This window comes from Triticum urartu, chromosome 3A (assembly GCF_056163025.1).
Source record: "Triticum urartu cultivar PI428250 chromosome 3A, HENAU_Tu73, whole genome shotgun sequence".
Classification (NCBI taxonomy): domain Eukaryota; kingdom Viridiplantae; phylum Streptophyta; class Magnoliopsida; order Poales; family Poaceae; genus Triticum; species Triticum urartu.
Window position 1 is genome coordinate 152,794,447 of NC_141875.1, and position 72,089 is coordinate 152,866,535.

A 72,089-nucleotide genomic window follows, 5' to 3' on the forward strand; every position below is an offset into this window, starting at 1 on the left:
TGTCCTCCGGTGTTAGGCTGTCGGGGCTCCTCCTCGTCATCGCTATGTGACCCTTTATCTTTGTTTTCGGCATTTAACTTGCCGGCCTGCTTGAACACCCAACAATCCTTGTTGGTGTGGTTGGCTAGCTTGTCGGGGGTGCCGTGTATTTGACACGAGCGATCGAGTATACGGTCCAAACTGGACGGTCCCGGAGTGTTTCTTTTGAATGGCTTTTTCTGCTGATCGGGTTTAGAGCCTTTGAATCCGGCATTGACTGTTGTATCCTCAGTATTGTCGCTGTTAATGCGGCGCTTATGTTTGTTGCGACGTGACCTGCCGTTGCCGTCCTTGGTATCCGAAGTACCATGGTTCTTTGATATGTTATTGTTGCGAGCCAACCAGCTGTCCTCTCCCACACAAAAGCGGGTCATGAGTGTTGTGAGGGCTGCCATATATTTTGGCTTTTCCTGGCCAAGGTGCCGGGCGAGCCATTCGTCACGGATGTTGTGATTAAAAGCTGCTAGGGCCTCTGCATCCGGACAGTCGACGATTTGATTTTTCTTTGTTAGGAACCATGTTCAGAATTGCCTGGCCGATTCCTATGGTTGCTAAATTATGTGGCTCAAGTCATCGGCATCTGGTGGTCGCACATAAGTGCCCTGAAAGTTGTCAAGGAATGTGGCTTCCAAATCTTCCCAACAGCCAATGGACTCTGCTGGCAAGTTGTTGAGGCAATGTCGAGCTGGTCCTTTGAGTTTGAGTGGGAGGTATTTGATGGCGTGTAGGTCATCACCGCGGGCCATGTGGATGTGTAGGAGGAAATCCTCGATCCATACCACAGGATCTGTTGTGTCGTCGTATGATTCTATATTTACGAGTTTGAAACCCTCTGGGATTTGATGATCCATTACTTCGTCTGTGAAGCATAAGGGGTGTGCGGCGCCTCTGTACTGGGCTATATCGCGACGCAGCTCAAATGAGTCTTGCCCGCTGTGTTCGGCCCGGCCGGACTTACTTTTACTGTATCCGGTGTGACGATTATCGTCTCGCATAGTGGCGCTCCCTCGTGATCCGTAGATCGATCTTGCATGTTTTGCTTTGCCTCCAATACATCTCGCAGGTCTGGCGTATTTCCCCATGCCTTTTTATTTGAATGGCGTCGGGGTGCGGGCTGAGCTTTTGGCTGGAATGCCTCTCTGTCGCGGCCACGAGGTGGCCGATCAGCCGCGTCATACGCCGGGGATGTAGGTTTCGGTGCTTCCTCCTCCAGTCGGGGTAGCAACCTGCACTTTGGGTAACTCTTGGAGGGGCGTTCGAGTTTATATTCCTCGGCCGCCAGGACTTCAGTCCATCTGTCAGCTAGCAAATCTTGATCAGCTTGAAGCTGCTGCTACTTTTTCTTAAGGCTATTTGCCATGGCTATAAGCTGGCGCTTGAAGCGCTCTTGTTTGACGGGATCCTCTGGCACAACGAATTCGTCATTATCGAGGCTTGCCTCGTCTTTGGAGGGAGGCATGTAATTATCATCCTCCGCCTCTCCATCTGCCGCTCTCTCAGGAGGGCTGGCTTCTCCATCCTCCTGCTCTAAATCTTGCTGGAGGGGATTGTTGTTGTCTCAGGCACTGTCCGGAGTGCTATTATCTCCGGTGCCGGTATCACCGCTTTTGCCTTGGTGGGACTTAGAGCGGCGCCGCTGACGCCGGCACTTGGGTTGCCTCTTGGAGGGGTCATCCTCCGTTGTCCCGTCGCCATTGCCTTCTTTGGGTGTGTCCACCATGTATATGTCATATGTTGAGGTGGCTGTCTAGTGCCCTGTGGGCAGTGGTTCCTCTTCACCTCCCGCATCGTCGCCCATACCATCGAAGTCGAGCATGTCGGTTAAGTCATCGACAGTGGCTACTAAGTGGGTGGTGGGTGGGCGGCGAATTTCTTCGTCATCTGCATCCCAATCCTGCCGGACGTAGTTCGGCCAGGACTCTCCTGACAAGGAGAGAGACCTTAATGAGTTCAGTATGTCGCCAAAGGGCGAGTGCTGAAAAATATCCGCGGAGGTGAACTCCATGATCGGCGCCCGGCCGGATTCGGTAGGCACGGGCACAGGCGGTTCGGAGTCTGTGGTCGGAGAAGGATCTGGCAGTTTGGCAACACGGCTCTCATGAAAGGTAAGGTCGATATTCGGCTCGATCGCCGCTGAGGGTACGGCTTCCGTGGCGGGGTCTATCAACCCGTCCATGGATGGCGCGACTGGTTCCGAATTGAGGGTCGGAGTGGTTGCTGGTGCGATCTTCTGAACACTGTCCGATGGTAGAGCTAAATCGTACTCATCGTGGTCATGTGGCGCACAAGGCAGGGGCTCGGATCCGTCGAAGATCAAGTCTCCGCGGATATCGGCCGTGTAGTTTAAGCTTCCAAACCTGACCTGGTGGCCAAGGGCGTAACTTTCAATCTGCTCCAGATGGCCAAGCGAGTTGGCCCGCAATGCGAAGCTGCCGAATATGAAGATCTGTCCAGGCAGAAAAGTCTCACCCTGGATTGCATCGCTATCGATGATTGAAGGAGCCATCAAGCCTAATGGCAATGACATAGAGGAACTCTCAATGAAAGCACCAATGTCGGTGTCAAAACCGGCGGATCTCGGGTAGGGGGTCCCGAACTGTGCGTCTAAGGTGGATGGTAACAGGAGGCAGGGGACACGATGTTTTACCCAGGTTCGGGCCCTCTTGATGGAGGTAAAACCCTACGTCCTGCTTGATTTATTCTTGATGATATGAGTATTACAAGAGTTGATCTACCACGAGATCGGAGAGGCTAAACCCTAAAATCTAGCCTATGGTATGATTGTATGTTGTCCTATGGACTAAAACCCTCCGGTTTATATAGACACCGGAGGGGGTTAGGGTTACACAAGGTCGGTTACAAAGGAGGAGATATCCATATCCGTACTGCCTAGCTTGCCTTCCACGCCAAGTAGAGTCCCATCCGGACACGAGACGAAGTCTTCAATCTTGTATCTTCATAGTCCAACAGTCCAGCCACAGGATATAGCCGGCTGTCCGGAGACCCCCTAATCCAGGACTCCCTCACCAGGCCTGGAGACGCGGGCAATCCTAAACGGGCCCTCCCGCATGGGTGAGAGCTTATGCAACCCTTCCCTGGAGAGCACTCGCCTCAGCGCGAGATCACCCACCTCGAGCATCCTGGAGCAGATGTTGCGGCAGTGGTACCGCCGCAGTGCCTGCTGGTACCTTGCCACACGGAACGAGGCTTGGCAGCGGCGTTCCTCCCCCGGCACGAGGTCCACCCCCCGCATGGCGTCCTGACGCGCCTCGTCGAACGCCAGGACCCACGCGGAGCAATGCTTGACCTTGTGAGGGAGAACCGCTTCAGCTCCATAGACGAGGAAGAACGGAGTCTCGCCCATTGGCTTGGTGGCGATGGTGCGGATGGACCACAGCATAGATTGGAGCTTGTCGTGTCAGCCCCTGCCACAGGCCTCGAGCTTCCTCTTGAAGGTCCTTGTCTTGAGGCCTCTCAGGACCTCCGCATTGGCGCGCTCAGCTTGGCCATTGCTTCTGGGGTGCACCACCAAGGCGTAGCATATCTGCGTTCCAAGATATCTGAAGTGATTGCTAGTGAACTATGAGCCGTTGTTGGTGATGATGCGATTAGGGACTTCGAACCGGCTCACGAGGCCCTTGATGAACTTGACGGCGGAGCCGGCTGGGATGGTGCAGACGACTTCCACCTCCGCCCACTTGGTGAACTTGTCAATGGCAACGTAAAGGTAGCGGTAGCCCCCAGGTGCTCAAGGGAATGGACCCAGGATATCCAGCCCCCAGACCGCAAACGGCCACGAGACTGGGATGGTCTGGAGGCCCTGAGCAGGCTGGTGGATTTGCTTGGCATGGAACTGGCAGGCCTCGTAGGATTTCACCAGCTCGGTTGCGTCGCTGAGTGTCGTGGGCTAGTAGAATCCGCTGCGGAATGCCTTGCCCACCAAGGTGCGCGACGACAAATGATGCCTGCAGTTTCTGCCGTGTATGTCAGCTAATAGTTCATTCCCCTGCTCCCTGGAGATGCATTGCAAGAAAACATCATTCGGTTGCTTTCGGTATAGCTCACCATCCCGGATGTAGTAAGTTATAGCCTGCCGAGCTATGCGCTCCGTGTCCTCCTCCTCCGGCAGGGCCTCTTGCAGCAGGTACACCTCAAATTCTTCAGTCCAGCACCCCTCCTGGGGTTCAAGTGCGAGGAGCAGGCGCGCTCCTGAGGTCGGGCCGCAGGCGGGAGCTCCTGAGGTTGGTGGCGGGGGGAGCTCCTCCTGAGGTGGCATAGGCTCCATAGTCGGAGGGGGCGCTAAAGGCTTGAAGAGCCGCTCCTCGAAGACGAACTGCTAGTCCAGCTCCAGAATTGGTCGGTTCTGCTGAATGGAGACCGGCGGCTTAATGGCCGACAAGGTATGCGGTTTAATAAGACCACTTTGTACTCTGGCTGAAGGAAACATAGCATGATCCTCCGTCCGGAGGGAGTGCTTCTCACGCTCCCCTGTAGGGGTGTGTGTGTGTCACGTATACCATGTTCACTGTTTTTACCTCAAGGGGAAATTGCTTCTGACCCCCGGTATTAGGTTGGTGAGTTTCTTCGTCATCGCTATCACTAGGCGGCCTCTTCCCCTTGTGTTCGGCGTTGAGCTTGTCGGCCTGCTTGAAGACCCAACAGCTTCTGTTGGTGTGATTAGCTGGTTTATCGGGGTTGCCATGAATCTGGCTGGGCCGATCCAATATCTTGTCTAAATTGGATGATCCTTCTCTGTTTGCCTTGAATGGCTTTTTCCATTGACCGGGTTTGGAGCCACTGAATCCAGCGTGGACCGCTGTGTCGTGCATTCTTTCTTTATCATTACGACGTTTGTGTTTGCTCCGTCGTGGTTTTCCATTGCCATCTCGGACTTTGGAAGTTCCCGGATCACTGGCGCTGTTGCTTCTATGAGCGAGCCAGCTGTCTTCTCCCGCGCAAAAGCGGGTCATCAGAGCGGTAAGGGCTGACATGGATTTTGTTTTTTCTTGACCGATGTGGCGGGCGAGCCACTTGTCCCGGACGCTGTGTTTGAAGGCCACTAGGGCTTCCGCGTCCGGACAGTCGACGATTTGGTTCTTTTTAACTAAGAACCTAGTCCAGAGCTTCCTGGCTAACTCTCTGGGCTGTTGAACTATATGGCTTAAGTTATCGGCGTCTGGTGCCCGGACATATGTACCTTGGAAGTTGTCGAGGAAGGCGTCTTCCAAATCCTCCCAGCTGCCAATAGAGTTTTCGGGCTGACTGTTTAACCAGTGTCGAGCTGGACCTTTGAGTTTTAATGAGAGGTATTTGATGGCATGAAGGTCATCTCCGCGAGCCATGTGGATATGGAGAAGGAAATCCTCGATCCATACCACGGGATCAGTTGTTCCATCATATGATTCGATATTCACGAGTTTAAACTCTTCTGGGAATTCGTGCTCCGTTACTTCGTCTGTGAAGAAAAGAGGGTGTGCGGCGCCTCTATGTTGGGCCACATTGTGACGTAGCTCCGATGGAGTCCGTCTACGGTTTTCGGCTTGGGTGTGACTGGTTTGTCACGTCCGAATAGATAGCCTTCGTCACGTCCTTGCGATCCGTAGATCGATCTAGTATGTCCTGCTCTATTGTCCAGGTCCTGTCGAAGGTCATATGTGTGACCACGAGCTGTGTTGTCTCTGCCTTTACGGTGAGGTGGGGTGGGCTGGTGTTCGGCTTGAGTTGCCGCTTTGTCCCGACCGCATGGTGGTCGATTAGCCGCATTGTGCGGTGATGGTATGGGCTCCGGCGCCTCGTCATCGAACTGAGGTAGCAATTTGCGCTTTGGGTAAATTTTGGCTGGGCACTTGAGGCCGTATTGTTCGGCTGCTAGGACATCAGTCCATCTATCATTGAGCAGATCTTGGTCAGCTTGAATCTGTTGTTGTTTCTTTCTCAGGCTCCTTGCAGTGGCTATTAGCCGGCGCTTAAAGCGCTCCTGCTCCTAAGGTTCCTCAGGCACGGTAAAATCCTCGCTGCCGAGGCTCGCCTCATCCTCGGAGAGCGAAACATAATTACTGTCCTCTGAGTCTTCGTGTGTGGCCTGTTTACCAGGGCTAACTGGCCCATCTTCCCGTTCATCCTGTTCAGCAGTTGCATCAACGGGGTCTTCGTTGTCTTCGGCACCTTCTGGAGTGTTATCTTCTCCTGTGCCGGTGTTGTTGTTTTGCTGCGGTGTGACTTAGAGCGGCACCGCTGACGCTGGTGCTTTGATTGTATCTCGGGAGGTTTATCCTCAACTTGATCTTCCTTGTCATCGCCGCTATTCTCTTTTGGTGCATCCACCATGTATACATCATACGAGGAAGTGGCCGTCCAGCGTCTGGTAAACGGCGTATTTTGAGCCTCTTCTTCTCCGGCCTCCTCATCCATACAGTCAATGTCGTCGGAGACGTAATCAAGCATGTCAGTTAAGTCTTCGACAGTGGCTACGAAGTGGGTGGTGGGTGGGAAGCGAAATTCTCTGTCATCAGCCTCCGGTTCAAAGCGGATACAATTTGGTTGTGGGCCCCCCGCTAAGGATAGTGCTCTTAATGAGTTTAACACGTCGCCCAAGGGAGAGTGTCGGAAGATGTCCACGGAGCTGAATTCGACGATCGATGATCGATAAAGCTCGACGTGCACGGACGCACAAGATTCGGAACCTGTAGCCGGAGACGAGTCCATGGTTCCGGTGACATAGATGTCACTTGAAGTTAAGTCTGTGTGCAGCTCCAACGTCACTGAGTCTGCGGCTTCCGCGGCGGGGTTGAGCTTCCCGTCTTCGGATGGCGTCATCTGCTCCGGATCTAGGGCCAGAGCAGCTACAGGTACTATCTCCTGCGTATGGACCGATGACAGATTTACGTCATGTTCATCATGGTGGCAGGGAGCGGCTGCCGTGGTCTCGAATCCGTCGAAGATCAAGTCTCCACGGATATCCGTGACGTAGTTCAAGCTTCCAAATCTGACCTGGTGGCCAAGGGCGTAGCTTTTGACCTGCTCTAGTGGCCAAGCGAGTTGGCCCGCAGTGCAAAGCCGCCGAACACGAAGATCTGTCCGGGGAGGAAGACTTCCCCTTGGACAATGTCGTTGTAGATGATTGAAGGAGCCATCAAACCTTTTGACGACAGCACAGTGGAACTCTCAATGAAAGCACCAATGTCGGTGTCAAAACCGGCGGATCTCGGGTAGGGGGTCTCGAACTGTGCGTCTAAGGTCGATGGTAACAGGAGACGGGGGACACAATGTTTACCCAGGTTCGGGCCCTCTCTATGGAGGTAATACCCTACTTCCTGCTTGATTGATCTTGATGAATATGAGTGTTACAAGAGTTAATCTACCACAAAATCGTAATGGCTAAAGCCTAAAAGTCTAGCCTGTCTGACTATGATTATGAGGATATATCTACAGACCTAGCCCTCCGGTTTATATAGACACAGGAGGGATCTAGGGTTACATAAGGTCGGTTACAGAGAAAGGAATCTTCATATTTGGTCGCCAAGCTTGCCTTCCACACCAAGGAGAGTCCCATCCGGACACGGGTAGAGTCTTCGGCCTTTGTATCTTCACAGCCCATCAGTCCGACCCATGTCTAATAGGTCAGACGCCCGAGGACCCCTTAGTCCAGGACTCCCTGACTGGGCTCTTGGGGCTGACGCCTTGATGCCCTCTTGGTGATATCATCAGCTTCCTTGTTTGTGCCGTGGGGCACATGCTACCGTTCTAGGCCCAAGAGTTGCTTCTCCATTTTGCGTACCTCCGCGAGGTACGCCTCCATGTGCTCGTCCTTCGGCTCATACACCTTGTTGGAAAAGTTGACGAGGAGCTGGGAGTCGCCCTTGATGGTGAGGCACTTCACACCTAGGGCCGCCGCAGCCTTAAGGCCGGTGATCAACCCTTCGTTTTCCGTGATGTTGTTGGAGACCTTCTCCCCCCGCTGGAAGCAGATCTGCACCGTGTAGTAGAGCTTGTCCTGGGTGGGCGAAATGAGCACAGCTCCAGCCCCCGCGCCCTGGCACACGAAGGCGCCGTCGAAGTACATGACCCAACCGTCTGGTGCTTCGCTCCCCGGCGAGAGAGACTGATCCTCGCCTGCTTCGGGCCCTAGAGCATCAGTCCATTCCGCCACGAAGTCAGCGAGCGCGGCTCCCTTGATGACCCTGGTGGTGCTGAACTCTAGCTGGAAGGCCTGCGGCTCGATGTTCCACTCAGCGACCCTCCCCGCTGCGTTGGGGCTTCGAAGTACCCTCTCCAGCGTGTAAGCTGACACGACCTTGATGGGGTGGCCTTGAAAGTAGTAGCGTAACATGCGCGAGGCCACGAGGAGCACGAGCAGAAGCTTCTGCGGCATGGGGTAGCGTGCCCGCGCGTCTCACAACACCGTGTTGACGAAGTACACCAGGTGTTCGACGAGGGCAGAAGTGTTGGTGGAGTCCGAGATCTCCTGAGGCTGGGGCGCTCCCTAAGGCTGGGGGACCTCTGGAGTTCGGTCGCCTATCGGGGCTACCGCGGCCTCAGGAGCGCCGTCTTGTGGTGCCCGATCATCTGCTGGCTCTGATGTGGCTTCAGGGGCGCCGTCCTAGTGCTGCACCATCCTGACCGGATGCACGGCGTCGGGTGGCAGGCTCTTGGCCTGGCGCTCCTCCCGGACGACCACCAGCGCTGCGCTAGCGGAATGAGGTGTGGCGGTCAGGTAAAGCACCAGAGGCTCGAGAGAACGAGGCACCACCATCACCGGTGGGCTGGTTAGGTATCTCTTGAGGTCTTGAAATGCCACGTCGGCCTCCAGAGTCTACTCGAATGGGCCCTTCTTCTTCATCAGCTTGAAGAACGGGAGGGCGCGCTCCCCCACCTTGGAGACAAAGCGCCCAAGTGAGGTTACGCAGCCCGCGAGTTTTTGCATGTCCTTGAGAGTCTGCGGCGGGCTCATGTCTTCTATTGCTTTGACCTTCTCTGGGTTCGCCTCGATCCCCTGTGCGACACGAGGAAACCCAGCAGCTTGCCGGAGGGGACGCCGAACACGCATTTTCCAGGTTGAGCCGCAGATCTACCTTGCGCAGGCTGGCAAAAGTCTCCTCCAGATCCTGAATGAGGGTCCTAGCCTCCCGAGATTTTACCACAATGTCGTCGATGTAGGCTTCAGCATTCCTCCGGAGCTGTTGGCCTAGAGCGATGTGCATCAGCCACTGGAAGGTCGCCCCAGCGTTACGCTGCCCAAACGGCATGCAGGTGTAGCAGTACACCCCGCACGGGGTTAATAATGCCGTCTTCTCTACGTCCTCCACCGCCATCTTGATCTGGTGGTAACCTGAGAAGGCATCTAGGAAACACAACAGGTCGCACTCGGCGGTGGAGTCGATGATCTGATCGATGCGTGGAAGCGGGAACGGGTCCTAAGGGAAGGCCTTGTTGAGGTTGGTGAGGTCGACGCACATGCGTTCCTTCCCGCCGTTCTTGGGCACGATGATGGGGTTTGCCAGCCACTCCGGGTATCGGACTTCGCGGATGACACCCGCCGCCTGTAGCTTGCGGGTTTCCTGGACGATGAAGGACTACTTCTCTGTGGACTATTGTCGCGCCTTCTACTTCACTGGGCGCACATTGGGGCACACCCTCAAGTGGTGCTCGATTACTCCCATTGGGACCCCCACCAGCCGCTTGGGCTCCCAGGTGAATACCTCCTTGTTCGCGCGCAGGAATTTCACCAGTGCCTCTTCTTGGTCCGGGTTGAGGTTGGCGCCTATGGTGAAGGTGGCTCCCGAGGCCCCATCATCGTCGAGCAGTACTTGCTTCGTGTTGGCCCGATCTTGCGAGAATAACTGCTTCTTCTTCGCCGGCGCAGCCCCCTGGGCCCCAAGTGCTGCTTCACCTGCGGGGTGCGCCGCCACCGCGGCCCTGAAGGCGAGCTTGAGGGCCGTCAGGGCCTCCTTGGTGTCTCCAGTCACGGTGAGGACGCCGTTGCTCCCCGGCATCTTCATGAGGTTGTATGCAGGGTGAGTTGCTGCCATGAACTGAGCCAGGGCTGGGTACCCGAGGATGGCGTTGTACGGGAGGCTGATGCGAGCGATGTCGAAGTTGATAAGCTCAGTGCGGTAGTTATCACGGGTGCCGAAGGTGACGGGGAGGCGGATCTGCCCTAGGGGGCTGGTGGAACCACCGCCAACTCCAGAGAAGGGCTTGGTGTGACGGAGCCGGTCGTGCGGTATGTGGAGCAAGCTGAAAGCTTCCACAAAGAGCACGTTGAGGCTAGCCCCGCCGTCGATGAGGGTCTTGGTTACCGCCATGTTGCAGATGATGGGTGTGCAAAGCATCGGGAGCGCGCCCGAGCCGGTGGTGGTCGCCGGATGGTCCCCCGAGTTGAAGGTGAGGTCGGCCTTGGGCGCCGCCCATCTCGGGGAGGTCCCTGCTGTATAGAGGCGGGGCCCATTTGACGGAACAACTGCTTGACGTCGCGATCTGAGGGCAGTGCCTGCGAGTCGCCGAGGATGGCTGCAACGGCGAGGGGAACTGGTGCCGTGAAGCGCGCGACGAAGAGACCGCACAGCTCTTCCCAGGAGGCCATTGAGGATCCTAGCAGGATGAGCAGCCAGGTGCGCGGCACGCCGTCTAGGGCCATGGGAAACCAGTTGGCCATGACCTTGTCATCGCCTCCCGCTTCCCGAACGGCCTCCTCATACACCAGCAGGAAGGCTGCTGGATCCGCCGCGCCATCGTAGCGAGGCGGCATATCCGGCTTGAACTTGTGCGGCCACTGCACCTTTTGTAAGGTGGGGGTGAAGGCTCGGAGGCCCATGGTGCCTCTGCGCACGCCCGTCGATCCAGCTGGTGGGGCGGCGCCTGATACGTCTCCAACGTATCTATAATTTTTTATTGCTCCATGCTATATTATCTACTGTTTTGGACTATATTGGGCTTTATTTTCCACTTTTATATTATTTTTAGGACTAAACTATTAACCGGAGGCCCAGCCCAGAATTGTTGTTTTTTGCCTATTTCAGTGTTTCGAAGAAACGGAATATCAAACGGAGTCCAAACAGAATGAAACCTTCGGGAACGTGATTTTCTCACCGAACGTGATCCAGGAGACTTGGACCCTACGCCAAGGAACAAAAGAGGCGGTCACGAGGGTGGGGGCCCCCCCTAGGGCACGCCCCCTGCCTCGTGGGCCCCTCGATGCTCCACCGACGTACTTCTTCCTCCTATATATACCTACGTACCCCCAAACGAACAGATACGGAGCCAAAAACCTAATTCCACCGCCGCAACTTTCTGTATCCACGAGATCCCATCTTGGGGCCTGTTCCGGAGCTCCGCCGGAGGAGGGCCGTCATCACGGAGGGCTTCTACATCATCATAGCCTCTCCGATGAAGTGTGAGTAGTTTACCTCAGACCTTCAGGTCCATAGTTAGTAGCTAGATGGCTTCTTCTCTCTCTTTGAATCTCAATACAAAGTTCTCCCCCTCTCCTGTGGAGATCTATTCGATGTAATCTTCTTTTTGCGGTGTGTTTGTTGGGACCGATGAATTGTGGGTTTATGATCAAGTCTATCTATGAATAATATTTGAATCTTCTCTGAATTCTTTTATTATGATTGGTTATCTTTGCAAGTCTCTTCGAATTATCCATTTGGTTTGGCCAACTAGATTGGTAGTTCTTGCCATGGGAGAAGTGCTTAGCTTTGGGTTCGATCTTGCGGTGTCCTTTCCCAGTGACAGAAGGGGCAGCAAGGCACGTATTGCATCATTGTCATCGAGGATAACAAGATGGGGTTTATTTCATATTGCATGAATTTATCTCTCTGCATCATGTCATCTTGCTTAAGGCGTTACTCTGTTTTTAACTTAATACTCTAGATGCATGCTGGATAGCGGTCGATGAGTGGAGTAATAGTAGTAGATGCAGAATCATTTCAGTCTACTTGTCACGGACGTGATGCCTATATACATGACCATGCCTAGATATTCTCATAACTATGCTCAATTATGTCAATTGCTCAACAGTAATTTGTTCACCCACCGTAGAATACTTATGCTCTTGAGAGAAGCCACTAGTGAAACCTATGGCCCCCGGGTCTATTCTCATCATACCAATCTCCATCACTTTAATCTTGCTTTGTTTTTACTTTGCTTTTTACTTTTTACTTTGCATCTTTATACCAAAAATACCAAAAATATTATATCTATCAGATCTCACTCTCGTAAGTGACCGTGAAGGGATTGACAACCCCTAATCGCGTTGGTTGCGAGTAGCTATTGTTTTGTGCAGGTACGAGGGACTTGAGCGTAGCCTCCTACTGGATTGATACCTTGGTTCTCAAAAACTGAGGGAAATACTTATGCTACTCTGCTGCATCATCCTTTCCTCTTCGGGGAAATCCAACGCAAGCTCAAGAGGTAGCAGCGCCCGCCATGAGAGTCGAACGGAGAGACGAAGTGGGCGGAGGGGCGGAACAAGCGGAGAGGCGGAGCTCCGGAGCACCCCTACCTGGCGCGCCAAATGTCAGATTACGGGTTCCGGCAAACCCTTGTGAGGTTCGAACTCTGGGGTGCGCACGAAGAACACTCTCTCCCTGACTCGCATGCTCAACGATTCCACGGCCTAGCTTGACGGACCCAAAGAACAAGAGACACGGGGGTTTATACTGGTTCAGGCCACCTTGCGGTGTAATACCCTATTCCACTGTGTGGGTGGATTGCCTCGAGGGGCTGAGTATGAACTAGTACAAGGGATGAACAACCTCCGGAGATGAGGTGTTCTTGAGCTAGATGAGCTGGTGCACTCGTCAGGGTGGAATGAATCCGACCCCCCTCTATGGTGGTGGCTAAGTCCTATTTATAGTGGCCTTGGTCCTCTTCCCAAATGTTTAGGCAGGAAGGGATCCCACAACGGCCAAGTTTGAAGGGGACAACTAGTACAAGCTATCCCGACAAAAGGTGGTCTTCGCCTGCCAAAGGCTCTACTGGTGACGCTGTTGTGGGCTCCGCTATGACCTCCGTCCTACTGGTCTTGGTCTTGTTGCACCGATATGGAAACCTTTGCTTGATGCCTCAGGAACCCGCGCCTGCGCTTGCCTCTTTAGCACCAAAGAGGAAACTGGTACACTGCACCCGTTGGCGCCCGTCTGGCCTTGGTCGTCATGGCTCACGTCACGTGAACCTCGCGAGGGGCCCCTTGCATAGATATCTCCGATCCTTGGGAGTCAGACTAGTGAGGCTGCCCCTAGGGAGGTCTTGGTGTCGTCCGCCTCGCGAGGCTTGGCCCATCGCGAGGGTCCTGAGTTGTTGTTGCTGAAGCTGGACCATACCGGGCCGTTGATGGAGCCACACCACGGGCCGCAGGCAGGCAAGTCTGGGTACCCCCGGTCCCAGAACGCCGACATGAACCCACCGTTCCTTCTTCCGACAAGTCAAATGAGTAGTAGCGGTCCCAAATCATGTTGAACCAGGGAAGATTTGCTCTGCTAAAGAACTTGTGTAGATTTTTCATGAGCAATGCTTTGTTATGAACAGCCAGATCCAAGATCCCTAGACCACCAAGATTTTTTGGTTGGGAGACCTTATCCCAAGTAATTAGAGCAGGGCCAGATATCTCTTGTCCATACTTCCTCCATAGAAATTGCATGATGTGTTTATTTAACTTTTCAATGATTCCAGCAGGAAGAGCAAGGGTACATGTGAAGAAGATTAGTAGGGCTGCAAAAACTGATTTGATGAGTTGAAGCTTGCCATCATATCCTAGCATGGTAGAGACTCCACAGAGTCTTCTCTCAATTGTTTGACAAATGGGAGTGAAGTCTTCATTTTTAAGCATGTGATCACTCAGTGGGAGATCAAGATAAGTAAATGGAAAAGTTCCCATCTTGCACCCTAAGAATCCAAGTAACTTATTCAGATTTGCTTCTCCCACATTGAGGGGCACCAAAACATGTTTTTTTGTAGTAATCTGAAGTCCAGTTTGAGCAGCAAAATGTGACGCCCCCGATTTAATCGTACACTAATCATACACGCAAACGTGTACGATCAAGATCAGGGACTCACGGGAAGATATCACAGCACAACTCTACAAATAAAATAAGTCATACAAGCATCATATTGCAAGCCATGGGCCTCGAGGGCTCGAATACAAGAGCTCGATCATAGACGAGTCAGCGGAAGCAACAAAATCTGAGTACGGACATAAGTTAAACAAGTTTGCCTTAAGAAGGCTAGCACAAACTGGGATACAGATCGAAAGAGGCGCAGGCCTCCTGCCTGGGATCCTCCTAAACTACTCCTGGTCGCCATCAGCGGGCTGCACGTAGTAGTAGGCACCTCCAGTGTAGTAGGAGTCGTCGTCGATGGTGGCATCTGGCTCCTGGGCTCCAACGTCTGGTCGCAACAATCGGGTATAGGAAGGGGGGAAAGGGGAGCAAGGCAACCGTGAGTACTCATCCAAAGTACTCGCAAGCAAGGAGCTACACTACAAATGTATGCATTGGTATCAATGGGAATAAGGGTATCATATGTGGACTGAACTGCAGAATGCCGGAATAAGAGGGGGATAGCTAGTCCTATCGAAGACTACGCTTCTGGCCACCTCCATCTTGCAGCATGTAGAAGAGAGTAGATGGTAAGTTCACCAAGTAGCATCGCATAGCACAATCCTACCCGACGATCCTCTCCTCGTCGCCCTGTTAGAGAGTGATCACCGGGTTGTATCTGGCACTTGGAAGGGTGTGTTTTATTAAGTAACCAGTTCTAGTTTTCATAAGGTCAAGGTACAACTCCAAGTCGTCCTGTTACCGAAGATCACGGATATTCGAATAGATTAACTTCCCTGCAGGGGTGCACCACATTTCCCAACACGCTCGATCCCCTTTGTCCGGACACACTTTCCTGGGTCATGCCCGGCCTCGGAAGATCAACACGTCGCAGCCCTACCTAGGCACAACAGAGAGGTCAGCACGCTGGTCTAAATCCTATGGCGCAGGGGTCTGGGCCCATCGCCCATTGCACACCTGCACGTTGCGTACGCGGCCGGAAGCAGAACTAGCCCCCTTAATACAAGAGCAGGCTTACGGTCCAATCCGGCGCGCGCCGCTCAATCGCTGACGTCACGAAGGCTTCGGCTGATACCACGACATCGAGTGCCCATAACTGTCCCCGCGTAGATGGTTAGTGCGTATAGGCCAGTGGCCAGCCTCAGATCAAATACCAAGATCTCGTTAAACATGTTATCTTGAAATAATCGCGAACACCGACCAAGGCCAGGCCCACCTCTCTCCTAGGTGGTCTCTACCTGCCCTGTCGCTTCGCCACAAAGATCCACACGGAGGGTCGTCGGGAAAGTATGTCCTTCCAGCCCCCAATTCGTGAATCAACCGCGGGTACTCCTCGAGCCAACCCGACTTTAGTCATCACATGTATCATGTATAAAGTATATAGCATATACCCGTGATCACCTCCCGAGTGATCACGGCCCGATAGTATAGCATTGCAGATGGACAAGAATGTAGGGCCACTGATGATAAACTAGCATCCTATACTAAGCATTAGGATTGCAGGTAAAGGTAACAACAGTAGTAGCAAGGACAGGCTATGCATCAGGATAGGATTAACGAAAAGCAGTAACATGCTACACTACTCTAATGCAAGAAGTAGAGAGAAGAGTAGGCGATATCTGGTGATCAAAGGGGGGGCTTGCCTGGTTGCTCTGGTAAGAGAGAGGGGTCGTCAACACCGTAGTCGTACTAGGTAGCAGCGGCGTCGGTCTCGGTGTCTAGCGAGAGAAGAGGGGGAAGAAACAATAAATATTAAGCAAACAGATGCATGACGATGCATGACATGACAAAGCGTGAAGCTAGGTGTGCCCTATCGCGGTATGAGGTGGTACCGATGAAGGGGGGAAACATCCGGGAAAATATCCCCGGTGTTTCGCGTTTTCAGACAGACGAAATGGAGGGGGGAAAGTTATGTGTTCACTATGCTAGGGATGCGTGGGGGACGAACGGGTTGCATATCCGGATTCGTCTTGTCGTTCTGAGCAACTTTCATGTACAAAGTTTTTCCATCCGAGCTACGGTTTATTTTATATTAATTTTAAAAGATTTAAATCATTTTTAGGATTTATTTAATTATTTAATTCAACATTATCTAGAATAGTGTCTGCTGACGTCAGCATGACATCAGCAGTTGACCTGGTCAACCTGACAGGTGGGTCCCACCTGTCAGTGACCCATTTGACTAATTAACAGTAGTTAATTAGGTTAACTAGTTATTAGGTTAATTAATCTTAATTAGTTAATTTAAACAGAATTAATTAAGTTAATTATTTAGTTAATTAATTGTTTTATTTATTTATTTTATTTCTATTTTTTCTTTATTCTTATTCTTCTTTTTTTAACATTCTGTGGGCGGGGCCCCTCTGTCATAGGCCCATAGGGGCTTTAGCAGACGCTGGCGTTAGCGGGCACAGGCGCAACAGGTGCCCAGCACCTGTTCGTTCGCGCGCACGCCCGGGGCTGCGGCGAGGCCGGCCGAAAATGGCTCCGGCGAGGCCAACCGAGGGCGGCGGGGGTCACGCGAGGGGCGGGCTGCAGGCTGCAGCAGCATGGCGCGGGTGGCGCGGCGCGTGGCGGAGTGGCCAGCGGCGGTGGTGATGAGCGGCAGGGGCGGCGAGCAGCGGGAGGCAGGGATGAGGCGGCGGCGCAGCACACGGGGAAGGAACAGCAGAGCGGGGGCGAGCAACAGCGGTGACGGCAGCGCCGTGGCGATGCGGGACAGGGGTCGGCGGCAGTGAGCGAAGCCTGTGCGGGGTCACGGGCGCGGGCGCGGCCAGGGCGAACGGCGCGCGTGCGGGCGCTGGTGAGCGAGGCCATGGCCAAAGTGGCGCGCACAGGGCATGCGCGGGCGTGCGGGAGCCGCGGCGGGGCGCGGCCACGCAGAGGCGGGTGCGACTGCGAGGTGAGCGCGGGGACGACGAGTGGGCGACCGACGCGAGGAGAGGAGGAGAGGGGGCTCACAGGAGGTTGCAGGGTTCGGGGCAACGGGAGGGGCGAGGAGGAGGACGGAGACGAGCGACGGTGGGGAGAAGGCGACGAGGTTCGGCAGCGTCGGGGGCGGCTTTAGGTGACAGCGTCCGGCGAGGTGGCTCTCCAGGCGGCGGCGGTCGGCTCCCCTCCTCGATCCCGATCCAATCGGGGGAAGATGGGGGGGATATTTTGCGTGGGAGTGGGGTGTGGGTGTCGGTGGCGAGTGGGGGAGTGGGGGTGGGCCTTGGCCCAGTTGGGCAGGCCAGCTGGGCCGGAGCCCAGTGGAGGGTGCTTTTCCCTTTTTTTTGTTTGCTTTGATTTTCCCTTTTATTTATTTTTCCTTTATTGTTTTCATTTACTTGTGTAATAGTTTATAGTTTTAGAAAAATGAAACCCACTCCTAAATTAGATTTGTAAAATTGATTGTTCTCACAAAAGGTTTGGGACAAAAGTAAAGCAACTTGTATTCTTTACTAATTGAAAAAGCATTTAAGTTATTGTTTTTGTCGCTGTTTTATTTATTTTAGCGCATTCAAATACTTTTTAAAAATGTTGGTTACTCCACCTTAATACTTAGGATTTATTTGGCTCACCCCGAACATTTTAGTTTTAAATTTTGAAAAACTTTTATTGTTTGCCTTTAATTCAATTTGAATTCAAACGGGATTTGAATCATCATGAGTTTGGCAACAGTAATCGTGATGACGTGGCAACATTAGAAGGGTTTACTGTAGCTTAATTATCCGGGCGTCACACAAAATGCGACAGCAGGTTATTCACTTGTGCAATTTGTCTTTCTTGGGCTGGGAGAACCAGAATTTCATCGGCGAACTGGATCACTATGTAATCTTGATTTGACTGAGAGTTGATAGGAGCTTGAATAATGTTTGCATGCATTACTTCACTGAGAACTGGGTGAAGTAGATCAGCTCATAGGACACAAACGAGTGGTGAGAGGGGGTCTCCATTCCTCACTCCCCTTTCACATTTGAATTGCTTCCCTGACACTCCATTCAACGAGACATAAGACAATCCAGTGGTGTAAATCATTTTATCCAGTTAATCCATCTGGAGCTAAAGCCTGTGGCCTAGAGAATTTGTAATATAGTGTCATGTTCAATCGTATTAAAAGCTTTAGCAAAACCAAGTTTTAAGATTAGTATTTCTTTCTTGGACTGCTGGCACTGGTGAATGTACTCATATGCCCATGATAGACAATCTGGTATGGACTTGGACTTCAGAAATCCATTATTGATTTGTATGAATAAGCTTGAGGATTACTTTTTGTAGCCTATTAGCCAGGAGCTCAGTGATGATCTTGATGGAGCTGTTTAGTAGAGAAATGGGCCTAAAATCATGAGGTGTTAGAGGATTCTCTTTCTTTGGAATCAAAGTAATGAAAGAGTTGTTTGTGGGTGGAAGGTTCACTTTCTCATTATAAAAATCTTCAATGAGCTAGCAAAAGTCCTGACAAATGATATGCCAACAAGTTTTCAAAAATGCCCCATTGAAACCATCTGGACTAGGAGCTTTATCAGTAGGAAGATGTTTAACAACCTCATCATTTTCCGTTTTTTGAGAATGGTGCATCAAGCTCTTCCAAAGAAATATTTGATGAGAGCATGCTAGAGAGATTGAATATTTTTTTAAGTTGGAGAAGTACTACCAAGTCTCTTCTTATAGGCTCTCCACGGAATTGCAACCTTTGCATTATGATCAAGGTGTTCAGTTTGTTGTACATCCTTCAACATGGCAATCTAGGTATTTGTGTACTTGATAGTTTCTTTTGCCTGGAATTTTTTTATGTTTCCTTCTCCAAACTTCACCCGTCTAATTATGGCTCTTTGCTTACGGTATATGCTTTGAAAGTTAAGCAAGTTGTTCATGTGGCTCTTTAAGATAACTCTTCCATTCCATTCCTTGGTATTCAAAGGCATATATTGTTCTAACATGTCCAGGAGAAGAATGGTCTCATTGGAGTTCTTGATATGTTGGGCAAGTTTTGAGATGTTTCTAGACCAAACATAACTTGATCCAAAGTGAGCCAAGATAAAACCACTTTCCTAACCATCCAATTATATGATGTATGATAGTTCATATAGGCCTAGTTATTTAATCTATAGGAATAGACCAATGAACATTCATGCTCTCAGGAGAACGATGTAGAAGGCTTGGGGTCTCCACATGGAGGCTCAATTTAAGGATATTAGCGGAAACATCTTTGTAGTCCGCTTTGGCAGTGAAGGAGACGGAAACACTGGTTAATTAATGGACCATGGCAATCTGACTTTAACATTATAGTGCTGAAGGATCACGAGGAGGATACGAGGCTGTCTGATATGGTTTTTGACATAGTTGAAGCATGGGTTTGAGTCACGGACCTACTACTAGATAAACGCTTGGAAACTTTTGGAAAGGACCTTGGAAATTGTCTCGGGGAGGTGATCAAACTAGATGCGGAGAAAGATGGTTTAGCATGAGGAAAGCACCTCCGTGTCCTGCAACATATATGTAGATGAGTCGTTGGTGAGGGATTTCTTCCTAATGTCTTCACCAGAAGACCGAATTGGTACTTGGTTTGATTTCTCATACAAGAAGATTCCGCACTTCTGTTGTGAATGTGGTCGGCTAATTCATGTAGATGGTGTTTTTAGCCGTTGTGAAATCTAGCTCCTGGTGGGAGAATGGTTGAGGGACACATGTTTGGGCTTAAGAGTGAATCCAATAAGATGGTGTCTAGCAACAACAACAATTTTGGTAGCTCGAGATCGAGTGAGACCGAGCATGGGAGACACATGCATGCTACTGTCTGAGACCTTCCAACCAAGCATAACCTGCATCGAGAGTTCATGTCCTCTAGTACCACCCGCACTGGCGGGGAGTACAGAGTCAAGTAGGATGAGGTCAGTAGCCCGAGTATGTACAAGCATAAATAGGGGAGAATAAAGAGAAGGACTTGCGACAAAATTTAGAGGATAAATGTGAAAGGGAGATGAGGCATGACCTGCACCAGTGACATGCCCGGAGGAGCTCTGCAAAATAACAATACAACGATCACAAAGAGACCCACCACCACCACGTTTTGGTTTGGAGGAATTAGGAAGGAGAAGGAGAAGTACATATGTATGCAGGCCGAGATAGTTTCATGGTGAACATCAACACATGACCTCAAGTTATCAAACTAAACTTGTAGAGAGAAAGAGAATGCCCAAGCAGCTATGGACCCAAAGGGAGCTCTGAATATATAGATTAGTCATGATACTTTCATTGGTGGTAATAGGCAGAAATTGACTTTAGTATCTGGTCGTACCGCTAACAATATTGAAAAATCGGTGGACCCTGCCGAACAGGGCCGCTGTGAGCAATGGATCTTTTAGTGTGGATTTGTTGGGGATTGGGGTTGAACTCGACAGTTGCCGAATTATGTGACCTGATTAGGTCTTATGATTCAATAATGGTTTTCTTAAGCAAAAAAAAGAGAGCTCGGGTACAATGGAGAAGGTTAAGTGCAACCTGGGTTTCAGGCAGGGTGTAGTTGTGGGCTTCAGGCAAATTTTCATCCCGGAATAACATTCAACATGGTAAAAAACAAACTCGTCATTCCAAAAATGCTATTTTCGAAAGCATATTATGAGTGTTATTTTTGTTTTTTTGCCATGACTTCCACGAATGTTATCTTCAGGATGAAAATTTGCAAGCGCCAAGAACATTTGTCGAAGTTTATACCAAAAGAAATCAGATTTTTTTTGAAGTTTTTTTTTCATTTTTTAAATTTACTATTCACCCCGAGCTCTTTTACGCATTAAACATCCCATGGGCAATCAAAAGCATCAAACAGCCACACCCCACTCTGCTACAGTCTAGAGTCTCTAGTCTAGTTCCTGCTGCTACTACCACTGCCACTACCACGGCACCACCACACTTGCTCGCCTCCCTCTGTCTCTCCTCTCCCCTCCCCTCCCCTCCCTCCTATAGCAATCAAACCACCAGCTCCACTCCCCCCTCCCCTCCACCGTCCTCCCCCTCCCCCTCCTGCTACTCCCCAGTTCATGTCCTGCTGCTTCCCATGTCGCCGCCTCTCGAGCTCGACTACATAGGCCTCTCGGCCGCCGCCGGCGGCCGCGCGGACGACGACCTGAAAGGCACCGAGCTCCGCCTCGGACTTCCCGGCTGCGAGTCGCCCGACCGCCGGCCGGTCACCGCCACCACCACACTGGAGCTGCTGCCCGCCAAGGGCGCCAAGCGAGGGTTTTCGGACGAGGTCGCGCCGCCTGCGCCGGCTTCCGCCGGCGGGAAAGGCAAGGACGCGTCCGGGGATGAGAAGGACAAGAAGGTCGCCGCCCCGCCGCAGCCTGCTGCCAAGTAGGCGCCTACTCCCCCTGCGAATTTTGTGGATTTGACTGTTTCATGGTGTTCTGCCGAGTTTTGCGGGATGCGGTGGGTTGGAGCGCGAATGGGTGGAGGAAGTGATGCGTAAAAATTTGGGAAAATATGTGGTGGGTTAGTACGAGACGGTGATTTAGTTTGCTTGGAACCTCCGAAAAGCTGTAATTTGGTGGCCGTTGCATGCATTTGAGGGAATTCCGTCTGTCGAGGCGGAAAAACCCTCTTTTTTGGGTGCAAATTTGGTGCCGAAGGGCCCATTTCGCGGTTCTTCCGTTGCTGTTTGTGGGCGCGCGTTTGCACTCGGCTTGATCTATTAGTTTCAGGAGCGTGGAGGGGTAGAGATTCATTCACTGAAGAGTCTTTTTACAATTTTGCTGTGAAATTAGACTTCAATACCCCCCTCCTCTTTTTTCTAACTTTATTAGATGTGTGATTTTGTTCTTTGAATTTTCATTGGGAAACTAAGGAGGGCTTCACATCTGCAAATTTGCGCACCTGGTTTGAATTGGACTAGTCAATTTGGGTCTACCTTTACTTTCAAGGTTTACCAAGTTTGTAGTGCTTTGAGTTGTTTTCCAGGGTATGTTTGGTTTGAACATACCCGGTTGTTTTCAACTCGTGTTCATAACCTCATAGAGCCAAACGAAATGCTGGGTCGGCTCCATTGCCGGTTCTTACTCTGAATTGCCGATGCGCAGGGCTCAGGTGGTGGGATGGCCACCAGTCCGCAGCTACCGCAAGAACACGATGGCAACCACCACCAACCAGCTGAAGAGCAGCAAGGAGGATTCTGACACGAAGCAGGGGCAAGAGTTTCTGTATGTCAAGGTCAGCATGGATGGTGCGCCTTACCTGAGGAAGGTTGACCTCAAGACATACAAGAACTACAAGGACATGGTTGTGGGGCTAGGGAAAATGTTCATTGGCTTCAGGACCGGTGAGGCTGCTTGGATCCTTGGCAAATTGTTGATGTTTTAATCTGCACCTGAATTTGAATTGGGGTAGAAGAAATGCATCGTTGCACACATCTCATTTCGCTGAAGAAATAACCAATTACTCTGTTTGGAAATGTTCTACTCCCTCCGATCCAAATTAATTGACGCAGCTTTAGTACACTTTACTAAAGCTGCGTCAAATAATTTGGATCGGAGGGAGTAGCAAATTCCAGGTTTATGAAATTGACGAAGAAGACTCTTTTTCAGGGCCGGCTAAATTGGTTATTGTGGTGTAACCAGTTTCGAGGCTTCGCGTCTACATTTGGCCATGCTATTTGTGTGCATATTTGTTTCGCTAGATACCTAGTTTCAGCATATATTATTACTGGTGGAGCAAATATTCTCTTCTAATTCAAGGAACTTTTATTGTGTTTAATATTGTTTGATGAAGCAACTAGCAGTGGACTATGTCATAAAATGCCTAATGTTTAGGCTAGCATTCGCTAAGGGTCTGTAAATAACTAAATATCACTCAATTATTCATAAGCCTTTGATAAACAGCAATTTCCCTATAACCTCTTCATACCCATTTTGTGCTTCAAGGACAGACATCAAACCTACTAATTTAAGAACGTAAATTTCAGAGAGGTGTATATCTAGGGACATAAAATTTACCAACATACAATGCTTTGTTTGAGAAATTCAGTGTAAGGTGCTCCTTTCTCCGGCAGTTTTAACCTTACATGTGGTACTGGGTCTAATTCTGTACCAGGGAAGGATGGTGCATCTGAGAACAGAAAGGATGGTGAATATGTGATGACTTACGAAGACAAGGATGGAGACTGGATGCTGGTTGGTGACGTCCCATGGGAGTAAGTACATTGTCTGATCTAATTGGAATAACAACAAGCGTAGAAATGAGAACTCTGGATGATAGTTTGAGTTTTGTAGTATAACTTTTAAAGGATGATAAAAAATGATAGTGTGCCAAATAAATGTTTTTTACTAGTTTACTGTGTATACATACATGCACCCAGATAAAATGAACTCGTTCTCTACAGCAACAGCAGCCATGATTAGAGTATCTCTTAAGTCCATCTAACCTGTTCTAATTTTTTATAGAATGCATGCAGTCATCCTCTTAAAACTCTGACACAGATATACTAATTTTTTTCCACCTAAAATTGTGCCATTAGTTTTAAAAAGCTTTGCTATTAGGAAAAACAGTGGTCTAAGCAATTTATTGGAGATAGCATTGACGCCAAAAGAACCAGTAAAAAGGAACGGACCTAGTAGCCTAGTACTAGCTACTTGGTTATCTTCTTATTATGTTGTAGTTGCTCTAAATTCTATGGTCCTGGTGTTCTATTGCTGCATGTAGCATCTCATGTCTGAACAAGTGAAAGGGTTCTAATGCAGTCACTAACTCACTGTAGTTGTTCTTGTGGCACGTTAATTGTTACAATTCCATTGTCAAGAAAACCATGAATATCTGATGCATACCTGATACCTCCCCTATGAGCTTATCAAGTGATTGCTTCTTATTTGTAATTGCAGGATGTTCACCGAGTCTTGCCGGAGGATCAGGGTCATGAAAAGTGCAGATGTGATTGGACTTGGTATGTCCAATAGTGCTCCGTTCAGTAATACATTTTTGTTTTAATTTCACTGATGCCATGCCGTGCTTCTGCAGTTATTTTATTTAACCATTTGTCTGCACGTGTTACTGCTTTACTGCTCAAGCTGTTTCTCAGGCTTGCTTAATTATTTGAACTGCACTTAAGCGGGAAAGCGGTTTACTCTTGAAAAAAGTCATTGTACTTGAAAGCTTGTTTAGAAGTTGGAGCTTAAATATCTTTACGGTCCCAGCATTAAATTGAGTGTTAGTTTGCTTTTATTCCTTTTAATTAGAATATACTCCCAATTCTACTCTAGACGAGTAAGAAAGCCTTGTGAGTTTTGGAAGTGTTTGGATATAACCCATTCCTGGTCTCTAGAGTTTGGAGAATGACAATTGTTTCCGTAATGCCATTTGAAGAACAGAATGTTGTGTTTGGATATAACCCATTCCTGGTCTCTATCTATGCTTTTGTTTTGCTACTTTGGAATGTTTGTCCAACAATGTAAGGTTTTAAGTTCACTTGGGTAACCTGCACCATCCTACGTCAAGTACATTTCATAATTCTACCTTGACAGTATGATGTCCAAACTGACTGTATCTGTTCTTTTTCCAGGAGTTACAAGGGCAGGGGTTAAGTCCAAGAATAAGAACTAAAACGGTCGCTGCCCACAGTTTGAAGACGAGGTCGCACATATCGTCTGTACTACTGCATGGTTTTCCTACCCCGCAAGTAAAACCACCCGTTACTCTACTGTTTAAGATTTGCGATATCTCCTAGAGACTTATGCTCTATATTTTGTTGTGCCCACGTTGTTGTACGCGTGTTATTTCCATCCGTGTAAATGGTTGGCAAGCAGTGCGAGAGCTACTGCTGTGTTTGATGACTCCTATGTATTTCGCCACTCTTGTCCTGAACTGGTCGTTCGTCGTAAATGTGAAGGTTGCAAGACTATTATTTACCTGACGAACTCTGCTTCGGCACACCCCCTCCTAGAAAAGTCTACAGATTTCGACGCAGATTAGAATTTACCCCTTTGATAAAAAAAGGGTGACATGGTCTTTTGTACCCAAATCAATCTATTCAATACGTTTGATCTGCAGGCTAACATGGCGGTGGTCTTTTTAAGTTAACTTTAAGATCTGTATAAACTTTTTAAGGGGGTGCAACGAAGGGAAGCAAAACTCCTGGCTTGTTCCAAAGTTTTTGCTGTTCCAATTTGTTATACTGTTTGCGGATCAGCGGGCTGCTGCTTTGTTATCCATTTCTTCTGAAACATAGGCAACAATTGCATGGTGAAACATCTCATCTATTCTTTGCCAGCAGCTGTGTGGCTGTTGCCGGGTGGGGACATGTACTACTGCACACGCCATTATCTTTTGAAGCCGTTCATCATGGTTGTTCCATAGAGTAGTAGTAGTGGTGCTATGGCCTAAAAGGCTTCCTAACACCATCATTCAGGTAGTATAAAATGCGACGGCTATGGGGGTTAATGATGGCTTATCATCCCTTAGAATCAGGCTTTCCATTGCCGGCCAGTATCTTCTTCCTTCCCACCTACAGTACGTAGTAGAAAGTAGAAACGATGCTCCACTTTGGCCTCCTTTCCTCTTGTTTCCTATTCCTCCTTTCCCCTTGCATATCCGCTGGTTGGTTGGTGTGCATGTGAAGCAGCGGCGGGATCAGGATCGAACACTTCAGGACGCTGGGCCCTGTCCTAGTTTATCCCAGAAGACGAATGAATCAGCGTTGGCATGCACTTGCTTGCCTGTGCCTCGTGGTGTTTTCCAGGACAAGTGTGGAGTACTCCCACTGTAAACTAATATAAGAGCGCGTTTAGATAACTAAAGTAGTGATTTTTTTTATAAAGGATGGATTTTATTAACTCAAAATGAAGCATCAAGTAGATATAAAACATGATGAGCACACATCCGGCCTTTGCATAGCTAGGATGCACATAGCCAACACCAACACACGCACATAAAAAACACACGCTGAGAAATAGCAAAATCATACAAGACCAAAGCTATGCCTAAGCGAAAAAAGCCAAAGCGATCAGAACAACGATCGACAAACTACGACGATGACCATATCCGCATCATCCATCTTTTGACACCACAAGGACAAAAAAGTTCTTCAACACCAACGCCTTCAGGAAGGAAATGACGCGCCAACGTCGCCGTCGCCGGATCCAACCATGAGAGGCCAGAATCTAGGTTTTCACCATGAAAAACAAGTCTGAGCATATATGAGCAATGCCTTCAACAAGGTAACGATGCAAAAACGTCGTCATTGCCAGGAATAGCCAACTTAGGTCAAACCTAGGGTTTTCACCCCAAAACTCGAGACTGGATACTCGAGAAGCACCACCAGATCTAAGTCAATCATGTGTGTTGCCATCACTTTTCCACGATCCCAGCAGCTACATGCGCTGGGCTTGAAATCCCGTTGACGCCGCCACTGCACAACCATATCTTTTGCGTCAAGTCACCGTCCATAGATTGCATCTCATCGCCAAAGGCAGACTGGTCGGAGCGAGAGCCGCCAAACCCCATAAAGGGAGCTTTTGGCTGCATCCCGCCAGCTCGCCGGTTCGAGTCACCGGCGGCAACCATCAGATCCAAAGAGATAAACACTAACAAAGATCATCAGGTGGCCACGACAATCCGCAGGGCACGGATGCCCATAACCAAGTGGATCGCCACCGGAACCCCCAGCTGCCACAAAGCGCCAAGGCAAGCACGCGCGAGAGAGCGCAGCCGCAAGGATGGTACCACCAGAACTTCATGCAGGCCAATGCAGCATGCCAGATCCATAACAGGGACGCCATGATCTGCAGTCATACAACGCACCGCCGGTCCTCCTCGTGCGCACCAAGCAGATACAGCCCATGGTTACTGCAACAAGATGGAATGCTGATGCATGGATCACGCTAACACCCCACACGCGCAGGCTTCCAGATTTGTTTATCCGCCACTGTAGCTACGTCACGACCACTAGCCTGCGACAACCACCACACGGGAGCAGGGGCATCACGAGGACTAGAAGAACGGAGGGGAGTGGGCAGGAGTGGCCCCGCCGCCGCCACCGGCCAGCCGACGGCCGCCGGCGACGGCAGCAAGGGTAGGGAAGAGGAGGCGGCGCCTAGGGTTAGGGCCGGCGACTCTCTGGTGGACTTAAGTCATTTCAAGCGTGTGATTTAAACGCTTTTATATTAGTTTACGGGGAGGAGTACGCGATTCTACTTTGATGCTGATCAGGCTGGAAACCAGTTAACTAACGAAAAATCGGTCAAAAACCGCCACGACCTGCTGAGCAGCAGGGACAAGATACCCCACATGCACCACTGTAAAGAAAGGCTCATCGAGGTAGCACGTTGACGTCATCATCGTTGATTCTCCTTGAGAACCATCATCGTCTTCCCTTCTCTCTGAGGGAGCGAGCGACTCCGCCTTCCCGACAGACGACCACCGACGCAACCCAATCCGTAGAGGAAGTGCGAAGCCACATGGAGATCAATGCCAATCACTCAGCCACCCGCGACAGGGGTGACACAATTCTGATTTTGACGAAGTGCTACGAAGGAGAACTATGCAGGGCTGATGCTGCGGAAAATCAGAAATCACTAAACAAATCACGTACCACTTGTCATCTTGCCACCCGGACCCGTTATTGTAGCTATGACTTTGTAGTCGAGAAGGACCAAAGGATACACTAGAGAAGAGACGACTACCATAATCATGTCGTGACCGTGTCATCTCTCTCCCCATCGTCGTTGCCACATAAGCCATGACACCTTCACCATCATCTTCCACCGGCCGCCGCCACGACCACCCTCATCATCCTCACCACCCTGAGTCCCTGACGCACCACTCTCCCGCGGTCCTCCTCGTTCCCACTGGCTGGATAAAGCTAAAAAAATGATGCCCGTGAGAGGGGAACGACATCAAAATGCCGCCTCCGTCCGATCATCTTGTATTTGGCTTCTCTCGGGTTGTCTCAGGCGGAGATAGGCAGAGCAACTCATCGACGCCGGAAGTTATGACATTTATATATGTCTGTCGCCGTCGCTGGCTGCGGCCACGGCCGTAGACAAAAAGGAGGCTTTCCCCGAGAGTGTCCTCAGCTCAGGCTGGTCATAGTGGGGAGTAACTTAGACTAGTATCATATGCATGAAACTAGTCTAAGTTACTACCTTCATAGTGCAAAGTAACATAGTACTAGTGTCATATGTGGCCTCATTTAATAGCTTGTAGACTCATGTTGTCTTGAAAAGCGCTATGTTACAGTAACATATTATGTTACTACTTCTCATTAACTACTTGCCACGTAAGCAAAAAATTCTCGAGATACGTTATGTTACTATCTGAATTACTCCCACTATGACTAGCCTCAAAGAATCCGTTGAGCCAGCACAACCACTTGTCGCATCTTCTCCAGATCCATGGCATCTCTGGGCCGGCAAATGCAAGCAAGCCGACCTAGCTCAGTGGTAGAGCGCGTGGCTTTTAACCACGTGGCCGTGGGTTCGATCCCCACGGTCGGCGTTAACTATGGTTTTTTTAAACCCCTTTAACCCCGAACACTTCTCAGCAAATCAGCGTATCTCCCTCCGCACTTGCTTCCCTGTGCCTTGTGGCTGTTTCCAGCAGATACTTCAATATCATTTACTGAATTTTATTTCATGACAAATGGCAACCACGCCGACCTAGCTCAGTGGTAGAGCGCGTGGCTTTTAACCACGTGGCCGTGGGTTCGATCCCCACGGTCGGCGACTTGTAATTTTTTTTGATTTTTTCTTTATTTCGACCTGTTCATTTTTGTTCAGGCAGGACCACTGCATAGTAGGGATATTTTGTTCATTTTGGAATCCTTTGGTGAAAGATCCCCACGGTCGGCGATATTTTCTAACTTTCCCGACTTGTTAATTTTTGTTCGGGTAGACTGCCTAGTATGATGTGGAATCCTTTGGCGTGAAAGGTCCCTTTGTTCCTCCGTGGTCCTGCCCTGCCACTGTGCTTGTGTACGAGTATGCGCTAGCTAGCATTACTACCATCCTAGATCAACCTTTAATCTTTTCGTGCCTGATAAAGCTAGCTTAGTTTACTAGTAACGCAATGCCAGCGAAATGCCGTGTTCCTTTTGTTACGCCACCATCCATTAAGATTTCTTGCACCGCATCTTACATAATACAGTACTTACTACATGGCCATGTCTGTAATCACCGAGCTCATGCTCTGCAAATGGTTATCCCGATATGACGTGGTACGAAGTGGGATCGATCACCGGACCGGACGGACGCATTTGACATTTGCTTCGAGTCCGTCACCGCGATTGACGCCTGTAAAATTTGTCCACCGCGCGCATGCGCTCTGAACCAGTCTGAACCCAGAGGCAGGAGGTGGTGCGGCAGTAACTGCCCCCTGCTCCGACGCAGCGTCAGAGCCCAGGTGCCGCGCTGTCGCCTCCAGCACGAGCGCGGGAGGGCCGAGGGCCAGGGCATTGCCATTGCCATTGCCTGTCTCGCCATGAGTTGCTTTTCGCGGGCACAGTAGTAGTACCGGGGGGTGTAGTCGTGGTGGTGTAGACGTCGTACCCTTGTCTCGGTTTCCGGCGACCCTGCGGTTTGCTTTGCTCGCGCCGTTAGTACCGTGCGGCATCGTGCGTGGTTCGGGGACCCAGGATTTCTCGCGGTATTACGGGGGTTTACTGTCAGTCAGGATTGTCATTCTGGGAAATCAGATTATCTTCCAGGGCGCTGTATGCAAAGCTGCGAGCAGAATGCGCTTATTGTCAGTTATTAACCAGTTAACCTGGATATCACATTGACAGCAGCACCGTACACTTGGGGCACCTTCTCATTCTACTAGCAAAAGACAGATCGGTAACATACAACTTTATATGCGACAAATTCAAGTCCAAGCTCACTGCTTACAAAGCCAACATGCTCTCTCGTGCAGCAAGATCAATTCTTATTAAATACTCCCTCCATCCCAAAATAAAATTAATACAAAGTTGAGTCATTTATTTTGGGACGGAGAGAGTATGTCTTTTCCTCAATCCCTGTCTACCATATGTCAAATATCCTCTTTTCAAAGTTCTTAGCAAAACTCATAGCTACCATTAGAAACTTTTGGTGGACAGGTGTGAAAAAAAAGAACCATCTACAAAGATACTATGCTTAAGGGCATGGGCAAACATTTGCATAGAAAAAAGGATTGGTGGTTTAAGTGTTAGGACCTTACGTGCTATTAACCAGGGTCTAATTCTTTCGATGGCCTAGAGATTAGCAAAGGAACCCAGAGTCATCTTGCTCTCATTCTCAAATCAAAGTACCACAACCACACATCCATTTGAAGGACGAAGCAAAACATATCAAAATCTGCCACCCGCTAAGCAATTCTCAAGGTAAGACCACTGTTAATATCAACCTCTTTTTACCAAATTGTTGATGGCAGTAGCTCCATTTGGAGTTCACTGTGGTTCTCTCAATGTCAAACTATTTATGATAATTTGACCATTCAACAACCTCCTTATATTTACCTGGCTATAGTTAATGACCTTTGGCTCTCAATCAGAAAACTTAAAATGTTCAACTTGTCAACTCTTTGTTTACTTCTCAATATGCTAACGTTATACTGCAAACCCCTATCATTAATGCTCGTGGACGTTCTAGTTTGGAAATTAAGACTGCAGGTGGTTTCTCTTAGAAAAGTACATATTAACACTGCTTTAATAATCTAACACTATCGGCAAACTAGAGGCCGAAATCTGGAGGCACTCATGGCACCAATGGTCCAAACATTTGTCTGGAGGCTTCTTCGTCGAGCTATTCCAACTGGTAAGAATGCAATAGTTTTTCCAACCATATTAGTGAAAATTGTGCAAGATGTGGCAACATAGAGGATGAAATGCACATGCTTTTCTTTGCCCTTTCTCAAAAGCTTCTTAGGTTTCCTCTCCTTGGTATATTAAAACTGAGGTACTTGCTGAAAGTAACCATTCAACTCCACAAATGTTAAAAGGCTTTGCTAGTTTTTGCTCATCCTCATATTAATATAACCAGTCTATACACTTTCTTGTGGTGCCTTTGGAAGGTAAGAAATGATACTTTGTTTGGTAGAAAGTTTTGCAAGCCCTCGCATGTATATCCGACGGCTAATGCGATCACGCAAGGCTCAAAGCTAGAAGAGATGATGGCATCCCAGGATCAGCACGACACAACCCCTAATGTTCAACAGCTAATAACCCAGCAAGAACCACCCTTGGTTACGTCTCCAGGAATTTCCTGTGATGCGGCCTGGAAAAATGAAGAAAAAATGCAATCATCTCCTGCAGGCATTGGTGTTATTATCCAACTTGAAGACAATGAACATTGCCAGTGGCTGCATGTTTCGGCTCTTTCTCCTCAGGTGTCATCCCCTCTCTAGGCCGAAGCATATGGACTTCTCCAAGCCAAGAAGCTAGCAGATACTCTTCACATCCACGATCCACACTACTACGCAAATTGTTCTGCTCTAGCGTCGGCAGCAACTACGAATTCCATCTGTTGGGGAACGTAGTATTTCAAAAATTTTACCTACGATCACGCAAGATCTATCTAGGAGAAGAATAGCAACGAGCGGGGAGAGTGTGGTCACGTACCCTCGTAGACCGAAAGCATTTAGTAACGTGGTTGATGTAGTCGAACGTCTTAGCGATCCAACCGATCAAGTACCTAATGCACGGCACCTCCGCGATCTGCACACGTTCAGCTCGGTGACGTCCCTCGAGCTCTAGATCCAGTTGAGGCCGAGGGAGAGTTTCGTCAACACGACGGCGTGGTAACGGTGATGATGAAGTTACCAACGCAGTGCTTCGCCTAAGCACTACAACAATATTACCGAGGTGGAAATCTGTGGAGGGGAGCACCGCACACGGCTAACAAATCAACTTGTATGTCTATGGGGTGCCCCCTCCCCCGTATATAAAGGAGTGGAGGAGGGGGCCGGCCGGGCTCATGGGGTGCGCCCCAAGGGGGAATCCTACTCCTACTAGGAGTAGGTTCCCCCCCTTTCGTAGTCCAACTAGGAGGGAAAGGAAAGGGAAGAGGGAGAGAAGGAAAGGGGACGGGGGGCGGCCCCCCTCCCAATTCGGATTGGGCTTGGGGGGCGCGCCCCTCCACTTGGCCGCCTCCTCCTCTCTTCCACTAAAGCCCATGAAGGCCCACTAACCCCCCCCCCCCCGGGGGGGGGGGGGGGGTCCGGTAACCCCCGGTACTCCAAAAAATGCCCGAACCTATCCAAAACCTTTCCGGTGTCCAAACATAACCTTCCAATATATCAATCTTTCTGTCTCGACCATTTCGAGACTCATCGTCATGTCCGTGATCACATCCGGGACTCCGAACAACCTTCGGTACATCAAATCACATAACTCACAATACATATCGTCATTGAACATTGAGCGTGCGGACCCTACGGGTTCGAGAACTATGTAGACATGACGAGACTAATCTCCGATCAATAACCAATAGCGGAACCTGGATGCTCATATTGATTCCTACATATTCTATGAAGATCTTTATCGGTCAAACCGCATAACAACATACGTTGTTCCCTTTGTCATAGCTATGTTACTTGCCCGAGATTCGATCGTCGGTATCATCATACCTAGTTCAATCTCGTTACCGGCAAGTCTCTTTACTCGTTCCGTAATGCATCATCCCGCAACTAACTCATTAGTTACATTGCTTGCAAGGCTTATAGTGATTGCATTACCGAGAGGGCCCAGAGATACCTCTCCGACAATCGGAGTGACAAATCCTAATCTCGATCTATGCCAACTCAACAAACACCATCGGAGACACCTGTAGAGCATCTTTATAATCACCCAGTTACGTTGTGACGTTTGATAGCACACTAAGTGTTCCTACGGTATTTGGGAGTTGCATAATCTCATTAGTCATAGGAACATGTATAAGTCAAGAAGAAAGCAATAGCAATAAACTAAACGATCATAATGCTAAGCTAATGGATGGATCATGTCAATCACATCATTCTCTAATGATGTGACTCCGTTCATCAAATGACAACTCATGTCTATGGCTAGGAAACTTTAACCATATTTGATTAACGAGCTAGTTAAGTAGAGGCATACTAGTGACACTCTGTTTGTCTATGTATTCACACATGTACTAAGTTTCCGGTTAATACAATTATAGCATGAATAATAAACATTTATCATGATATAAGAAAATATAAATAACAACTTTATTATGACCTCTGGGGCATATTTCCTTCACCATCTTCAAAGACGTAGGACATTGGAACATAATGCCCATTCTTGGGACGTGGAGTATTTGCTCCCGAGCTCAAATGCTCCTTGATAAACAGTAAAATTGGAAAAAAAAGAGTAAAACAATTCAAAATTCTGCATTTTTTGTGATAAACTTTAGCAAATGTTTTGTATGCTTGTAATATTTCAGCACGAAATAACATTCTTGGAAGTTGTGGAAAAGAACAAAATGGTTGTTCCAAAAATGCTAGTTTTCAAAGCATTTTAGAGTGTTGATTTTTTGCCACGCCTTCCACGAATGTCATTTCGTGCTGAAATTTTGCAAGCATACAAAACATATGTAGAAATTTACCACAAAAAATTTCAGAATTTTTTACTTCTTTACTATTTTTGTCGATTTTACTGTTCATTATGGAGCATTTGAGCCCGGGATGGGAAAAGGACTTTCACCATTCTTACTACTATATAGGCGTCCCCATCTTTTCTTAGTAGCAGGGTGGCGCACATCAATAGGTGTTTTAACATAAAAGCACATCATCAATCAAAGTTAGTGATCAAAATTCACAACATGCCTACATCTTTTAGTCGTCTCTCTTCAGAAGCAAGTCCTTGTATTGTGAGGGATGTTATCACCATGTCAAGTGTGATGCCTTTCACACTACTCTTTGTAAAGTACCGTTAATGCAATAAAATACTTCCTGTGCTCCAATAAAAACCGGATATAGCGGCCTAGACTAGAAACGGCGATATGCGGATGCTGTAGAGCACACACTCAAGGTGTATCCTCCGAATCTTCAGTTCTTCACAGCGGAACTTGCCAGCAAATGCAACCACCGCTGACCTCCATGCAAGGCGCGAACTTCTCAAAATTTCAAAATTGTTCTTGATTTAAAAATTATTCATACTTAAAAAATGATTCTATTTAAAAAAATGTTCTCAATATTTTCAAAAATGTTTGCAATTTTGGAACTAGTTCCAAAATTTAAAAATGGGCACATTTTAAATTTCGCAAGTTCTAAAAATGTTCACAGAGTTTAAAAAATAGTTCGCTTTCTAAGAGACTTACTTTTGAGTTTTGTCTTAAAGATAAACAAAAAAACCAACGAAGAAACGACACAGTGACCGAGTCTCGACAGTAATCTAGTCCTTACAACAAGTAAGTAATAACTACAGTGCCATGGAAATGGGCCAGCCCTGTTGTGCGTCAAATATTCGGCTATTCGCACCACGACAGCTATATCTCGCTTATAGCGAGAATAGCTCTCGCCTCGCTGAAGGTTTTCCCATCTCAACTGTTTCTGGGCCGGCCCATTTTTTGTTCTTTTTCGTTCGCTCTTTCTTGTTTACTCGATCGGTCGCATGTCCTCCGATGGTTCTCGTTCAGTTTTTATTTTTTCCATTTTATTTTTATTTGTTCTTTTAGTTTTCTTTGTTCTCAAGGATTTCTTCGGTTTTTTTGTTTTCCATTGGGTTTCTCTGTGTTTTCTTGGTTTTCTCGGTTTTCATAGGTATTCTGTTGTTTCTTTCTTTTTCATACGATTTCTTTGGTTCATTTTATCCTTCTCAGTTTTCACTGATTTTATTTCCATTCTTTCTTTCAATGCTTCTGTTTTTCCCTTTTTTGGTTTCATATTGTTTTCTTTTTCGTGTTCCATTCTTTTTGCACTTGTTCCTTTGATTTTTGTTTTTTACTTTGTCTCGTTTGTTTCTTTTGCTTACAGTGTTCTTTGTTTATTTTTGTTTTCATTCTTCATTTTTCATATTCGTCAATAACATTTTTCTAATACACGTTCAACATTTTTGAATAGAAATTTAACATATTTTTTTAATACGTGGTCAATTTTTTTTCTATCCACATTTTAAACATTTTCTAAGTGCTTAATAAAAACAAATAATACATGGTCAGCATATTCTCTATTCACATTTTAAATTTTTTAAATGCTTGACTAATTTTTTTTAATACAACATTAACATTTTTCCAGACAAGGTCAACATTTTTCTACATATCTAACATTTTTCAAATGTTTATTTAATAATTTTCAAACACTTATTTAACATATGCTTTTCAAATGCTTGATTACCATTTTTAAATACATGATCACATTTTTTCAGACATATTGGATATTTTTTCGTACACATTTTACAATATACATGAGACACGTTTTCTTTATAGTTTATACACATTTAATATTTTCCAAATGCTTGGTTAACATTTTTTGACTACATGGTCAACATTTTTTGTAAACACATTTTAACTGTTTTCAAATACTTGATTATAATTTTCAAATACAAGATTAAGATATTTTGGTACGCATGGTCAACATTTTTTATACTTATTTTTATATTTCCTAATGCTTGATTAACATTTTTTAAATACAAGCTTGGCATTTTTAAATTACTTGGTCGACATTTGTTCTCTGCACATTTAAAGTTTTCAAATGCTTGTTTATTTTTTTCCAATAATTGTTTAGTATTTTTTCAAATGCTTGATTAACATTTTTTAATACATGATCAACTGTTTTCACACATACTGTATATTTTTGTATATATTATATATATATATTTTATAAACATGAGAAATATTTTATTTATACACATTTAATAATTTTCAATTATTTGGTTGATATTTTTCAGATGTTTTTATGTAAAGATCTTTTCTTAATATATTTATTTAAAGTATTTGGAACTGTAATAAAAATTAAAGAAAAGGAAAAGAGATGAACATAAATTAAAAAACGAGACTGTGGTCTCCTGCGCGCCTGGACTGCCGCATTCAGTGAGAAGCCTGACGCAAGAGCACGCTAGGTCTTGTAGTAAGCAAGACATAGCGCTGCCCTATTCGCACAGTGAAGGGAGCGAGTAGAGTGGGCCAGCGTTTTAATTGGCTAGCGTAGATTCTGTTTTGGGAATCTTTCAGAAGGTTCTGATCCTGTTCTTTTTAGTTACCTCTAAAAATGTTCTTGTTTGTGTCTTTCTTTGTCAGGTTTTATAGTTTTCATATATTATTTTCACGTTTTGTTTTATTTTCTGAAAATGCTTGTAATTTTATAAAATGTTTATGGTTTGTATTTTTTAATAAAAATTTCCAAAATATATTTGAAATCAAAAAATGTTTTCAAAGTTTAAGAAATTGTTGCAAAATTTTTAAACATATTCACAAAATGTTTAAAAATTCACCCTTTTAAAAATTTATATATTTGAGTTTGCTAAAAACCGAATGACCCCCCCCCCCCCCCCCCCCACTAGAAATCGGAAAAGCTAAATGAAAACAAGAGAGAAACCAAAGAAAAAAGGGGGTAAAGTCATATTGTTGTACCCCTCGCGCGGGGGAAGAAAACAACACGTAAGAGCGAACCGGGCCTGTGGCCTATTAACTGCGCCATGTGCACCACACGCCCTAGTTGATGCAAAATGCATCATATAGGGGCCATTCGTCTAGCTTGAGAAGGATGCATTTTTAACCTAAAGTCTAGCATTGGCACGTAGGGCCTTTTGTTTTTTCTAGGAATTTGGTTGAGTATAATTGTGCATTTTTCAGACAACGACTGTTTGATTTTTATAGGACTAAATGATACACGGAATATTTTTCACTCTATTTCATATGTATCCACCAAAATCTCTTGGAAAGAATCCTTCATATTTTTTCCGCTGGTAGTCACGCTGGGTGGGTCCTACTCGGGAGCTGTTGGAAAAAACTAAAACCTAAAAAACCAATGTTAGGTGGACCTTCTTACATACTTAATTAACAGTTAAAATAATTATATAGCACACCATAGTCCATGAAATTAATCGTATCATGATGTAGGACCCTTCTTTTGGTAAGCTCGCGAGGGTTTCATGCATTTACTCATGATTAGTTCATCATATAGGGATAAGCGACAAGCCTTTTATATTTGATTTTTCTTTTTTTTTGTTTTTTGACAAAAAGACTAAGGAAGGCCCCTACAGTATAATTGGTGCAACAAATCCAAATTGCAAGTACCATGCTTTGAACCTAGGTGGGTGGGAAAGCATCAACCCCTTTCCACCACTAGGCTATGCCTTAGTCTGCCCTTTTTTGAATTATGCCAAGTTTATCCGAATGAAGGCAGTATGTAATAGAGACAACTCCATCTGCACTCCACACTGTTATGAAGACAAAAATGGTATTAAGTGGTTATTTGTACAATTGTCTTTGAAAATCTCATCTCCTACTTACATTTTACTCTAAAAGACTCATACAACAGGAAATTATATATTCTTATACTTCCATAAGGTTTGTAATTTTTTGGGGAATCTCCCATCTACCAAGTGGTCACAGACAAGGCTTAGTAGTCCTGTTAACAATATTTATTTCTTAGCATCTCGGGCCAATGTCAAATGATTGGCTTTCCAACTACTTATTTTGCCATATATTTTTCATAGTTATTCTATTACTAGATAATTGCATGTGTATTGAAGCAAGATATATTATTTGCACGTCACCCATGCCTCATGATAAAGAACATTTTTATTCACTCATAATGTCACATCTAGAGAATAATCTCACGATAAAGAACATTTTTATTGACTCATAATGTAGTGTCTACAAAATACAATCGCCATGAGCACTCAGACTTTGCATGACTAGTACGCACACAAGCAACACCAACACACACATGCCCCCCCCCCCCCACCCACACACACACACAAAGAAAGAAAACAAAAAACACAAAATCCAAAAGTCCCAAGGTGAACTGAAACATGTGGAAACAACCATCAACATCAACCACCATTGATGACAACAACTAAGATATGCGAAAGATGCTTCAACAATGACACCTTTAAGAAGTAACAAAACCCATCTAATGCCGTCATCAAATCCAGCCATGGACACTAGATCACGGGTTTTCGTCCTGAAGAAAAATCCAAACAAACTCCGGACAATGCCTTCAACAAGGGAATGCCATGAACACTATCATTGACAGGTACAAATGAAGCATTTGAAACCTGAAGCTTTCACTCGAAAGCATGTGAGACTTTAGTAAAAAGCACCACCAAACTCACATCATCCCGTACCGCCATTCCCACTTGCAATGAAAGGAGCCACCGTTGCAAGCTAGGCCTTCACACCTCGACAAGAGTATATGCTTGCAACATGCCCTCCATTTAGCGTCACTATTTCTTATTATAATTTACTCTTTATCAATGATATTTTTCATATTATTGCTCAATTCTAATGCCCTTTTCTCACTGATTTGTATGTAATACACGGAGAGGAAAATTCTTAGGAATTTAGCGGGCAGCTGGAAATCAGGGTAAAATATACAACAGAAGAAAAGTACTTTTCTGGAGCTGTAAAACCGATGAAACTTTATTGATTTTTTTCATCTGATCCCAGGTCAACCAGTGAACTTTCCGGTGACCCATTTCATAACCCCAGTGGAGTTCTCTGATGAGCCGTTCTTACTTCTCACAAAACTCTAAACTCATTTTAAATACTCCCATACAATATGTGGGTAAGGCTTGAACCACAAACTTTATAAGAATTTCTTTGGTCGTATGATACATATATTTCTCCGACCAATTGGTACATCTCTTGGTGAATCTATCCATGATTGGTTGAAAAGTACTCGCTTCCACTCTTAGTTCGGCCTTGATTCTTACTGATATGCTCCGGGCAAGACTCATTGAATAAGATAGAACACTTTGCTGCTCTTAACCCATGGCCTTGTCAAAATAGCGCTACTGGTCTCCGTACCAGTGTAGCCTGCTCGACTGAAGCCTTAAAAGAGGAGGTTATCGTCTACAAAAGGACTATTGGAGATACCCAGGTCGCTTCTGACCACTTTAATAGGGGTTAGATTCCCTCCTTCAAGTTCCATGTCCAGGATACACGCTAGGCTATCGGAATGAAGAGAAACAAGTATGGGTTGAGAGGGCCGCCCTGCTGGATATTGGGGAACGCAGTAATTTCAAAAAAATTCCTACGCACATGCAAGATCTATCATGGTGATGCATAGCAATGAGAGGGAAGAGTGTTGTCCACGTACCCTCGTAGACCGTAAGCGGAAGCGTTATGACAGTGCGGTTGATGTAGTCGTACGTCTTCATGATCCGTCCGATCCTAGTACCGAAAGTACGACACCCCCGTGATTTGCACACTTCGACTCAGTGACGTCCCACGAACTCTCGATCCAGCTAAGTGTCGAGGGAAAGCTTCGTCAGCACGACGGTGTGATGATGAAGCTACCGGCGCAGGGCTTCGCCTAAGCAGTACGACGATATGACCGAGGTGGATTATGGTGGAGGGGGGCACCGCACACGGCTAAGAGATCAATGATCAACTTGTGTGTCCTAGGGTGCCTCCTGCCCCCGTATATAAAGGAGCAAGGGGGAAGGCCGGCCGGCCCTTGGGGCGCGCCAGGAGAGGAGTCCTCCTAGTAGGAGTAGGACTCCCCTTTCCTAGTCCTACTAGGAGGGGGAAAGGAAGGAGGAGAGGGAGAAGGAAAGGGGGGCGCCGTCCCCCCATCCCTAGTCCAATTCGGACTAGAGGGGGCGCGCGGCCTGCCCTGGCTGGCCCTCTCTGTATCTCTCTCTCCACTAAGGCCCATGTGGCCCATTAGTTCCCCGGGGGGGGGGGGGGGGGGGGTTCCGGTAACCCTCTGGCACTCCGGTTTTCTCCGAAATCACCCGGAACACTTCCGGTGTCCGAATATAGTCGTCCAATATATCAATCTTTATGTCTCGACCATTTCGAGACTCCTCGTCATGTACGTGATCATATCCGAGACTTTGAACTACCTCCAGTACATCAAAACACATAAACTCATAATACCGATCGTCACCGAACGTTAAGTGTGCGGACCCTACTGGTTCGAGAACTATGTAGACATGATCGAGACTCATCTCTGGTCAATAACCAATAGCGGAACCTGGATGCTCATATTGGTTCCTACATATTCTACGAAGATCTTCATCGGTCAAACCGCACAACAACATACGTTCTTCCCTTTGTCATCGGTATGTTACTTGCCCGAGATTCGATCGTCGGTATCTCAATACCTAGTTCAATCTTGTTACCGGCAAGTCTCTTTACTCGTTCCGTAATGCATCATCCCACAACTAACTCATTAGTCACATTGCTTGCAAGGTTTATAGTGATGTGCATTATCGAGAGGGCCCAGAGATACCTCTCCGATACACGGAGTGACAAATCCTAATCTCGATCTATGCCAACTCAACAAACACCATCGGAGACACCTGTAGATCATCTTTATAGTCACCCAGTTATGTTTTGACATTTGATAGCACACTAAGTGTTCCTCCGGTATTCGGGAGTTGCATGATCTCATAGTCATAGGAACATGTATAAGTTATGGAGAAAGCAATAGCAGTAAACTAAACGATCATCGTGCTAAGCTAACGGATGGGTCAAATCAATCACATCATTCTCTAATGATGTGATCCCGTTAATCAAATGACAACTCATGTCTATGGTTAGGAAACATAACCATCATTGATTCAACGAGCTAGTCAAGTAGAGGCATACTAGTGACATACTGTTTGTCTATGTATTCAACATGTACTAAGTTTCTGGTTAATACAATTCTAGCATGAATAATAAACTTTTATCATGATATAAGTAAATATAAATAACAACTTTATTATTGCCTCTAGGGCATATTTCCTTCACTTGAGACCTCTCGAAGGATTGAAAGCTTCAAGAATTTCACCATTGCATTTAACGGGGTACCATATCAAGCACACACAACTCCTCAACCCATCTAGTCCATCTCTCACAGAAACCAATCTAAGTAAAGACTCAAGGAATCTCAAGTCGACATGATCGTACAACTTAGCGGAATGAAGCTTGTAGGCGCAATGGGTGTTCTGAGGGTTCCTTGTGTGATGGATCTTATGATTTTTTTGAGAGCGATCATCCTCCCTAGAGTGAATGCAATCTTATGAAAACACTTCAACCGATCATAGCATTCTCAGTGATCATTCTCCCTATGGAATGGATGCAATATTGTGAAAACACTTGAAACTGATCATAGCATTATCAATGATCATCCCCTGGAATGAAGGCGTTTTGAGTTTCAGAAATAATCTCATCAAGGAGAGGGCGTAACTGGTTAACCATGCACTTTGAGACCACCTTGTAATAATATGGCTATTTGGGTGGTAATCTATCATGCACCTCAAGACCACCTTGTAAATAACGCCACAGAGGCTGATTGGGTTGTAATCTTTCAAAAATTGCGGATTAATTCATTTAGGAATTGTTAGAGTATATAGGCATATCCCTGTATATGGTAGACTATGATTTGTAATTATCTTCAGCCATATCTCTAGGGGAGACTTCCTGCTGTTCAAGCCTTGTACTCTATATAAACCGCCCGAGAGGCTCAATACAATATCCATCGATTCCATCAATCCTCTCCTTCTATTCCCTGTATCATTGACTTGCTTTGGCATCACACCCTCTTAAAAAACCTGCACTGCACTACTTCCTTGTTTAGCGTGTTGCAATTCCGCTGAAGGAGCCAAACGGGTCCACGGCGGAAACCCCCTCCGCCCCGTGTCGCCTTCCCCTGGCGACACGGGGGAAACCCTGACAGCCGCCGCCGTAAGGCCTCTCCTCCTCCTGCCCCCGCATCGCCGCCGCCAAAGGGCGGGCCGACGAAGCCGCGCCGCGCCCCGGGATGGCGGCGGCGGGGCGGATCCACTTCCCCGCACGCGGCGCCACCCCTTCCCCACGTCCCCGAGAACCAGATGCGGCGTCCTCCACCCCCCCTTCGGCTGCTACCCCTGCCGGTCCGGCGGCCGTCCAGTGGCGGGCGTCCGGTAGCGTGCCATGGGGCATCCTGGCTGCTCCTCCCCCGCTGCCCCCGCTATGGCGCAGCCATGTTAGCCTCGGGTTGGTGCGGTTCTGTGTCCAGGTGCGGGCTGGCCTTGATTGGCCGGACCTCGTCTCCGGTGGTGCTCCTCCCTCCCTCGAGCTGCAGTGGACCATGGTGGCTTGTTGAGGTTACGGTGGTTGCATCCCCAGCGGCGGCTGCCTTTGACGGTGCGTCAGCCTGGCGGCTTGGTGGACGAGTGGCACCCTGCAGTGAGTTTTCCGGCGTTGTTCCGGCCCTGATGGCCTTGGACCTGCATTCTCCGGTGTCCGTGGCCTGCGGCGCCTCTGCCGACGCCGCTCCGGCCCCAATGACCAAGTAGCTGCATTCTCCTCTAGCATACTCTGCTCGTCGATGTCCTGTTGGCTATGGCCTCGATAGCTGGGATGTGCGTTCCTCCAGCTCCTAGCTTGCTGGCGTCGCCGGTTGCCGATGATTACCCCGTGCAGGTTTTTCTCTGCCTCCTCGCGTCCCCGACGCCGTATACCTCCACGCCTCACCTTGAGCCAGAACCAATGCTCGTGTGTCCGATGGCGCACTGTGCCATCCTCCGGCGGCAGGTGCAACCCCACCAACCCTTTCTTGATGTGACAGTTTCGACCGGCAGTGACTTCCTCATCATAGAGTCCATATTCGATGGCTATGGGATATCTTAGACTCAGGCCAAGGAGAAATCCTTGCTCGGCTAGCCAGTGCTAGCAGCGGCGTCACTCACGGGTGTTGTTTTCCCTTCTTGAAGGCGCTGTCATGGCCTCCATCTATGCCCCTCTTCGAGCTCAGGGGAAACCCTAGGTCCGGTTCTCCGGATCGGATGGCGCCGGCGTCTCGGCGCCGTTCTCCTTCTTGAAGGCGCTATCTTGTTCGCTTGTGGTTGTCCCTGGTGGTGACTTTGCCGATGTTAAATCCATTACTTGTTCGGTCTGCCTCTCTTGTTGGGTCTTGGTGGGTTTAGCTGTGTGTATCCTCTGTTCTGGACCAAGCATCCCTTGTTCCTCTGTTCCGTGCAGCATGTTCGCACCTTCTTGCATTTGTGTCATGTATTGTACCTAACTTTGTACCCATTCTATTTCCTTCTATCAATGAAAGATACACAAGCTTTGCGTATTCGCGAAAAAAGCAATTCCACTGAAAAAATCGAGCTGGGAAACCACCCCCTCTCCCCACACCCGCCATTCTAAGGCGATATATCTCGCGTCTATGGAAGCTCATTTCCGAGACATGATAACCGCTGGAGGACACTCCATGTAATGCTCTAAATGAAAATTAGACAAGCCATCTTCACACAAGGAAACCAACATCGCTACGTGGGGCTATAAACCGAGCTAAACAAGAAAAAATGAAAAGGTAGCAGATGAAGGCACATATCCACGCGTATTGTTGCATGTGATCTGTGAGTTAGATCACCGGATCTTCCAAGATATATACTACAACTCAAAAAAAGAAAAGATACTACGTCCAAACCTCTTGAACGTCAGTAATTTGCACAGCACGCGAAAGACTAGCGTGAATCGCGCGCGCATCTCCCATGTCCTAGGAAGATCACATCCCCATGCGTAGTTACCAACCACAAGCCCACGATATGGGATCTCCCAAATCTGCACTGATCTAGGCTTAAGCACCTTCCGATCTCATTTTTCAACGCATTAAGCACCCCCGGGATATGGATAGATCACATCACTTGCATCGCACGTATGCAACCTGCGAGGCTGCGATTACCCCGATGCAGTCCTCACGCGCCGGTCGAAATGCGCCAACGATTCACGAGGCGGAGGCAACTAATTAAACTCGGATCGATCGATCGATCTAGGAGTACTTACTCATCTGCGGATATATATTGATCCGCGGATCTTCAAGTCCTTGCATAATCTACGTGCAGATCAGGCTATGATCCTGATACGATTTCTCCGCTTCCCAGCTGCCTCCCGTTTTGTATATGCATATTGCTGAGGCTCTTTCCGCTGTCACGGAGTACGTCAACTACACGAGTTGGCGATTTTGTTAATGATTAGCAGCCCAAGATGGCTGGGCCTGGGCGTACTCGGGCGCATGATGGGATCGAATCATGTATGCTTGTGCATGCTAGCTAGCTGTGACAGTGATGCCGACGCAAATTGCAGGGCTCGCGACAAGCGTGGATCCCCTTTAAAACACCCTCACCCAACGCGTGGGCACTATCATATTGTCCACAACCCCTGTTGGCCAGGAGCTCCACGAGTGGCCATCTCCCACCAGATCTTCATATACAGCCACTGACATGTGAGCCGGGTGGATCCAATTTAAAATCTCCGCGGAGGGAAAGACATCCAGGCTCGGTATTTTAATTTTAATGGACACGATCGCGCGATCAAGGGGGGAAAAGTCACGTCCTACTTGGCGAGGGCGATCGTTCTTGGAAGCTGGAGATGTGGCTTAGAAAATCGCCGCGGCAGATCGGCCTGAATCTTTCCAAGGATCTCGTCCAGCTAGCGCCCCGTCGACGATGGATCACCAATAATCAATGGCGCCCTCATGGACTCCTACTTGTATATATATGCGCGCCCTGCTGGCTGTCGCTGTTGGTGAGTCGCCATCGTCGGTGTATATAAACGCATTGTTGCATAGCACGCGGGTGATACTATATGGGGAGCAGCAGCGTCGACGGAGCCGGCGAGATGTGCTTGGAGGCTGGCGCCGGCAGGGCGGGGAGGCGCGGCGGGAAGAAGGCGGCGGAGATGAAGGCCGCCAAGCAGCCGCAGCGCGGGCTCGGCGTCGCGCAGCTGGAGAAGATCCGGATGCAGAACCAGATGATCGCCGCGTACCGCTCCGGCCTGCCTCCGCCGCCTCCGCCGCAGCAGGTGCCGTACGCCGCAGTCCCGACGGCCGGCGCCGCATCGTCTTTCCAGCCCTATCTAGCTGTAAGTACCTACTTGAAAATCGAAATGCTGCATGCATCAGATGACATGTATGCGTAGCTTAAGCTTACCTTTGTGCGCGCGCGTGGTTTCTCAGGGTTGCTTTGAGGCGATGGACCGGAGGATCGCTGACGTGCAGTACAGCCAGTACTACGCGGAGAACCTGCTGCCTAACAGCTCCAGCCGGCCGCCGTCGACGTCGCCGCTCTTCGTCGTCCATGACTCGTCGTCGTCAGGACAGAGGCAGCAGCAGACGCCTCACGAGTACGACTACTGGATGCGCCACAGCCACGAGTCCAGCGGCCGCGGCGGCGCCGGAAGCACGGAAGAGCTAGATCTGGAGCTGAGGCTGTAGGAGACGCCACGGTGAGCTCGATAGATCGAAGTGTCTACTCTAATTAATCATGTGTCCGTGCATGCATGGGCGAAGCGCCATGCGGGAGAGAGGGAGAGGATCAGAGGAGGGGCTTAGAATTAGATTGATCGATTAGCTATCAAACTGGCGGTGCCAGAGTTAGCTGCTGCTTAATTTGCTGACGGAATGGCTGATGCTTTCGTTCTGGAACTGTGGGATGACTGATAAACGTACGCTGCCACGCGCGACCGATACATGCATGTAAATCTTGTTTAACACCTTATTAATTGAAATGGTTACCAGTTTGTAGAGGAAGCTTTACATACATGTGTTGCGTAGTACTTTCAAATTGATTTCAGACGGGGGAATTTAAGCGGCCTATATGGCTGTGATGTGCCTGTACTTAGGTCCATCACTCTTTTCCTTCTTTTCTTTTCTTACCAGCAAACATGTCTGTCCGTTGTATCGGGAGAAAAAATATCTCATGCCCCTGGCTCCATAAGCATAGTTCAATACCCTCCTTTCAACAGATCCATATTCTTTATTAAAAAAATCGTCCCACTCGTGTCGTCGCTTATCCTCATTCTCGTCCTTGCCGACTATGACCAAGGTATCATCACAACACGTCCGAACGTGCTCAATCTCAAGGTGATAGGCTCGGCCAGCACACGACACACCTGTCGTTGAACCGAGCTGGCATAAGAGAATGTTTATAACTTCAAATTAATCTAGTCGAGTTAGACGTGAGTGCCATCCCCAACGAGCTACTCCCTACACTCGATGCATCTGCACGACTACATATTTGCAAGGAACTCGACTGTCCTAAGAGACGTGTAAGTTAATAAGACATGGAGCAGTTGAAGCAGTTTTCAAGAAAAAACGGTCAAAAAATCGGCAAAACCTAAAATGGTGGAGGTGAGGTGGGAGAGAGGGAGCGCCGAGGAAAGAAAGAAGCACATGATAGAACCCTGCATATTCTTAGTTCTTACTTAATCTTATAACAATATAATGACAGGTAAATCATGTTGATTGCATATAAAATATTTATGCCCCATTGCTTCACACATACATTTTTTTTCTCTCTGGCGCAACATAACTCTTATGAGCCAAAAATACGGAGGCAGTCCAACCCGGAAAGAGAGGAAGAAAAAACAAGTAAAGGCATGTTCCATCTTATTACTCATTGCCTAGCTCACATGATCTTTATGCTACAATTTTTCTGTCGCGATGTAGTACAAAACAATTATTTTGATAGTGTGGCTAGCCCATATGCTCGATTTTCAACACAGACGGCAAGGTAATAAAGCCTTGTTCTTCTAAAAAGAATGAATACGTATGCAACACCTCCTTTTTCTTAACATTTTGATGAACTTCTGAATTTCATTGTAATAATTAAAATCTACTAACATCAACGAAAAGAATGAATACGTATGCAACACCTCCTTTTTCTTAACATTTTGATGAACTTCTGAATTTCATTGTAATAATTAAAATCTACTAACATCAACGGGTTGTGGATCTTGGAAACTAATCGTGTTGCGTACTTGCGGAGCGAGGTAACAATTTTCTAAACCATAGAATAATGGGAAGGTTCAGGCTCTTCCTTCATGATCTTAACCTCAAGGAATCTCCTCTGATGGGAAGGCGGTACACGTGGAGTAACAAGCATCGTGCTCCTACGCTTGAAAAGATTGATCGCTGGTTCTCTACCATTGAGTGGGACTTGACACATCCAGATTGTCTGATGCAGGCCCTCTCCACGTCCATCCAATCCTTGCCCATTATTGATCTCGACCAATGTTGCGTTCTATCGCAAATCCCGGTTTCACTTCCAATCGTTTTAGATCAAGATGGTGGGTTTTCAGAACATCATGGTTGAAGGTTTGCACTCCGTCTGGCCACATAGTGATCCTTTTGTGGATCTTGTTGATGGTGCACTACACCGGGGTGGCCCAGAGGCTAGGAAGCCCGACAGTGGGTTGGCCTCAGGGCTAAGGAGGCCTGAAGGAGGTCTAGCAGCCCGGGGGGCCTAGTTGGAGACTAGAATACCATCTTAGCGTTCAAGCTAAGATGGCGGCCGCATGAGATCAGATAGGTTCCGTGTAAACCCTAGCCCCTATATAAGGCGGGGCTAGGGGTAGCCATTCCCATATACTCTGGTAGACTAGACTCTCGGTAGTCATATTCATCATCCTTGTAACTTCCTCGCACGAGGTGCTCCATCATCAATATAGAACAATAAGCATGATGATGACGTAGGGTATTACCTCACCATGAGGGTCTGGAACCTTGGTAACCCCCTTATGCGAACTCCCTTAAAGCATTTTCAGCCAAGCTAGCCACCGATGACCCACAAGTATAGGGGATCGATCATGGTCCTTTTGATGAGTAAGAGTATCAAATCCAACAAGGAGCAGATGGAATTGACAAGCGGTTTTCAGTAAGGTTTCACTTCAAGTGTTGTAAGATAATTTTGATAGACAGTTTGACAACAAGATAGTTTGAACAAGGTAGCAAGTAACAATAGTAACAAAGTGTGGCAAGTGGTCCAATCCTTTATTGTGCTAAGGACAAGCCGGTGATACTTCTTATAGTGAGTAAAACGCTCTTAAGGACACATAGGAATATCGCCAAGTTACTTTTACCACGATTCATTGAGTTAATGTTCATTGCCTTGATATGTCTTACGTAGGTGGACTGAGATAAGGTAATGTCCTTACTTGAACAAACACCTACTTATGATTATACCATGCAAGAATCCGCAACTACAAAAGAAGTAATTAAGATAAATCTAACCATAGCATTAAGCAATTGGATCCAGAACAACCCCTTACGAAATAATTCATAAACTAGGGTTTAGGTTTCTAACACTCCCACAACCCATCATCTACAAACTAATTCCACAATGCCTTACCCTAGGCCCAAAGATGGCGATGTGTCATGTAGTCGACGTTCACATAACACCACCAGAGGAACAACAACACAACATAATATCAAAACAATGAACGGGAATCAAATTCACATGATTACTCACTACTGCAGGATGCTGCTAACGCGATACTATAATCAGAGACCCTTCGATGAAACTGTGTGCGATGCAATAATCGCAAACGTTGGTGTAAAAGAACCGTCAAAAAAGGTGCAAAACGTTTGTGATGGAGGATGCATCAAACATGGTTCAGATTTTAGTTGCGTGTGCGATGCAGGGCATACGGTTCAGTTCAATGAACTGTTTGCGATGAGGCGAAAGAAAAGAAACGGGTAGCCATATGAAGGCGTGTGCAATATACAACATACGGTTCACTCAGATGAACTGTTTGTGATTAGGTAACACAAAAGAAACAGTCAGCCATATCAAGGTGTGTGCGATATACAACATGCGGTTCACTCGGATAAACTGTTTGTGTTGAGACAAGAGAACACAAACGGTTTAATATAACAAGATATGTGTGATACGCGGCAAACAGGTTTGTAATCAGAAATGTGTGCAAAGACCAATAATAACACAGAAGGTTGCTGCTAATAAGACATGTGTGTGTTGTGCGATGGGATTGCATACAGAACAACAACATACACACACACACACACTTATAAGGACATGGTTGCATAACCAAATTAAACATCCACTTACATAGGTGGCTACTACAATTTGCACACACTAAAGTAAACTATTACATGCATAATTACATAGGTGGCTACTACACACATGACATTTACACACACCAATAAAGTAAACTATATATTACATGCATGATTAACTAGCATAAACGATCATCTGATCATTATCTACTTCTTGTGACGCTTGTTCTGCTTGTGGCTCGATCCGGGCTCGTCGATTTGGGTAACGAGGCACTTCCTCATGTCAACGATCCGTCTGTGCATCTCGTAGCATGTGTACACGCTCTTGGCCGCGAACCTGAGGTGAGGTTCATCTAGTTGCCGCATCTAGGCCCTGTGCTAGAATATGGGACTTGTTCTCTGGGCATCCTGCTTCATCTTTTCGTAGTAGGGTTCGATGATGGCTGAGGCGAGTTCGACCAGGGAGTCCTTCTTCGTGCTGCCCCAGACCCTGTAGTGGTCACGGATTTCGACAAGGTTCTTGCAGGCCAAGCCCGTAACACTGAGCACTTTTACATCGTCGGTGGTTTCCACCATGGAGAACTTGTAGTTGGTGCTGTTGACAAACCTGTTGAAATGGTCGCAAGGCTCTGTGGCCACGCAGTAGTGGTAGATAAGGACATGATGGCGCACGCACAACTGGGCGATGACAACCTTCTGATCTATGCCAGGACGACCGGCGGTGTACTGGAGGTCGATGCCGACCACATTGTACTTGTCTCGAGCAAGCAACTGCTCAACGCTATTGATGTAGTCGTCCACCACGGCCGGGTCGATGGTGTACACCACTGAGAGATCCGTCCCCCTCGCGTGGGTCTCCACTCTATGCTCGCCGAACTCCATTGGAGCGCCGCTAGACACCCCCTCTCTATGTGTCGTCATGGGTGTGCTTATTGTGTTGTGGGACGCGATCAAAATGTTGAAGAGACTAAGCTTATAATGGCGGCGGGAATTAAAGGGGAAGCCGGGCGGCCAGGAATATCGGCAGGCCCTGATGGCAGTTATAATTTGCAGTGCGTAACTCCATCATGCCGTACGTATTTGCATCGCGTGGCAATGCGTGGCGCAACCGCATGCATATGGGGCCACCGACGTGATCATGCGCACGCCGAACCGCTGGCAGAGCATGTGCGGAGGGATGCGAGCAGAGCGCTCTGCGGTTGCCTCAATGGCGAGCAACCACACACACACACACACACACACACACACACATATATATATATATATACATATAGCAGTTGAACACGCAAGGAAAAACTGTCCACAAGCCGAGCGCGTCGACGGATGCGAGCAGAGCGCACCGCGGCGCCTAACGGCGAGCAGAGCTTGCCGAGGGACGTGAGCAGAGGCCGGCACAGTGATACGTGGCATATAGGACGAACTGTGCGAGCGATGAGGGAGACATCAAGCACGAGTCAGATTAGAGTTGCGTGTGCGGTACGTGGCATACATTTGATCCATCCGAGTTGTTTGTGATGGAATAAGCCGTGTGTGTTGCGGGCATACGCTTGCTGATATATAATCTTAAATTTAAACAAAAAAGTGTTAATGCATGTTACAAAAATTGTATAACTGGAAACTATGTTCAAATATGAATCCAACGATATAATCTTTGGCGACATGCATTCGTATTTTATTAGTTAAATCCTACTTATAAACCAGGACTGGGGTATAGTAGGTAATTAAATCGCAAATGTTTTTTTGTATTAACCGTATGTGTACATGTCCTTTCGTCCTCCTCTCGCATGTCTTGTCACCCTGCAGCCGCAGATGGCTTACAGCGCAAGCTTGCGCAGCGCGCGGGGGCGTTCTTTTGGCCAAACAGTGGCTCGAAGTGGCGCCAATGAATCATCGGTGAGCCCATTCCCGTGCAACCTCGCAGGTTCCCGCCCGACTCGGTGAAATCCGCCAAAATCCCAATGCTTTACCGGCCTGCTATATAAACCCTCATGGCCGGCGAGTCCTGCGTCGCATTTTCCCCTCCCTCCCTGTAGCTTATCCCGTCTGCTTCTCCCACAATCGCCAATGGCACCGGTCGGTGTCATCGTCGCTCAGCCACTCCACCGTCATCAGAGGACAGCTCCAGTTGGGAGGCTACACCGCGGCGGCGGCTCAGTCCCCGTCTTAATGTAGTGCGTGTGGCATCCCTATTGGGTGTGCGTGGAACACCCACCACACGCTCCGCTGCCGCTGCCCGTTGGCAGCTGTTGCCCGCCGTTGCCGCCACACCACTGTCGAAAGCCAGGGCCATCGCCCGCTCCGCCACCGTGGCCCGAAGGCGGGAGGTGGCCGTCGTGGCCGCCACCCCACTGCCGGCCATCACCCGCTCCGCCACCGCGGCCCAAAGGCGGGAGGTGGCCGTCGTGGCCGGCATCCCATCATAGGCCGCTATGGCCGCCAGCCCACCGTCGACCACCGGGATCATCACCCGCTCCGCCACCATCACCCGAAGGAGGGAGGCGGAGGAGGAGGCCCGCACGTGCGTCAGCAACCTTGCGCGCTACATCGAGTTCCCGTGGGAGGAGGAGGAGCGCCTTGTCGAGCATGCAAAGAGCCTTACCGTAGCCGTGGCCGCAGCACACGCCAACGCAGAGGCGAGGAATCAGGAGATCTATGAGCAGTTCGGCCGCTTCGAGAGGGATCGTCTGGAGCGACAGTGGGCGTTCGAGCTAGCGAGCGTCATTGAACATGCAGCAGCGGCAGGCACCATATTGCATTTGTCCAGCTCGTCGGTAGGCTCCTCCTCCTCTGCCTCTTACTGAGCGCGCTCGACAAAGGAGAGGCTGCCGGAAGTAGCACAAAGCCCCTCTGTAGTAGTAGTATTTAGGGGCTATTTTGTTCAGTTCATCTGACTATAGATGTGTGGTGGAACTGTACAACATACTAGTATATATAGTTGAACTAGCTATTTCAGTACATGGTTGGCAACAATTGGGGAAAAGGTTGGTCAGTTCAGCTGTCGAGTTGAACTGTTTGTATAAATTAAGAACAACTGCTTAATCTATGAATGAAATCTATGCTTAATTATTGAATTTTAGTTGCAAAAATTAGATAGTACTAGTGATTTTTAGCTGCATATTTTGACAAATGGCAGTGTTACAAGGATTGACAAATGGCAGTGTTACTAGATCAACAAATGTCAAATTTTCCAGTTTGACAAATGGCAACATACCCAATATGAAAGATGCAAATCTTACCAAATTGTTTGTACGTGGTTGCATACGGGTCATCCAAAACAACCGTTTGCGTTGAAGGGGTGCACAAATCCTGCCTACAAATTTTCCCTCGACTTAAGGGGGAAGACTATAGCTCTCACTTTGCATACGAGTGTTCTATCTAAAACATTTGCGATCAAGAGCTGCAGAAATCTTGCTCGGCGCATTTTCTCTTGGCCTCCTGGGGAAGCTGTCGGTTTGCATACGGGTGTTCTAACTAAAAAGTTTGCGATCAAGAGCTGCACAAATCCTGCTAGGCACATTTCCCTTGGCTTCCTGGGGAAGTTGTCGGTTTTGCATACGGTGTTCTAACTAAAACGTTTGCGGTGAGTGTTTTATATTTAAAAACCTTATTAAACTGCGGCTTGGGCGCCACTAATGGAGAGGATGCGAGCAAGGCGTACGGCCATGGAAGTCAAAGGGCTCGCTTCCCGGTGAGCCTGCACGGCGTACAGCTCGCACGCTTCTCGGTGAGCCTCCGCATTGGAGTACAGCTCGCACGCCTCCCATTTAGTCAAGAACTCAAGCATCTATCCGCACGACACCTCCTAGCCATTAAAAGAGTGAGACGTGGCGTTACGTGAATGGTTAACAGAATGCACACAATTTAAATTATACAAAATGTTTGAGATGTTACAGTGGCAGCTATTTGTTTCAAAATGCCTTTGTCTGCAGTTATTCGAGTGCGCCTTCTCTCAAAATGGACATGAAAAATACCACAACATGTCGGGTGCCATTCCATTATAGCATGCCAAGTTTCATGAATTTCAGATGAATTTTGGATTTACTAGAATTTAAAAATCAAGTATCTCAACATTTTGCTGGCAATCAACACTGCCCTGGTGTTTGAAATTCATTTCCATTTCTTGCATGGGATCTAAGCATGCACCAAAGGAAATAGATTTGATTTTCCAACCAGTTTATATGCACTGGAGCATGTGCATGTAGTTCAAATTTGAATTATGCACATAAAATGCCTAGAAAGCCTAGTTCATGTATAAAAATGTCGAAACGAACCCCAAAAATTCCAGAATTAAACACAACACTCCTGTTGTTCTACGTTGACACTAGAAATTTTTTGAAAGCAATAAGAGACAACAGATATCATTTCGTCCCCAAAGGTGGCACGTTCCCTACCGAAACCATCACGCTTGTTGTGAGAAGCCCTGGTTTGGGACAAGCTTATACCCAAACCTGCCCCAAATGGGACAAAATTTTTACCACAACATGTTGATGTCGCTCCATGATAGCATGCCAAGTTTCATGAATTTTAGATGAGTTTTGGATTTACTAGAATTTAAAAACCAAGTATCTCAATGTTTGCGGCCGAGTGACAGTGGCAGGGTGTTTGAAATTCATTCCCATTTCTTGCATGGGACCTAAGCATGCACCGAAGGACACAAATTTGATATTTCAACCAATTTATATGCACTGGAGCATGTGCATGTAGTTCCAATTTGAATTATGCACCTGAAAATGCCTGTAAAACCCAGTTAATGTATAAAAATGTCCAAACGAACCCCGAAAAATTCCAAAATTAAACACAACACTCTTGTTGTTCTATGTTAACACTAGAAAATTTTAGAAAGCAATAAAAGGCAACGGATATCATTTTGTCCCCAAAGGTGGCACGTTCCCTACCGAAACCATCACGCTTGTTGTGAGAAGCTCTAGTTTGTGAGAAGCTCTGGTTTGTGAGAAGCTTATACCCAAACCTGCCCCAAATGGGATACATTTTTTACCATGGCATGTTGATGCCGCTCCATGATAGCATATTTCATGAATTTCAAACGAGTTTTGGATTTACTAGAATCTAAAAGCCAAGATATCAATGTTTGCAGCCGAGTGACGGTGATAGGGTGTTTGAAATTCATTTCCATTTCTTGCGTGGGACCTAAGCATGCACGGAAGGACACAAATTTGATCTTTCAACCAATTTATATGCATTGGAGCATGTGCATGTTGTTCAAATTTGAATTATGCACCTGAAATGCTTGGAAAACCAAGTTAATGTATAAAAATGTCCAAACAAAGCTCGAAAAATTCCAAAATTAAACACAACACTCCTGTTGTTCTATATTGACACTAGAATTTTTCTCAAAGCAATAAGAGGCAATGGATATCGTTTCGTCCCCAAAGGTGGCACGTTCCCTACCGAAACCATCACGCTTGTTGTGAGAAGCTCTGGTTTATGAGAAGCTTATACCCAAACCTGCCCCAAATGGGACAAAAATTTTACCACGACATGTTGATGCCGCTCCATGATAGCATGCCAAGTTTCACGAATTTCAGACGAGTTTTGGATTTACTAGAATTTAAAAACCAAGTATCTCACTGTTCACAGCCGAGTGATGGTGGCAGGGTGTTTAAAATTCATTCCCATTTCTTGCATGGGACCTAAGCATGCACCGAAGGACACAAATTTGATTTTTCAACCAATTTATATGCACTGGAGCATGTGCATGTAGTTCTAATTTGAATTATGCACCTGAAATGCAAGGAAAACCCAGTTAATGTATAAAAATGTCCAAACGAACCCCGAAAAATTTAAAAATTAAACACAACACTCCTGTTGTTCTATGTTGACACTAGAAATTTTTTGAAAGCAATAAGAGGCAATGGATATCATTTCGTCCCCAAAGGTGACACGGTCCCTACCGAAACCATCACGCTTGTTGTGAGAAGCTTATATCCAAACCTGCCCAAAATGGAACATTTTTTTACCACGGCATGTTGATGCCGCTCCATGATAGCATGCCAAGTTTCATGAATTTCATACGAGTTTTGGATTTACTAGAATTTTAAAACCAAGTATCTCAATGTTTGCGGCCGAGTGACGGTGGCAGGGTGTTTGAAATTTATTCCCATTTCTTGCATGGGACCTAAGCATGCACCGAAGGACACAAATTTGTTTTTTCAACCAATTTATATGCACTGGAGCATGTGCATGTAGTTCAAATTTGAATTATACATATAAAATGTGTGGAAAACCCAGTTAATGTATAAAAATGTCCAAACAAATCCTGGAAAATTCCAAAATTAAACACAACACTCCTGTTATTCTATGTTGACACTAGAATTTTTTTGAAAGCAATAAGAGGCAACAGATATCGTTTCATCCCTAAAGGTGGCACGTTCCCTACTGAAACAATCACGCTTGTTGTGAGAAGCTCTAGTTTGGGAGAAGCTTATACCCAAACCTGCCCCAAATGGGACAAAACTTTTACCACGACATGTTGATGCTGCTCCAAGATAGCATGCCAAGTTTCATGAATTTCAGACGAGTTTTGGATTCACTAGAATTTAAAAACCAGGTATCTCAATGTTTGCGGCTGAGTGACGGTGGCAGGGTGTTTCACATTCATTCCCATTTCTTGCATGGGACCTAAGAATGCAACCAAGGACATGTTTTTTTAAACCCATTTATATGCACTGGAGCATGTGCATGTAGTTCAAATTTGAATTATGCACCTGAAATGCCTACAAAACCAAGTTAATGTATAAAAACATCCAAACGAACCCTGAATAATTCCAATTTTTTTGACGACACACCTATAGTTGTATGTTCACTGCAGATAAAAGTTCTACCAATTCAAACACCATCCTTTGCAGCTGTGACCCCATTTCATAATTCAAATCAAGGCAAAAAATCAAGTAGATCGCGCACAGTTTATTATCGCCAACCATGTGATATGCAGCACAAAATATCTTGGAGCACCGTCGGAGTGTCAAGCACACTAGCCCACTCCTCAAATATCATTTCACTGTTCAATCGTCGCTAGTGAAAGATGGGGACATGGACCCGCGTCGTGAGGGCAACTTCAGCGGCCCACTCCAGCGAGAGCGCGGCCGCAACCGCCAGGCGCGTGCTAACAAGCTTCGTGAGGGTGACCACAACCTACGTCCGGGCAGCCAAGGCAGCCCAAACGGCTGCTGTTGCTTCTCAGGCGGCGGCAGTAGCATCTGCCTCGGGGATAACAACTAGCGAGAGCGGCACACCAGCTGTTCGTTCCGCAGTGGCGGCCTTAGCCTTGATGGAGGCAGCCCACCACCATGTCGAGGTCGTCCATGCCCAGCTCGTGGCGATCACTGCAGAAATTGAACGAAGCTTCTCTGACAATGGTCGGCAACCCACGACCCAAGAGTTGGCAATCGCTGAGAGAGTTCGAGCAGCCATCCGTTCCTGCGCGGCATACCTCGCCACGACGGAGCCTGCCAAAGCCTAGATAGCGGCCGCCCACGCCAACTTGTGGCGGCCTATTCCAAAGATATGGCAGACGCGTATGGCGAGATGCTTGTCGAGTATGGTGCAATTGATGCCATGGAGCCCCTTCCCCAGGAGACCGTCGGGCGCGAGCTGGACATGGAGGCGGCGGCGGAGATCGACGAGCACCAGCCGTAGTAGTACTCTTTGTTTTGTTTAATTAAGAGCACCGTTCTTTAATTTGTTAGAGTAATGTTTAGGTTAGCTAGCTCTGTTTAATTGCTGAACTTGGTCGATTAAGAAGTCTGGGTGTGAAGGAAATATGCCCTTGAGGCAATAATAAAGTTGTTATTTATGTTTCCTTATATCATGATAAATGTTTATTATTCATGCTAGAATTGTATTAACCGGAAACTTAGTACATGTGTGAATACATAGACAAATTGAGTGTCACTAGTATGCCTCTACTTGACTAGCTCATTAATCAAAGATGGTTAAGTTTCCTAGCCATGGACAAAGAGTTGTCATTTGATTAACGGGATCACATCATTAGAGAATGATGTGATTGACTTGACCCATTCGTTAGCTTAGCACGATGATCGTTTATTTTGTTGCTATTGCTTTCTTCATAACTTATACATGTTCCTATGGCTATGAGATTATGCAACTCCCGAATACCAGAGTAACACTTAGTGTGCTATCAAATGTCACAACGTAACTAGGTGGTTATGAAGATGCTCTACAGGTGTCTCCAATGGTGTTTGTTGAGTTGGCATAGATCGAGATTATGATTTGTCACTCCGATTATCGGAGAGGTATCTCTGGGCCCTCTCGATAATACTCATCACTATAAGCCTTGCAAGCAATGTGACTAAAGAGTTAGTTACGCGATGATGCATTACGGAACAAGTAAAGAGACTTGCCGGTAACAAGATTGAACTAGGTATTGAGATACCGACGATCGAATCTCGGGCAAGTAACATACCGATGATAAAGGAAACAACATATATCGTTATGCGGTTTGATCGATAAAGATCTTTGTAGAATATGTGGGAGCCAATATGAACATCCAGGTTCTGCTATTGGTTATTGACCGGAGACGTGTCTCGGTCATGTCTACATAGTTCTCGAACCCGTAGGGTCCGCACGTTTAATGTTCGGTGACAATCGGTATTATGAGTTTATGTGTTTTGATGCACCGAAGGTAGTTTGGAGTCCTGGATGTGATCACGGACATGACGAGGAGTCTCAAAATGGTCGAGACATAAAGATTGATATATTGGATGACTATATTCGGACACCGGATGAGTTCCGGGGGTCACCGGATAATTATCGGAGTGCCGGGGGGTTATCGGAACCACCGGGGGAACTAATGGGCCAACATGGGCCTTGTGTGAGAGAGGAGGGGCCATAGGGCTGTCCGCGCCCCCGCTTGGGAGTTGGACTAGGAAAGTGGGAGTCCTACTCCTACTAGGAGGAGGACTCCTCCCCCTCATTGGCGCGCCCCATGGCCGGCCTCTCCCTTGCTCCTTTATATACGGGGGCAGGGGGCACCCTAGAACACACAAGTTGATCATTGATCCCTTAGCTGCATGTGGTGCCCCCCTCCACCATAATCCACCTCGGTCATATCATCGTAGTGCTTAGGCGAAGCCCTGCGACGGTAGCTTCATCATCACCGTCATCACGCCGTCGTGCTGACGAAGCTCTCCCTCGACACTCAGCTAGATCGAGAGTTCGTGGGACGTCACTGAGCCAGACGTGTGCAGATCGCGGAGGTGCCGTACTTTCGGTACTAGGATCGGTCGGATCGTGAAGACATACAACTACATCAACTGCATTGTCATAACACTTCCGCTTACGGTCTACGAGGGTACGTGGAAAACACTCTTCCCCTCTCGTTGCTATGCATCACCATGATAGATCTTGCGTGTGCGTAGGAATTTTTTTTGAAATTACTGCGTTCCCCAATAGTGGTATCATAGCCAGGTTTATGCGTAGATGTTATATGCACGAGTAGAACACAAAGGAGTTGTGGGCGTGGGTATGTACATATTGCTTGCCGTCACTAGTTGTTTCTTGATTCAGCGGTATTGTTGGATGAAGCGGCCCAGATCGACATTACACGTACGTTTACGCGAGACTGGTTCTACCAACGTGTTTCGCACACAGGTGGCTGATGGGTGTCAGTTTCTCCAACTTTAGTTGAATCAGGTTCAATGAACCGGGTTCTTCCTGAAGATCAAAAAGCAATCACTATACCGCGTTGTGGTTTTTGATGCGTAGGTAAGAACGGTTCTTGCTCAGCCCGTAGCAGCCACGTAAAACTTGCAACAACAAAGTAGAGGACATCTAACTTGTTTTTGCAGGGCATGTTGTGATGTGATATGGTCAAGACATGATGCTAAATTTTATTGTATGAGATGATAATGTTTTGTAACACAATTATCGGCAACTGGCAGGAGCCATATGGTTGTCGCTTTATTGTATGAAATGCAATCACCATGTAATTGCTTTACTTTATCACTAAACGGTAGCGATAGTCGTAGAAGCAATAGTTGGCGAGATGACAATGATGCTTCAATGGAGATCAAGGTGTCAAGCCGGTGACGATGGTGATCATGACGGTGCTTTGGAGATGGAGATCAAAGGCACAAGATGATGATGACCATATCATATCACTTATATTAATTGCATGCGATGTTTATCCTTTATGCATCTTATTTTCCTTAGTTCGGTGGTAGCATTATAAGATGATCTCTTGATACGTCTCCGTCGTATCTATAATTTTTGATTGTTCCATGCTAATATTATTCAACTTTCATATACTTTTTGGCAACTTTTTATATTATTTTTGGGACTAACATATTAATCCAGTGCCCAGTGCCAGTTCCTGTCTGTTGCATGTTTTTGGTTTCGCAGAATATCCATATCAAACGGAGTCCAAACGGGATAAAAACGGACAGAGCTTATTTTTGGAAAATATGGAAAATTTGGAAGGAAAATCAATGCGAACCAGTGCCCGAGGTGGTCACGAGGCAGGGGGGCACGCCCATACCCTCGTGAGCCCACCGTAAGGCGGTTGACTCTTCTTCCGCCGCAAGAAAGCTAATATTCGGAAAAAAATCACGGCGAAGGTTTCAGGCCAATCGGAGTTACGGATCTCCATATATATATATATATATATATATGGGCCAATTCCAGTTCTGCCCCTAACTCGAACCCACTACTCAGTTTTGCCCCTAATTTTCAGGTATGCTCAGTTTTGCCCCTCCGTCGTTAGTGTCACTTATAGAAATGCCCTTTTGCGCCGTTACCGTCCGGTCAAAGTACTCTGACCATCCAGAAAAAAATAGCAAAAAAAATCAAAAAAACATGAAATTTGGTGGGATCGAAGATAGTCATGTCCGCAAGGCGCGTGCACATTTTTGTGTTGGTTGGACACTCCGGGAGCTCGTGGCAAAGGAAAACAAAAATAATTTATGCCTATGAATAGTAAATTCGAAAAAAATAGCAAAAAAGTTCAAAAAAATTTGAATTTATTTGGCGTCAAAGAGGCTTGAGTGCACAAAGTGCTTGCAAGTTTTGGTGATCAAATGACGTACGGGGCGCTCTAGAGAAAAAAACAAAATAGTGCATTTTTTCAAAGTTTTTTTGAGCTAAAATTTGTTTTTTTCTCCACGAGCTCCTACAATGTCCAAACACAACAAAAACGTGCACACATCTTGCGCACCTGAATATCTTGAGTCCCACGAAATTTCATATTTTTTTGATTTTTTTCTATTTTTTTTGAATTTACTGCTCGCATGCGTACAAAATTTATGTTTTCCTTTGACACGAGCTCCCGGAGTGTCCGAACAGCATGAAAATATGCACGCGCCTTGCGGACATGACTATCTTCGATCCCACCAAATTTCATATTTTTTTGATTTTTTGCTATTTTTTCAGGACGGTCAAAGACCTTTGACCGGACGGTAACGACAGAGAAGGGCATTTCTATAAGTGAAACTAACGGCGGAGGGGCAAAACTGAGCATACCTAAAAATTAGGGGCATACCAAGGACCAGAGGGGAAACCCTTCTCCCATCTAGGGAGGAGGTCAAGGAAGAAGAGGAAGAAGGGGCCCCTCTCCCCCTCTCCTCCGGTGGCGCCGGAACGCCGCCGTGGCCATCATCATCACCGCGATCTTCACCAACACCTCCACCATCTTCACCAACATCTCCATCACCTTCCCCCCTCTATCTACAGCGGTCCACTCTCCCACAACCCGCTGTACCCTCTACTTGAACATGGTGCTTTAAACTTCATATTATTATCCAATGATGTGTTGCCATCCTATGATGTCTGAGTAGATTTTCCTTGTCCTATCGGTGGTTGATGAATTGCTATGATTGATTTAATTTGCTTGTGGTTATGTTGCTGTCCTTTGGTGCCCATCATATGAGCGCGTGTGTGGATCACACCATAGGGTTAGTTGTATGTTGATAGGACTATGTATTGGAGGGCAAGAGTGACAGAAGCTTCAACCTAGCATAGAAATTGATGCATACGGGATTGAAGGGGGACCAATATATCTTAATGCTATGGTTGGGTTTTACCTTAATGAACGTTAGTAGTTGCGGATGCTTGCTAATAGTTCCAATAATAAGTGCATAGAATTCCAAGTAAGGGATAACATGCTAGCAGTGGCCTCTCCCAGATAAGACTTGCTATCGGTCTAGTAAAGTAGTCAATTTCTTAAGGAACAATTTCGCATCTCCTACCACCACTTTTCCACACTCGCTATATTTACTTTAGTTGCTTCTTTATCTTAACAACCCCTAGTTTTATTTTCGTGCTCTTAATTATGTTGCAAACCTATCCAACAACACCTACAAAGTACTTCTAGTTTCATACTTGTTCTAGGTAAAGTGAACGTCAAGCGTGCGTAGAGTTGTATCGGTGGTCGATAGAACTTGAGGGAATATTTGTTCTACCTTTAGCTCCTCGTTGGGTTCGACACTCTTACTTATCGAAAATTGTTGCGATCCCCTATACTTGTGGGTTATCAAGACCTTTTTCTGGCGCCGTTGCCGGGGAGCAATAGCGTGGGGTGAATATTCTTGTGTGTGCTTGTTTGCTTTATCACTAAGTAATTTTTATTTGCTGTTCTTAGTTGTTTCCTATCTTCAGTTATGGGTAGGAAACGCAAAATACCAAAAAATTTAGTTGTACCTACTGAACCAATGGTTAAAGAACCAATCAAAATCTATCACACTGCTGAAGCTTAGTACTTGGATCATCTTCGATCCCTATGTGCTCGTGCTGAAACCCCAACTAGCTTAGTTGAGGGCAAATCATTAGATGAGCATGCTTGTTATGTGCGACACCGTATATCTAAAAAAGGGAAATTATTATGGAGTCAGATTCAACGTTTGCAATGCTATGCTTGGAATTTATGTGAATTATATGATTTTACTTGTTATTCTGAAAACCCTAAGAAACACCTTCCCTACCAATTTGAGTTTATTGATAATGGAATCTTATCTTCTTATGCTAAAGGTGTTTATAGTTACTATGATGTTCAACAAATTGAAGAATTTGTTGCTTTTGAGGGTGCTTATGAAATTGCTTCTTTGATTGAAAAGTATGATGCTACTTTTCATAAATCTAAATTTTTTGCTATACTTAAATATTGCTATGATAATTATGCTTCTAATACGTATGTGAAACAATATATTGAGGAATACTCCGCTGTCCAAGAAGAGACTAATATTTTGCAGGAATCTATGGAAGAAGAAGTTGATGACACTATGAGCTCATTGGATGAAAAAGATGAGGAGGAGAGCGAAGAACAAAAGGAGGAAGAGCGGATTGATCACCCGTGCCCACCTTCTAATGAGAGTAACTCTTCAACTCATACATTGTTTAATTCCCCTTCGTGCTTACCGAAGGATGATTGCTATGATGACTGTTATGATCCCTATGATTCTTTTGAAATATCCCTTTTTGATGATGCTTGCTATGCTTATGGCCAAGATGCCAATATGAATTATGCTTATGGAGATGAACTTGCTATAGTTCCTTATGTTAAACATGAAACTGTTGCTATTGCACCCACACATGATAGTCCTATTATCTTTTTGAATTCTCCCGATTATACTATATCGGAGAAGTTTGCACTTATTAAGGATTATATTGATGGGTTGCCTTTTACCATTGCACATGATGATTTTGATAAATATAATATGCATGTGCTTGCTGCTCCTACTTGCAATTATTATGAGAGATGAACTATATCTCCACCTCCCTATGTTTCCAACATGATAAAATTGCAAGAAACTGTTTATACTATGCATTGACCTTTAAAAGGTGTGCATGAATTGTTCTTTTATGACATGCCGATGCATAGGAAGAGAGTTAGACTTCGTCATTGCTTGATATATGTTGCTTTGAGCTCACTACTAAATTACAAATCATTGTTAATTAAAATTGGCTTTGATATACCTTGGGATCCGGGTGGATTCACTACTTGAGCACTTTATGCCTAGCTTAATGGCTTTAAAGAAAGCGCTGCCAGGGAGACAACCCGGAAGTTTTAGAGAGTCATTTATTTCTGTTGAGTGCTTTAATATAGTTTAAAAACAACAAAAATAAAGAGGGGAACCCAAAACTTTTTCAAAAAGGAAAGTGAAAGTGAGAAAGACAAGCACTGTTGAAGTGGGAGAGCTCCTTGAACTTTGTTCATGCTCACGACAACTTTGTGAATCTTGATTACATAAACTTTTCAACAAAAATAATTACCCCCTTGTACAATTCCATTGTATTATAAAAATAATGTGCCAAGGTTTGCCTTTAGGATGTTTACGATGCGTGTTGGTTTGTACTGTGCAGGACAGAAACTTTGGATGTAGTGCGCGGTTTTACATTTTTAGCTGGAACGTCAAATGGTTCTGATTCTTTTTGCACTGTCTTCCTATACAAATTTTTTATTTTTACTAATTTTCGCAGAATTTTTCAAGTATCATAAGTATGGTGAATGTTCACATTATTACAGACTGTTCTGTTTTAGACATATTCTGTTTTTGATGCATAGTTTGCTTGTTTTGATGAAACTATCAATTTATATTAGTGGATTAAGCCATGAAAAAGTTATATTACAGTAGACACAATGCAAAAAAAAAATATGAATTGGTTTGCAACAATACTTAGAGTAGTGATTTGCTTTATTATACTAATGGATCTTACCGAGTTTTCTGTTGAAGTTTTGTGTGGATGAAGTGTTCGATGATTGAGAAGGTCTCGATGTGAGAAGAAGGAAGAGAGGAAAGAGCTCAAGCTTGGGGATGCCCGAGGTACCCCAAGTAAATATTCAAGGAGACTCAAGCATCTAAGCTTGGGGATGCTGGGGAGGCATCCCCTCTTTCTTCAACAAATATCGATATGTTTTCGGATTCGTTTCGTTCATGCGATATGTGCAAGTCTTAGAGCGTCTTTTGCATTTAGGTTTTTCTTTTTCTTTTTATGCACCATGCTGGTATGAGATAGTCCTTGGTTGATTTATAGAATGCTCTTTGCACTTCACTTATATCTTTTGAGTATGGCTTTATAGAATGCTTCATGTGCTTCACTTATATCATTTGAAGTTTGGATTGCCTGTTTCTCTTCACTTAGACAACCACCATTTGTAGAATGATCTTTTGCTTCACTTATATTTGTTAGAGCGTGGGCATATCTTTTGTAGAAAGAATTGAACTCTCTTGCTTCACTTATATCTATTTAGAGAGATGACATGAATTGGTCATTCACATGGTTAGTCATACAATCCTACATAAAACTTGTAGATCACTGAATATGATATGTTTGATTCCTTGCAATAGTTTTGCGATATAAAGATGGTGATATTAAAGTCATGCTAGTGGGTAATTGTGGATTTTAGAAATACTTCTGTTGAGGTTTGTGATTCCCGTAGCATGCACGTATGGTGAACCGTTATGTAACGAAGTCGGAGCATGATTTATTTATTGATTGTCTTCCTTATGAGTGGCGGTCGGGGACGAGCGATGGTATTTTCCTACCAATCTATTCCCTAGGAGCATGCGCGTAGTATTTTGTTTCGATGACTAATAGATTTTTGCAATAAGTATGTGAGTTCTTTATGACTAATGTTGAGTCCATGGATTATACGCACTCTCACCCTTCCACCATTGCTAGCCTCTCTAGTACTGCGCAACTTTCGCCGGTACCATAAACCCACCATATACCTTCCTCAAAACAGCCACCATACCTACCTATCATGGCATTTCCATAGCCATTCCGAGATATATTGCCATGCAACTTCCATCATCATCATATACATGACTTAAGCATTTATTGTCATATTGCTTTGCATGATCGTAAGATAGCTAGCATGATGTTTTCATGGCTTGTCCATTTTTTGATGTCATCATTGCACATCCCGGTACACTGCCGGAGGCATTCATATAGTCATACTTTGTTCTAGACATTGAGTTGTAAGTAAATAAAAGTGTGATGATCATCATTATTAGAGCATTGCCCCAGTGAGGAAAGGATGATGGAGACTATGATTCCCCCATAAGTCGGGATGAGACTCCAGACTTTAAAAAAAGAGAGGCCAAAGAAGCCCAAATAAAAAAGAGGCCAAAGAAGCCCACCAAAATAATAATAATAATAATAAAATGAGAGAAAAAGAGAGAAGGTGCAATGTTACTATCCTTTTACCACACTTGTTCTTCAAAGTAGCACCATGTTCTTCATATAGAGAGTCTCTTGAGTTATCACTTTCATATACTAGTGGGAATTTTCATTATGGAACTTGGCTTGTATATTCCGATGATGGGCTTCCTCAAATTCCCGAGGTCTTCATGAGCAAGCAAGTTGGATGCACACCCACTTAGTTTCAGTTGGAGCTTTCATACACTTATAGCTCTAGTGCATCCGTTGCATGGCAATCCCTACTCACTCACATTGATATCTATTGATGGGCATCTCCATAGCCCGTTGATACGCCTAGTTGATGTGAGACTTTCTCCTTTTTTGTATTCTCCACATAACCCCCACCATCATATTCTATTCCACCTATAGTGCTATGTCCATGGCTCACGCTCATGTATTGCGTGAAAGTTGAAAAGGTTTGAGAACGTCAAAAGTATGAAACAATTGCTTGACTTGTCATTGGGGTTGTGCATGATGTGAATGCTTTGTGTGGTGAAGATGGAGCATAGCCAGACTATATGATTTTGTAGGGATGAGCTTTCTTTGGCTATGTTATTTCAATAAGACATAATTGCTTGGTTGGTATGCTTGAAATATTATTGTCTTTATGTCAAAGGATAGATTATTGCTTTGAATCACTCGTGTCTTAATATTCATGCCATGATTAGACATATGATCAAGATTATTCTAGGTAGCATTCCACATCAAAAATTATCTTTTTTATCATTTACCTACTCGAGGACGAGCAGGAATTAAGCTTGGGGATGCTGATACGTCTCCGTCGTATCTATAATTTTTGATTGTTCCATGCCAATATTATTCAACTTTCATATACTTTTTGGCAACTTTTTATATTATTTTTGGGACTAACATATTGATCCAGTGCCAAGTGCCAGTTCCTGTCTGTTGCATGTTTTTGGTTTCGCAGAATATCCATATCAAACGGAGTCCAAACGGGATAAAAACGGATGGAGCTTATTTTTGGAAAATATGGAAAATTCGGAAGGAAAATCAACGCGAACCAGTGCCCGAGGTGGTCACGAGGCAGGGGGCGCGCCCCTACCCTCGTGAGCCCACCGTAAGGCGGTTGATGCTCTTCTTTTGCCGCAAGAAAGCTAATATTCAGAAAAAAAATCACGACGAAGGTTTCAGGCCAATCGGAGTTATGGATCTCCATATATATACGAAACGGTGAAACAGAGCCAGAACAGAACGCAGAACCAGGGAGAAACAGAGAGATAGATCCAACCTTGGAGGGGCTCTCGCCCCTCCCATGCCATGCAGGCCAAGGACCAGAGGGGAAACCCTTCTCCCATCTAGGGAGGAGGTCAAGGAAGAAGAGGAAGAAGGGGGCCCCTCTCCCCCTCTCCTCCGGTGGCGCCGGAACGCCGTCGTGGCCATCATCATCATCACCGCGATCTTCACCAACACCTCCGCCATCTTCACCAACATCTCCATCACCTTCCCCCCTCTATCTACGGCGGTCCACTCTCCCGCAACCCGTTGTACCCTCTACTTGAACATGCTGCTTTATGCTTCATATTATTATCCAATGATGTGTTGTCATCCTATGATGTCTGAGTAGATTTTCGTTGTCCTATCGGTGGTTGATGAATTGTTATGATTGATTTAATTTGCTTGTGGTTATGTTGCTGTCCTTTGGTTCCCATCATATGAGTGCGCACGTGGATCACACCATAGGGTTAGTTGTATGTTGATAGGACTATGTATTGGAGGGCAAGAGTGACAGAAGCTTCAACCTAGCATAGAAATTGATGCATACGGGATTGAAGGGGGACCAATATATCTTAATGCTATGGTTGGGTTTTACCTTAATGAACGTTAGTAGTTGCGGATGCTTGCTAATAGTTCCAATCATAAGTGCATAGAATTCCAAGTAAGGGATAACATGCTAGCAGTGGCCTCTCCCACATAATACTTGCTATCGGTCTAGTAAAGTAGTCAATTGATTAAGGGACAATTTCGCAACTCCTACCACCACTTTTCCACACTCGCTATATTTACTTTAGTTGCTTCTTTACCTTAACAGCCCCTAGTTTTATTTTCATGCTCTTAATTATCTTGCAAACCTATCCAACAACACCTACAAAGTACTTCTAGTTTCATACTTGTTCTAGGTAAAGCGAACGTCAAGCGTGCGTAGAGTTGTATCGGTGGTCGATAGAACTCGAGGGAATATTTGTTCTACCTTTAGCTCCTCGTTGGGTTCGACACTCTTACTTATCAAAAACTGTTGCGATCCCCTATACTTGTGGGTTATCATCTCTCACTAAATTTCAAGGTATAAGTGTTCTCCCTGAGTATGCACCGTTGCTACAGTTCGTCGTGCTGAGACACCACATGATGATCGAGTGTGATAAGCTCTACGTTCACATACAACGGGTGCAAGCCAGTTTTGCACATGCAGAATACTCTGGTTAAACTTGACGAGCCTAGCATATGCAGATATGGCCTCGGAACACTGAGACCAAAAGGTCGAGCGTGAATCATATAGTAGATATGATCAACATAGTGATGTTCACCATTGAAAACTACTCCATCTCACGTGATGATCGGACATGGTGTAGTTGATATGGATCACATGATCACTTAGATGATTAGAGGGATGTCTATCTAAGTGGGAGTTCTTAAGTAATATGATTAATTGAACTTTAATTTATCATGAACTTAGTCATGATAGTATTTTCATATCTATGTTGTAGATCAATTGCTCGTGTATAGCTTCCCCATTTTATTTATGATATGTTCCTAGAGAAAACTATGTTGAAAGATGATAGTAGAAATGATGCGGATTGGATCCATGATCTGAGGATTATCCTCGTTGCTGCATAGAAGAATTATGTCTGAAAGTGCATTATATCGACTAGAGGGGGGGTGAATAGGCGATTTTTATGAAAGTCTTCAAAACGTGGGAGTTATGAAGACAAATAGCGAAGATTTTGCCTATTACTATGCAGCGGAAGTTAGACTACACTAGGCAAGCCATGGTCAAGTATTCAATAGAGTGAAAGCACAAAGATAAATAGCTGCAGTGTAATAAGGATCAGGTAGGAAGAAGTTATGAAGCCAAACAGATCATACATTCACGTTGTGAAGACAAAAGATAGAGCAAGCATGCAATGGCTTCACAATGAGTAACAGTAAGAAAAAGGAAGTGAAGATGAAACCGGTGACTCGTTGAAGACAATGATGTGTTGGACCAGTTCCAGTTGCTGTGACAACTGTACGTCTGGTTGGAGCGGCTAGGTATTTAAACCTTAGGACACACAGTCCCGGACACCCAGTCCTGAACACGCAGCTCAGGACACCAAGTCCTCACCGTATTCTCCTTGAGCTAAGGTCACATAGTCCTCACCCAATCACTCTGGTAAGTCTTCAAGGTAGACTCCCAAACCTTCACAGACTTCGTTCACTGGCAATCCACAATGTCTCTTGGATGCTCTGAACGCGACGCCTAACCGTCTGGAGGATTCATAGTCCTCAAGTGTAATAAGTCTTCAGATCACACAGACAAGAAGACTTAAGTGATGCCCAATGTTCTCTGGCTCTGGGTGGTTAGGGCTTTTCTCCTTGCTAGGAATTTTCTCTCAAAGGCTTAGAGGTGGGTTGCTCTCAAACGACAAAAGCCGCGCACTAAAATCTGAGCAGCCAACCGTTTATGGTTGTAGGGGGTGGGCTATTTATAGCCACTTGGCAACCCGACCTGATTTGTCCGAAATGACCCTGGGTCACTAAGGAACTGACACGTGTCTCAACGGTCAGATTTCAAACTCTCATGGCAACTTTACTTGGGCTACAAGCAAAGCTGACTTGTCCGGCTCTGGACAAGATTTGCTCTCATTGTCTTCACTCGAAGACATAGGTTTTTGGTTTAGGCATCACTTCAGTTATTCTGACTGGTTCTCCTGGACCCCACTTAACAGTACGGTGGTTCCTATGACTCAACACAAAAGAAAAAGAACTACGAAAGATCTAAGTCTTCGAGCTCCATAGGCTTCATAACGTGTCTTCTTTTGTCATAGTCTTCAATGTGAATATCTTCATATACCACCTTTGGCTTCAATGTCTTCATACATTTTTAGGGTTCATCTCTGGTAGTAAAACTGAATCAATGAGGGACTTCTACCTGTGTTATCCTGCAATTCTCACAAACACATTAGTCCCTCAACTAGGTTTGTCGTCAATACTCCAAAACCAACTAGGGGTGGCACTAGATGCACTTACAATCTCCCCCTTTTTGGTGATTGATGAAAAACTAGTTGAAGTTTTCAACGGGGAATATAGTCTGTGAAATTGTAAAGGATAAGGAATTGTCTTCATAAGTTTCAAGGGCTCCCCCTGAAGATGTGCATATAAGTTAATTTGCTTTTGGAATGCAAATGCACATGGCAGGTTGTACTTGTGGAGATCCAATTCAGCTTATGATGACAATCCACTATGCATGTGAAAGTATATGAAGATAATGACATGCATAATGGAAAATGGACGTCTGCTGAATGAGATAAGTGCGGAATTTATCGTCGCACATGCGGAATTTATCTTCGCAAACAGGGTGGCAAACAAGTAGCAGACGACCATTGAGTTTTAGTGTTACAACTCAAAGAACCAAATGAAGCAAAAACGAGAGTTGTAAGCACGAAGCAAAATACAGCAAAACATAAAGCACCCGCCCATATGGACCCGCTTGAAGACTATCAACCCATATGCTTCTCCCCCTTTTGTCAGCAAGGACCAAAAAGGTTTGAAGACATAGAGTGTCTACTCATTCCCAGGAGCAGCAGGGTCGTTGGAGGTGTTTGGCGGTGCAGAAGAGCTTGGAGGTGCTGAAGCAGGTGGCGGTGATGTAGCATCGTCTTCTTCATCAATGATTCTGGCAGTGATTGTGGCAGCAGATGAAGAAAACTCAGAGTCTTCAAGTGATGGTGTGTTGCGCATCACAGCCCTTCTAGGAGGTGTGGTGTCAAACTTAAATCGCTCAGTGAAGCCATCCTCTTCAAGTTCAACTTCAGTACACATCATCGATAGCCCTTTCCATGTACGACGACAGGTTTCATGAGTGACGAAAGCATTCTTGGTGGCAAGATTTCGAAGACGATTAACATCCACCAAGAGGCTTTTCATCTGACGCTTTAGCCAGTCGTGATGCCTATCTTGTTTTTGATGAAGGGCCACAAGAAGCTCTCGGTTATTGAGAACACGAGCGCGCTTCTTGGGTCTGGAAGCAGTTGCACTATCAATGGCTTCAGTTGAAGCAGGGTGTGGCGCACGTGTAGTGCCAGCCAAAGGATACACCCTGGAGATGGCTTCAACACCTTCATCGTTTTGAGTGAAGCTCTGGTGTTCTGCATTCTGAAGACTCAAAGGTTGCTTGGCAGGCTCAGGATATATAGCTTCAGCAGAGGTATCCACATCTGGCAAGAAGATCCGATGGTTGCGTGCTGAGGGCTGATATGAGATCGCAGAGTGAAGCTTGATCAGTCTCATTACCCAAGGAGCATAGAACTTTAAACCAAACAGATCTGAGCCTGATGCAACGAGTTGGCGTATGAAGAAATCCTGTGCGTTGAAGCATTTGCCATGAAGGATACAGAATATCAGAGTCTTCATTGCACCCTCGATCTTGGCATTTGGAGAGTGCCCTTTAATAGGCCAGAGAGTCCGCCGGATAATGTGATAGATGGTTCTGGGCAAGTACTCAAAGTCTTCAACAAAGAACTCTGTTGGATAAGGAGCATCGTGGGGCAATGGCTTCATCATGGAGAGCATCTGACTCATATTTGGTTCAGGCCTCTGGAATATGCTCTCAAGAGCTTCAGTGTGTAGTGGACAGCCTTCCTCGAAGAGTTCGCCAGGAGTGGGCAGGCCGGTGAGCTCAATGATATCGAATGCATTGGCTTCGTGATGGACATTGCTGGTCATCCACTCCAGGGCCCAAGTCTTCGGATCTCTGTTGTATCCTTTGATGTGTAGGGTGGCATAGAATTGCAACAGAAGCTCTTCATTCCAGTGCTCTTCATCAGTTATAAACTGCAGCAGACCCACTTGCTTGAAGCAATCCAGCGCTTCCTCTAAGCAGGGCAGACCAGCAATGGCTTCAACATCAAGGCGCTTGTGCGGGAAGATGCGACCTTGGTTGTATAGGATGCATGAATAGTAGCTGCGCTGAGGATAGCTCCAGAACCTACCTGATGAAATCCTTTCCCTTGAATAGGGGTTCTTGGAGCTGTTGAAGAACGTATTGTCTGCCTTGAAGCTATTGATGTCAAAGGAGCCAGGTGCTGATGCAGGACCTGGGAACCTTGGCAGCCTTGGGACTGGCTTCTGGACATGAGGCCTGTGCTCAACATGGTAATCAAATTGAGGACCTGCAGCAGACTCAGGAACAGAAGTGTTTGGATCAGTAGCTTCGCTGTCTGCTGAAGCTTTTGGTGGGGAGGGCTCCACATTGGCTTCAGTGTTGGTTGTGGCAGCCTCAACATTTTCAGCCTCCGCTTGACTAGCTGGAGGGTCAGTCACAAGCACGTTCTCCTGGAGAAGTGCTTCTTGGTGGAGCATAGGAGTAGGCTCTTGTGGTGCGTCTTCTGCGGCTGATGCAGCCAGAATGTCTTCAGCATAGACTTGAGGCCTTGGACCTTTGCGAAGCCTGCAGAATGCAGACGATGCCTGTGGGGTTGGAGTGGGCCGGGCCTCATTGTCTTCTTCCTCTTGAGGGCGATCCGCCCATGACGCATCTTGTGCAATTGGCGTCAGAGGACGACCAATGCTGATGAGCTCGCTTTGTTCATACCGAGGAAGGGCTACATCATCTTGTACATTGTCCTGATGACCAATGTCTTCAGCAGCAATGGGGTCGGCTGCTGGTATGTCTTCAGCTTCAGGAGCCTCTGTGGAAGCAGGCTCATGAACTGTCAGTTGTCGTTCTGC

General features: G+C 46.4%; 2 protein-coding genes, 2 non-coding genes and 1 pseudogene across 4 annotated transcripts; all 5 read left to right on the plus strand.

Moving 5' to 3' along the window:
• Positions 1-21,043: 21,043 nt before the first annotated feature.
• LOC125543429 (auxin-responsive protein IAA3) lies at positions 21,044-24,970 on the plus strand. The gene is made up of 5 exons (XM_048706765.2): positions 21,044-21,431; positions 22,154-22,392; positions 23,163-23,262; positions 23,948-24,009; positions 24,625-24,970. The coding sequence occupies exons 1-5, from the start codon at positions 21,136-21,138 to the stop codon at positions 24,663-24,665; spliced, it is 738 nt and encodes a 245-aa protein (XP_048562722.1). The 5' UTR covers positions 21,044-21,135; the 3' UTR covers positions 24,666-24,970.
• A 3,514-nt stretch (positions 24,971-28,484) lies between these two features.
• Positions 28,485-28,556, plus strand: TRNAK-UUU (transfer RNA lysine (anticodon UUU)). The gene has a single exon. It is a non-coding gene; the product is annotated as a tRNA-Lys (tRNA).
• A 155-nt stretch (positions 28,557-28,711) lies between these two features.
• TRNAK-UUU (transfer RNA lysine (anticodon UUU)) lies at positions 28,712-28,783 on the plus strand. Its single transcript has one exon. It is a non-coding gene; the product is annotated as a tRNA-Lys (tRNA).
• Positions 28,784-30,083: 1,300 nt separating this feature from the next.
• On the plus strand, positions 30,084-31,571 carry LOC147979007 (uncharacterized; annotated as a pseudogene).
• Positions 31,572-44,697: 13,126 nt separating this feature from the next.
• LOC125548224 (uncharacterized) lies at positions 44,698-45,713 on the plus strand. The gene is made up of 2 exons (XM_048711886.2): positions 44,698-45,040; positions 45,135-45,713. Exons 1-2 carry the CDS (start codon positions 44,765-44,767, stop codon positions 45,390-45,392), a joined length of 534 nt encoding a protein of 177 aa, XP_048567843.1. The 5' UTR covers positions 44,698-44,764; the 3' UTR covers positions 45,393-45,713.
• The last annotated feature ends 26,376 nt before the right edge of the window (positions 45,714-72,089 follow it).

What these genes read in the sequence shown, in the direction of transcription:
- LOC125548224 (XM_048711886.2), top strand. Translation starts at nt 44,765, where the DNA reads ATGGGGAGCAGCAGCGTCGACGGAGCCGGCGAGATGTGCTTGGAGGCT. An exon ending in CTTTCCAGCCCTATCTAGCT is followed by an intron (nt 45,041 to 45,134) that starts GTAAGTACCTAC and finishes GTGGTTTCTCAG; the next exon opens with GGTTGCTTTGAGGCGATGGA.
- LOC125543429 (XM_048706765.2), top strand. Translation starts at nt 21,136, where the DNA reads ATGTCGCCGCCTCTCGAGCTCGACTACATAGGCCTCTCGGCCGCCGCC. An exon ending in GTTCATTGGCTTCAGGACCG is followed by an intron (nt 22,393 to 23,162) that starts GTGAGGCTGCTT and finishes ATTCTGTACCAG; the next exon opens with GGAAGGATGGTGCATCTGAG. An exon ending in TGCAGATGTGATTGGACTTG is followed by an intron (nt 24,010 to 24,624) that starts GTATGTCCAATA and finishes TTCTTTTTCCAG; the next exon opens with GAGTTACAAGGGCAGGGGTT.